Source organism: Salvelinus namaycush, chromosome 1 (genome assembly GCF_016432855.1).
Source record: "Salvelinus namaycush isolate Seneca chromosome 1, SaNama_1.0, whole genome shotgun sequence".
NCBI classification, from domain to species: domain Eukaryota; kingdom Metazoa; phylum Chordata; class Actinopteri; order Salmoniformes; family Salmonidae; genus Salvelinus; species Salvelinus namaycush.
The window spans coordinates 15,408,262-15,459,669 of record NC_052307.1 but is presented as its reverse complement, the minus strand read 5'-3'; the positions used below and the strand labels follow the sequence as shown (position 1 = coordinate 15,459,669).

The window sequence follows — 51,408 nt, the reverse complement described above, 5'->3', positions numbered from 1 at the left end:
GTGGGTGTGTCGAGGCTTGGCCCCTCACTGACCAATCAGAACGTGCTCCATGGCGAAATATGTGGTTGCTTCAGGTTGTGTATTTAAGGTCTTTTATGTATTGCCTTGGAATCAACTCCAATTCCAATGTTAATCCATTATAGTTTGTTAAATGGCTTACTGAAATTAAATAACAAAATGTAGACCTATCTTTGCTAAATATGTTAACATGAACCCATTTGCTGTACACATTGTTCTCAGTAATTGCATGGCTTCAATAGCATTCACACTGATATAGGGTCTAGGTCTACTGTAAATAACTTTATGGCTGAGCATGGACATGCCAAACATTGTCAATAAGCAATATTAAATTCATTATTGATGAGGCCTAGAAATTGCTGCACACTACAACGAAGCTATATTCAGGGGGTACCGGTACTGAGTCAATGTGTAGGGGTACAGGTTAGTCGAGGTAATTTGTACATGTAGGTAGGGGTAAAGTGACTATGCATAGACAAACAGCAAACAGCAGCAGTGTAAAAAAAAAAGGGGGGGGGGGTGTCAATGTAAATAGTCAGGGTGGACATTTGATTAATTGTTCAACAGTTTTAAGGCTTGGGGGTAGAAGCTGTTAAGGAGCCTTTTGGACCTAGACTTGGCACTCCGGTACTGCTTGCCGTGCGGTAGCAGAGAGAAGAGTCTGTGGCTTGGGTGATTGGAGTCTTTGACAATTTGTTTTGCTTTCCTGTGACACCGCCTAGTATATAGGTCCTGGATGGCAGGAAGCTTGGCCCCAGTGATGTACTGGGCGGTACGCACTACCCTCTGTAGCATCTTACAGTCGGATGCTGAGCAGATAGATAGTGTGGTCTACAGTTTATCATGAAGTACTCTACCTCAGGCGAGCAATACCTCGAGACTTCCTTAATATTAGACATCGAGCACCAGCTGTTATTGACAAATAGACACACCCCCCCACCCCTCATCTTACCAGACGTAGCTGTTCTGTCGATGCACAGAAAAAACAGCCAAATGTATATTATCCATGTCGTCTTTCAGCCACGACTCGTGAAACATAAGATATTACAGTTTTTAAATGTCCCGTTGGTAGGATAGTCTCGAACGGAGATCATCCAGTTTATTTTCCAGTGATTGCACATTGGTCATTATAACGGATTGTTGAGGCGGGTTACCCACTCGCCGACTAATTCTAACAAGGCACCCCGATCTCCGCCCCCTGTATTTCCATCTTTTCTTCATGCGAATGATGGGGATTTGGGCCGGGTCTCAGAGAAGCAGTATATCCTTTGCGTTGGACTCATTAAATAAAAAATCTTCGTCCAGTTCGAAGTGAGTAATTGCTCTTCTGATATCCAGAAGCTGTTTTCGGTCATAAGAGACGGTAACAGCAACATTATATACAAAATAAGTTACAAACAATGCAAAAAAACACACAAAATAGCACAGTTGGTCAGGTGCCCGTAAAACGGCAGCCATCCCCTCCGGCGCCATTTCAGATCAGTCAGTTACCAGGGTTGTATTCAATAGGGCACACCGTAGCAAAAGGTTTTGTAACAGAAAACTGGAAACAAGCATTTTTGGGGGGGGACAAATTCAGATACTCCCTGTTTCAGTATGTTTTCTTCCATTTGGTACCTAACAAACATGACCCACATGTCACTCATGGTGGGATGTTAACTGCTGGCGGTATTCAAATGCAGCATGGGCTGAATGGACAGGATGGGCATATTGCTAACTTTGAGACAATCTATCTTTGATGTGACAAGAAATTATGATCATGCATCTTTATTCCTCTATGATTTTATATACAGTAGCTGTAAAAACAACATAGAAACGACATTTCTTGACCACCCATGTACTGTAAATGTAAATGAGTTGCCAATCGCGTCAATCAGCTTTCCAGTCTTTACTAGTCTCCAGACAAAATTGTAGATATGGTGTGTTTTGCCTTTGTATAGGAAATCTCATTGATGACAAAAAATATAGTACTATTGTCAAGGTTTTTTCCTGTCTTAATATTTTTGTCAATAAATCTTTTTTGTAAATAACACAACTGACAGTTTCTATTTTCATTGGACATTTTCCGAAGCGAAATCATCATTTTTTTTCTTCTCTGAAACCCTCTCAATCGTATATATCTGTCCTGTTTATCGTTGCCCCAGCCATTGCTCATTGATTGAGTGCTGAGTGCTGAGATATGGAACCCCCATCAGTCCTAAACATCCTGTGGTGCCTCTTCCCTCTGGAATCGGATGCTAATGTGGCTCACAGGAATAGTATGAGCTTTTATTTAATGGTTTTTACGCACTGATTTGGGCCCAGACTACATTCTTCTCACCCATTTATCCTCTCAGTCTGATGGCTTTCAGGGCTATGATCTCCCTGGAGATGAGCTAATGATGAGTCCTGCAAGTCACGTCTCTCTGCCTGTCTGCCATTAGAACAAGATGCAGCTGCATTGTATCAAAACAAATCTAGCTATATTTCAAGCACATTTTAAATCACAACACACTTTACAGTAAAAAAAATTAAGCTATTTGATTTGGAATTTTAGGAACCCTGTAGGTATAACGAAAAACAATTTTTTAAAATTAAAATATTGAATTTTCCCTTAACTACTATAGCCCATAGAAACGCATTCAATAGCATATTCATAAATGGTAAAACAGACAGGTACAGTAAAAAAACAATACAAACTAACATATGGAATTGTTTTAAGATGGTCATACCATGGATCGTTTAGCTATTTGATTTAGCATTTTAGGACCCCTGTAGGTATGAAGAAATAAAATGTTTTGTACATTATTGGATTTGCTCTTTACTACTATAGCCCATAGAAACGCATTCAATAGCATATTCATAAATGGTAAAACAGACAGGTTTTGAAGTGTATCTCCTAGATAGAAAGCCAAGAAAATATTGTCTTTTTTCGGACATATATTTAACCCCTTTGGGGTGGGGGGGGGGGGCACAAAACTACTTCCATACTTTCATAAAAGTTTCTAAACCTGTACCAGTTGACCTTCAAACAGAAGAGTCCTGTGGCGCATTCGTTTGTAGCCCAAACGGTTCGGACGCTACAGACAAGTTGGCGGTACAGACCTCAGACATAGAGCAAAACGGAAAACACTATCGTGAGTCATCTTTCCATAGAGTGGTCATAGTTTGTTCGGTTGCTACAGAAGTTTTCTTGAGAATACCAATTTCCTTGATGTCTCGTGGTCTAACAAACACCGCTGTAGCTCAACCACCTTCCACCGCAGATATCTCTAATTTAAATTGACAGATGTTTATGGGGATTATTTTATGATGCTACAAGATTGATGCATAGGTGCGTCAATAGACTCTTAAACCAGGTGTACACTACACGATTTTGGCCGCAATTTAGCTGTCCCAGACAAGCTTTTGAGAGCAGCCAAAATCCCAATGTTGTTGCCTTCTCGGTGCGTACGGCCGTCACTGACGCTCGTTTAATTAGCTGGTCAGCTGGTCAGAGATGCAATCTGAGGGCTACTGATCTCGTCTTTGAGCAGTCCCAGACGTCCCGATATTTTCAAACATGTTTTATTTTATCGGAACAAAATCTGCAATGTTCTTGTAGTGTAAGATGTGCAATGACTAGTTTTGAGAACAATGATCACGTATAGCAAAGGAGAGCGCGCCAGAGAAGAAGCCAGTGAGATGAAATTGTTTCGCGTCATCCAGAATGTGTAGACTCTAGAGCAGGATCGGTGACTTCTACTATTATGTACCTGTACTTATCTTTAAAGTGGCAATATGTAACTTTTTGGGCGAACAGACCAAATTCACATAGAACAGATCTACCGCTTCTTAAACGTGTCTATGTGCGCTATTTCTATGCATACTATTACGTTTCGTTTTTGCGTCTTTGAGTTTTGGGTTTGTACATCAGTTTCAAACAGCAGAAATTACCATATTTTTGTTATATATTTTCACAGCGGTTTTCAATTCAATTTTATTCAATTCAATTCTAAATGTTAGCTAGACATTTCAACTCTGTATGGCAAGTGTGAATGTCTGACTGAAAACGTTTATGAGGCAGCTTTGCAGTGGCGTAAAGTACTTAAGTAAAAATACTTTTAAGTACTACTTAAGTAGTTTTGGGGGTATCTGTACACTACTATTTATATTTTTGACTACTTTTACTCCACTACATTCCTAAAGAAAATAATGTACTTTTTACTCCTTACATTTTCCCTGACAGCCAAAAGTACATTTTGAATGTACAGAGGCAGTAGGGATGACCAGGGATGTTCTCTTGATAAGTGCCCGAATTACACTTATCAAGAGAACATCCCTGGTCATCCCTACTGCCTCTGATCTGGCAGACTCACTAAACACAAATGCTTCATTTGTACTGCCTGAGTGTTCAACTGCGACCCTGGCTATCCGTAAATAAAAATAAATAACAAGAAAATCGCGTTGTTTGGTTTGCTAAATATAAGACATTTTAAATTATTTATACTTTTAATTTTTATACTTAAGTACATTTAAAACCAAATACTTTTAGACTTTTACTCAAGTAGTATTTTACTGGGTGACTTTTGCTTTATTAACTGGAGTCGTTTACTTTTACTCAAGTATGAATATTGGGTACTTTTTCCACCACTGCTGCTTTGAGCCACAGCTTGTTGTATCTATGTTAAATCTAATGGCATCATTGTTTTCGCAAGACAGCGTGGTATCGACAATCCTCACGACCAAGTGAAGAATATTGTAGTGTGTGACACCCTGTCTGTGACATTTCGTTTAGTGTGTGCACCACTTCATTGGCAAGACAAAAAAATGACAGAAAAAACCCTCGTTTAATGTGAGAGGCTCAGCCATGTTAGGATTTTGAAAGTCATGTAGTGTACAGTTGTGGCCAAAAGTTTTGAGAATGACACAAATATTAATTTCCACAAAGTTTGCTGCTTCAGTGTCTTTAGATATTTTTGTCAGATGTTACTATGGAATACTAAAGTATAATTACAAGCATTTCATAAGTGTCAAAGGCTTTTATTGGCAATTACATGAGGTTGATGCAAAGAGTCAATATTTGCAGTGTTGACCCTTCTTTTTCAAGACCTCTGCAATCCTCCCTGGCATGCTGTCAATTAACTTCTGGGCCACATCCTGACTGATGGCAGCCCATTCTTGCATAATCAATGCTTGGAGTTTGTCAGAATTTGTGGGTTTTTGTTTGTCCACCCGCCTCTTGAGGATTGACCACAAGTTCTCAATGGGATTAAGGTCTGGGGAGTTTCCTGGCCATGGACCCAAAATATCAATGTTTTGTTCTCCGAGCCACTTAGTTATCACTTTTGCCTTATGGCAAGGTGCTCCATCATGCGGGAAAAGGCATTGTTCGTCACCAAACTGTTCCTGGATGGTTGGGAGAAGTTGCTCTCGGAGGATGTGTTGGTACCATTCCTTATTCATGGCTGCGTTCTTAGGCAAAATTGTGAGTGAGCCCACTCCCTTGGCTGAGAAGCAACCCCACACATGAATGGTCTCAGGATTCTTTACTGTTGGCATGACACAGGACTGATGGTAGCGCTCACCTTGTCTTCTCCGGACAAGCTTTTTTCCAGATGTCCCAAACAATCGGAAAGGGGATTCATCAGAGAAAATGACTTTACCCCAGTCCTCAGCAGTCCAATCCCTGTACCTTTTGCAGAATATCAGTCTGTCCCTGATGTTTTTCCTGGAGAGAAGTGGCATCTTTGCTGCTCTTCTTGACACCAGGCCATCCTCCAAAAGTCTTCGCCTCACTGTGCGTGCAGATGCACTCACACCTGCTTGCTGCCATTCCTGATCAAGCTCTGTACTGGTGAGGCCCCGATCCCGCAGCTGAATCAAATTTAGGAGATGGTCCTGGCGCTTGCTGGACTTTCTTGGGCGCCCTGAAGCCTTCTTCACAACAATTGAACCGATCTCCTTGAAGTTCTTGATGATCCGATAAATGGTTGATTTAGGTGCAATCTTACTGGCAGCAATATCCTTGCCTGTGAAGCCCTTTTTGTGCAAAGCAAGGATGACGGCATGTGTTTCCTTGCAGGTAACCATGGTTGACAGAGGAAGAACAATGATTCCAAGCATCACCCTCCTTTTGAAGCTTACAGTCTGTTATTCAAACTCAATCAGCATGACAGAGTGATCTCCAGCCTTGTCCTCGTCAACACTCACACCTGTGTTAACGAGAGAATCACTGACATGATGTCAGTTGGTCCTTTTGTGGCAGGGCTGAAATGCAGTGGAAATGTTTTTTGGGGATTCAGTTCATTTGCATGGCAAAGAGGGACTTTGCAATTCATTGCAATTCATCTGATCACTCTTCATAACATTCTGGAGTATATGCAAATTCCCATCATACAAACTGAGGCAGCAGACTTTTCGAAAATGTATATTTGTGTCATTCTCAAAACATTTGGCCACGACTGTACACCTGGCTTTAAGGATGCATTTGAGTTTCTGTGGAATCAGAGCATACTGTAGAAAGCTATTAGAGCCTGCTGCTCCAAGCCCAGCATTTTATCATTACTATGCTGCTGATGTTGAGCATGAGTTTCCTGGAATTTAAATGACAGTTTAGTGCAGTGTTGCTTGGCTTTAAAATGTGTTGATTTAGTCTATCTGGAGTGATAATGATGAGGAAGAGTGCACATTCATCCCTAGCTCCCTTTGTTGTGGTCGTCTGTAAAAAACTAAAACAAAAAAAACAGCCACTGGTTATGGCATCTCCCAGTCTAGATCAAAGTGATCTTAACCCACCAACCTCCATCACGATAACCTCATTGTCCCAGAGAACTCACTTTGTGTACTAATGGGCATTTCTCTCTCAGACCAATAATCTGATTTCACATCTACGCTGGAGCTGAGTCTTACAATTAGATTGGTTGCATTGGGTTCCCTGACGACTGATAGCTTGTCTCAAATGATTGAGTGAAGTACTTTCTGTACAGAGCCCAATATACTTACCATATCCCTTTTTATGCTATGTTTTATTATGACATCATGTTACAGAGGGGAAAATGTATTGCAATTTTATCATGTCTTCCAAAATTAAATAAATATAGAACTCTGCATTAAAACAGCATTTATAGCATTGCCTAGGTTTTTCTTGTTACAGGCATGATATCTGACTTGGTCTGTTCATATCACTTAGTTCCAAAGTGTCATTGTGGCTGTCAACAGACAACAGTGGTCCATCTATTGCATAATACAAGAGGAGGCTGGTGGGAGGAACTATAGGAGGACATGCTAATTTTAATGGCTGGAATGGAATAAATGGAATGGTATCAAAAACATCAAACATATGGAAACCAACCCACTGAGCACACACTGGTTGAATCAACATTGTTTCAACGTCATTTCAAGGAAATTACGTTGAACCGACATTGAATTGACGTCTTTGCCCAGTGGGACATTTATGACTCCATTCCATTTATTCTATTCCAGCCATTACAATAAGCCTGTCCTTCCTTAGCTCCTCCCACCAGCCTCCTCTGAACAAGGCAGTCACTGATCCAGTAGACCTCAGAGATGAGTCCTTTTCGATATCGATGTTTCTATTATTCACTACGAGTCCAGATGGATTCACACTTCCCCACAATCTTGTTATAAAAACCATTTTGTGGGAAATGTCATCATTATTTGATTACTCTCTCTGAGAGTAGCTCTCCTCTTAGGCATCTCGCTCAGCATCAGTATTCTACATGAACATTGGAGGGATATAGTCCCAGAGACTGTTATCCCTGAACATAATATACTGAAATTGCCTACCATCATCTTTTTGATTCACCCATTGTTTGAAATGTGTGTTTTCAAACCAGAAAAATGATCTGCCAAAATATTTTTTCTTTATTTCTTCTAATCTGATCTATGTACAGTATATGATTGACTGGCAGAGATCACAAGTTTTATGTTGATGATGCTAGACATTTATTGTTGTGTTTGCATGTATAGCTTATACAGTTATTGACCTGGTTCAGGGTAGACAGGAAAAGAGGGTTCTTAGCATAATGCACTCCAACATGTTTATCTGATTGCGATAACTTATTTAGTTTATTTTTCATTGGTTGGATTAAATTCAGATCATTTGCAATTATTTGAGAGTCAGTTGGGGTCAGTACCATTTCAGTCCCTGTCAGTTGAGCTGGACATGGAATTTCTCCATTGGAGTCTAATTCAATTCCCTAATCAACAGGAATTTTCAAAAAAGATTTACACTAACCCATCATAGGAAATTGCTTTTAGTGAAAGAACTGGTGGCACTCTAACTAAGTAGGATGTTTTAGTGGTCTTAGCTGTCTTTCAGTTAAATCCCGCAGGGACAGAGGTTGACCCATCAAGGAGGTCTCTCTGATGACATCTGAGACTGCTTGGGGGGAATGGCCGTCTGTCTGTCTCATCCGTCTGATCAGCAGTCAGGTGTCTGAGGAAGAACATCATCCATGCATGTGGCCAAAGACTGATGTGGCCAGAGGGCACTGTGGGGGTGGGATGTCACAGGGCCACTCCCTCTGACAGGTCTGAGTGGGTGGAGCCATAGCTGATGATGGTGAATTCTGTGGGAAGTGTGAAGGTCTGGCTGGGTTTGGGAACTTTACTGTCCTGTAGAAATATACGGTCAGAAAAAAATGTTTTTGGAACCATGCTAACTCACAGATAGAGACTAAGACTGAAGTATTAAATTATATTAATACTTTTACACATTAAACTCCTATATTCTTTGGGAGTTACATTACCTAACTGGGTGTTTAATCAATGATTAGGGCTATGATATAGCAGAAAATGGTTAACAGAAGAAAGAAATATGATCATGAATATATGTGTGGAATCAAGTAGTTTTTTCTTACATCATCAAACTTTCTGCCACTGTAGATAGCGTTCTTGTCAATGAAAGTGAGCATGATCCAGTCACAGATAATGGAACACTGGAATGAATAAAAGTAACATGCCAATGAATGGATAGGAGTTGGTACAACCATTACTGGAAGCTGGTACAAACAGACATCAACTCATACCACAAGAGTGCTGAATCAAACTCACTATTCCAACTGATGTCATGGCTGTCACTGTGTTGATGATAGTTGGGATGATGCTGAATCGTCCAGCCTGGAGAGGAATTATTACGGAGTATGACTTTGACTAAGTCCATAACCATATGTCACTAACTAATTATTCTGATCAACTGGTTATTGATGAATTGAGTACTGATGAAGGCGGTTAAAGGAGGAAATTCTTACATGTCCATGAACTATTACATCAAGACGAATCCCAAAGGCCTTGATAAGTGTCCGGAACTCTTCTCCATCTTTGCTGTAATACTTGGCAAATCTAAACATAATTTTCTAGGTCAAACAACTGTAGAAAAAGGGGGAAAGAGTCCTCCATGCCTTACCAAGATACAGCAGAGATAGTGTAAAATGTTACAATAGGTCATGTCAATGAGATGGCAAGAGTAAATACATGGTCGTATTCACTAAGCACCAAACGGAGGAAAGCGGACTAAAACGATGAGGAACCACCTAAACTTGTCCAATAAGAAACACTTGTTTCCGGTTTCTGTTGCAAAACACTTGCTACATTGTGCACTATTGAATATGACCCAAGCATTCACAAGATGCTATGAAGAGGCTCACCTGAAGTTGTAACCAGAGCTGGGCAGGTTCTTCCGAAGGTCCAGGCGACGGAATGAGTATGTGGGTTTACACTCCGAGGGGTCCAGGTCAAGATCACACTTCCAGTTAATGAAGACTCCAATCACTCCCCCCTGACAGGATACAATCCCTGAGCTCTCTAACTAAACCATTGCAGCGCTCTATCCAGCTCATCTTCACATTCCTCACTATTGTTGATTGTCTCTTATTTTTTATTTCCATGATCTATTAATTACGTTATCAGTAATCACTGTCAGATTCAGAAATATTAGAAATACACATATTGTTTGAGACATTAGACCTAGATGGAAGATTGGGTCTTTGTGTGCCCTGTGAGCACTGAAATGTAAGGGTTCTCTATAGTTAATGTGATTGGTCAAATGGGATATACATTTTGACTGTATGTATGTATATTGCAGGTGTAAACGTACAGTCCTGCAGAGCTCGCTGAACTTCTCCCTGGCCTGTTCTGCGATGTAACCCAGCCGGAAGATGGGGCAGTAGGGGTGTTTCTCCTCATTGTAATGACACTTATTCAGATATTTCTGCCCATTTCGTTTGTTTGGTTTGATGTTTCCTCTGCCAAAGAGATAAGAGAAGATTGCTTGTAGAAACAGTTGAGACTGCATATTTGACGGGGATACGGTTTCCTATATCATACAGTTCTTTATATCACCTACGTATGGTTCCTTGTCAGTGTATTGACCTTGTATTGCAGCCTGACGTGCATGTGTGTGAGTGTGTGCATGGGTTTTGCATTCTGCGTGCGCATTCTGTGTGTTGTTGAGGTTGATGTGTGTGTGACTGTGTGTGCATGCGTGTGTGTGTTGTTGAGGTTCATACTATACCTCAACACTTTAAATTTTGGGAAATGGATGGCATTCTTGATGTAAACAGTGAAATTGATGGCCTCTGCTAATGCCGGCTCCCTGGAGGAGACAATAACAGTTTAGACCCTTGTGCCACAATTATTTTACAAGTGATTTATTCCAGACTAGGGAGACAGTAGTTCTGTGTTTGACTACCTCCTATTTAAAATGTCAAATTGATATGGACCCTTACCGTATTGCCGCATAGTCCTCAATAGGACACCAGGTCTGAATCTCACAGGTCTTGAAGGTCTGGTTATAGTAAGGAACACAGCGCCCAGTTCTTTGTCCTACAGGAAACACATCAGTCTAAATGCATTAGGACAAACCATCTACTGACTGACAGACAGACAGACAGACTCATAGAATGTCTGGCTTAGTGAGACTTTTCCCTTCATCCCCTCCTTTATAGTGCGTACCATTGCCATCAAAGTCCACTTTTCCTGAGATGCAGTCCGAGTCCTTTGAGCAGTTGGCATTGGGAACGGTAAAATGCTAAGAAAAAAATAAAACATAATAGTTTAGATGGCAGCATTAACTGGCTTTCCTTCTCTGTGGTGGTAGACTGGTAATGATACTGATAGATCTTTATCACATTATCTTACAGAGCTTTTCCAGGAGACAGTGCTAGTTGCAATATTAGAGTATGGAGCAAAGCACGCAACTCAACATAATTATGGAAAAACGACTGCAGTTTTTATTTAGCTCATATTGGTTTCAGGAGAACACATGAGTGTGGAGAATGGTTGTGACCTCTCACCTCAGCACACGTGCCTTGCCTCTGGTTGTGTGTGACCACTCGTCTCAGTATTGTGCTGATCACGTCACCGCCCTGCAGGTGTTATGCCACACAGAAGAATGTACAGTATATGTTGGTAATCACATAGGCTATATGTTAAAAACATACACTAACTAGCTACACATTGCATCTTCTATGGGAAGCACAGCCGCGAGCTGCCCAGTGACAGGAGCCTACCAGATGAGCTAAATAACTTCTATACTCACTTCGAGGCAAGCAACACTGAAGCATGCATGAGAGCATCAGCTGTTCTGGACGACTGTGTTATCACGCTCTCCGCAGCCGATGTAAGACCTTTAAACAGGTCAACATTCACAAGGCCGCAGGGCCAGACGGATTACCAGAACCTGTGCTCCAAGCACGTGCTGACCAACTGGCAAGTGTCTTTACTGCATTTTCAACCTGTCCCTGACCGAGTCTGTAATACCACCATGTTTCAAGCAGACCACCATAGTCCCTGTGCCCAAGAACACCAAGGTAACCTGCCTAAATGACTACCGACCCCGTAGCCCTCACGTCTGTAGCCATCAAGGGCTTCTAAAGGCTGGTCATTGCTCACATCAACACCATTATCCCAGAAACCCTAGACCCACTCCAATTTGCATACCGCCCCAACAGATCCACACATGATGCAATCTCTTGCAATCCACACTGCCCTTTCCCACCTGGACAAAAGGAACACCAACGTGAGAATACAATTCATCGACTACAGCTCAGCGTTCAACACCATAGTGCCCTCAAAGCTCATCACTAAGCTAAGGACCCTGGGACTAAACACCTCCCTCTGCAACTGGATCCTGGACTTCCTGACGGGCCGGCCCCAGGTGGTAAGGGTAGGCAACAACACATCTGCCACGCTGATCCTCAACACGGGAGCCACTCAGGGGTGCGTGCTCAGTCCCCTCCTGTACTCCCTGCTCACCCATGACTGCATGGCCAAGCACGACTCCAACATCACCATTAAGTTTTCCGATGACACAACAGTGATCACCTACAACGATGAGACCGCCCATAGGGAGGAGGTCAGAGACCTGGCAGTGTGGTGCCAGGATAACAACCTTTCCCTCAACGTGATCAAGACAAAGGAGCTGATTGTGGACTACAGGAAAAAGAGGACCGAGCAGTCCCCCATTCTCATCGACGGGGCTGTAGTGGAGCAGGTTGAGAGCTTCAAGTTCCTTGGTGTCCACATCACCAACAAACTATCATGTCCAAACACACCAAGACAGTCATGAAGAGGGCACGACAACGCCTTTTCCCCCTCAGGAGACTGAAAATATTTGGCATGGGTCCTCAGATCCTCAAAAAGTTCTACAGCTGCACCACCGAGAGCATCCTGACTGGTTTCATCACCGCCTGGTATGGTAACTGCTCGGCCTCAGAGGGTAGTGCGTACAGAGGGTAGTGCGTACGGCCCAGTACATCACTGAGGCCAAGCTTCCTGTCATCCAGGACCTCTATACCAGGCTGTGTCAGAGGAAGGCCCTAAAAAATGCCAAAGACTCCAGCCACCCTAGTCATAGACTGTTCTCTCTGCTACCGCATGGCAAGGTGTACCGGAGCGCCAAATCTAGGTCCAAAAGGCTTCTTAACAATTTCTACCCCCAAGCATTAAAACTCCCCAACAGCAAATGGCTACCTGGACTATTTGCTTTGTCCCCCCCCCCCCCCCCCCCACACACACACATTTTTACACTGCTGCTACTCTCTGTTTATAATCTATGCATAGTCACTTTACCTCTACCTACATGTACATATTACATAAATTACTTTGACTAACCTGTGCCCGCTACATTGACTCTGTACCGGTACCCCCTGTATATAGCCTCACTACTTATTTTCATGTTGCTCCTTAATTATTATTTTTTTTCTATTTTCTTCATTATTTTAATTTGATTTATCTATCCATTTTTTACTTCAGTTTATTTCATTAAATACTTTCTTAACACTTATATTTCTTAAAACTGCATTGTTGGTTAAGGGCTTGTAAGTAAGTATTTCACTGTAAGGTCTACTACACCTGTTGTATTCAATTTGCTTGGATTTGATTTGATATATTTGCCCCATAATCCTTGCTTTATGAACTCAGAGCCAAACTGCATGTTCAGGATTGACTGCAGACTGACTGATCTACAAATCACCTTGTATCCTAAATATCTACTATTATTTATAGATCAGTCAGGTTGCTCTGTGATCATGGGACTGAACGAAATTGATGTTCTCAAGTTGGCTCACCTCTGAGGGTCGGACATATTCCACCATGTCCAGAACGTGGTCCCCCTGCACTGCTGTGCCTTTCATCTTAGTGTAGACTGAGTTCTCTGGCCTCGTCTCACTGTCCTGATAGGCTTTCTGACTGATAAAGACATACCTGTAGTAGGGCGACATAACAGATGCAGATTAACTTCTGTTCTGAGGACAAATTCAATATCAATTCAGATCTCTTAGGGGTTATGATATATTGATTTTGAGAGATACTTAAATATGATCAACTTTATTTTAAATGTTTGAAAATCGAACACTGAAATATGATGTTTATCAGTACAGTAGACAGAGAGACATCTTCCTCTAAAGGACCATTAAAAAAACGAAATGTATGAAAATTGGCCTATTTGGATCACATTACACAATGACAGTGGTCAGTAATGGCCAATCAGAATACAGCAGTCCCGCTTGACGACAGCAACCTGTATGTGGTTACCATCAATGTATTTAATTGCGAGTGAAAGGCATTTCCTCACCACAAAGTGGCTACTCTCAGCAAATGACTAATTTCCCATCACAGTGGCTTGTATAGCTTTTGAAAGCAGTAATATGGGTACACTGACAGAACATTCCATCTGAGCTTACAAGCCAACCATTTTTGTTTTAAAGGTACCATTCTTTTCTTCCTATGATTTCCAATACCAGACTTAACGTTGCCTTGATTGGCAAAATATCTGCATTATTTAAGGCAGGTCACAGATAATGCAACAGAAATAATTAATCACAGAAAAAGTCAGGATAGTTACACACAAAGACAATACTAATTCAAATCACATACTTGTCTATCTATTTTTTAATGCATGCATAAACAGGAGGCAGGTACTTACCAGATGAAATAGGTGATCACAAAAAACTGAACCCCTCTATATATGACTCCAAGTTTTTTGTTTTTAACCACCATTACCTTGGGGGTCTCATAGTCCAAGAAACCAATAAAATAATCCTTTATAAACTCAAGCAGTCCCATTGTGATTTCTGAGTTTATCAGCTGTCTGTTCAGATGTGAGGTCCTGAGTGACTTGTTCTCGCAGATACTTCCAAGCTTGTGTCATGAGTCAGCCAGTCAGTCAGTCAGTCTCTCTCTCTCTCTCTCTCTCTCTCTCTGTATCTCTCTCTTTAACACCCATGCCTCATCCCCTGTTATGCTGTTCTCAAAAATGAATTGCATCGATAAATTCAACATAAAATGTGATTCACTAATTTGGTGGATTGTTCATGGTAAGGAGAAAATATAGTGTTTGTTTTCTTTATTCAGACCTACACAGAAAACACACATTTGATTTATGCTGGCAGCAGATAGGAAATATCTCTCAAATCAACAATTATCTCTCTCTGTCTGTCTGTCTGTCTCTCTCTCTCTCTGTCTGTGTGTCAAATCAAAATCAAATCCAAGTTTATTTGTTATATGCACATTTTTATTGCAGGTCTAAAATTCAATAGTGCATATAATAATGTACAATAGCAAAGCTAATCAATGAACAAAAATAAACACAAATAAAAAGAGCACATCAATCAGTAAAAAATACAAGGCAAATAAAATTGATACAAAAGAACACAATTTCCCTGCAAAACATTGCAAAACAATGTGGGTGTGCTTGAGTGCATCTGTGCGTGTGTGTTTGAAATAATTATTAATTAATCCTTCAGAAATTAAACTAGCTGCTCATTAATAGATATACGGTGTTTAAATATTGACTGGTTTACATTAAAAAAATATATATAATATTCAGGCCTAAAAATGACCGCTTGATGTGTCGGGGTCCTGGGAGCTCATTCCGCGTATGTCAGAAGATATACTTGTCACACAGCACGTGCAACAGCCACGGTGTTTTTTGTTGGCGCTTGTGTTTACATGATTGTCTACAGAAGTATACCTACAAATCTAAGTAATTTACAGAATAACACGAACAGATATTTTGTAAATGGGGGGTCTACAGAAAAAGAAGGTAAGGATGTCACTGTTAGATTAATTATCCAACCATTTGGTTAGCTACGTACTGAAGTTAGCAAGCTCGCTCAGGCTGTTTCTCTTGAGCATGGACTTATGAGTTTAGGCCGAAATGTTTTAGCTAGCTAGCTATTACTAGCTAGTCAACTATAACATATCGCAAGCTAGTGTGAGACACTTTTATGTAACGTTAGCTAGATAACCTATTGTATTTCAATATCCGTCTAGTCTTGGAATCTTGTGCGGTTGATGCGTGTTGTTTTAAACCCAGCCAGCTAGTTAACGTTAGCCTAGCTGTTACATATTCACCTGTCTAGTACATAAAAAAAGCAGTAAAGAGAGTACTAAATTGTTTTGCAGAACATTGTCAGCATCAAGCTTTTTACGCTTAAGTCTAGTTACACGTTTTCTAGTAATACGTTCCTCCAATACCTCACACATATGTCTGTCTGACTGTCTAAATGTTTTGTGAGTAACTGTAAACTTATGTGTCTTGTTTCAGTATGAGAGGGGCTCTGCCACCAACTATATCACAAGGAACAAAGCCCGCAAGAAGCTGCAGCTGAGCCTGGCAGATTTCAGGTACTAAGTACTACTGACCCACCACAACCTGGGTCGTATTTATTAGTTGGTTGTATTTATTAGTGTTGTTGTTGCCCCCTGTTTCGGTCCGTTTTCTTCCCTCTGGTGCCTATTGAATAAGGCCCTGTGTTCTGGCTGTGGATATAATAGCATGGTTGCCTCTGGTGTCAGTTTCTGCAATGCCAAATTCACAGTCTGCATCTTCATCCACTGTTCCACACAGACGCCTGTGCATTCTGAAGGGCATCTACCCTCATGAACCCAAGCACAAGAAGAAGGTGAACAAAGGTTCCACAGCTCCCCGCACATTCTATCTGCTTAAAGACATCCGGTTCCTCCTGCACGAGCCCATCGTTAGGAAATTTAGAGAGTACAAGGTAATGTTTTAGACTATTGTTTTGACTGAGATACAGATATTGTTACATTTTGTATTTTTTACTGTTCACATTTTTCAGTCAACCACGTGTTCCGTCTCTGGTAGGTGTTTGTGCGTAAACTGAGAAAGGCCTATGGAAAGGCAGAATGGACAGGGGTGGAGAGACTGCGAGATAACAAGCCTGGCTACAAACTGGACCACATCATCAAAGAGAGGTGAGGTCTCAATCCACTGCAGCGCCAACTGCAAACAACAGATGGCAGTATTGAGCATATAAATAAACTGTAGACAATAATAATCTAATAGGATCTCTGTGGTGTTGTGCCCTGTTTATGGTTCATGTCAGTATAACATTTGTAAAGGATGTCCTACATGTGTTTATATCTGAGCGTTGTGTTGGCTCTATTTGTGTGCCAGGTACCCCACATTCATCGATGCCCTCCGTGACATAGACGACGCCCTCTCCATGTGCTTCCTGTTCTCCACCTTTGCCCGCACTGGAAAGTGCCACGTCCAGACCATCATGCTATGCCGACGTCTCACGGTGGAGTGGATGAACTACCTAGTCACATCTCGCTCTCTCCGGAAGGTAGGAAGGACAAGAGTACAGATGTGTCCTCATTAACATAAAGAGTTGGTCCTCAATGAAAATCTCCATGTTGTGGATAGACAAAGTGCAGGCATGATTTATTAAGTAATGATACGGACTGTTACAGGTACAATAGCATCTGAAATTGAATTGTCATTTTAACTTTATATACACGTACAGTACCAGTCAAAAGTTTGGACACACCTACTCATTCCAGGGTTTTTATTGATTTTTACTATTTTCTACATTGTAAAATAATAGTGAAGACATCAAAACTATGAAATAACACATATGCTATCATGTATTAACCAAAACAGTATATTTCAGAATTTTCTATGTTGCCACCCTTTCCTTTGCTGACAGCTTTAACACTTTTTGGTGATTCCATGTGTTATTTCATAGTTTTGATGTCTTCACTATTATTTTACAATGTAGAAAATAGTAAACATACAAAAAAATCTTTCAATGAGTTGGTGTGTCTAAACTTTTGACTGGTACTATATACTTAGCAGCAGATTTGTTGTTGTAGTTACTAGTCTACATTGGATATGTATGAATGAGATGCATGCTATTTGGCAAGAGAATAACTGGTAGTCCGCAGCACCCTTGACCTTGTTTTGCTTTCCCTGGCAGGTTTTCATCTCCATCAAGGGGATTTACTATCAGGCAGAGGTTCTTGGACAGCTCATAACCTGGCTCGTGCCCTACCAGTTTGCCCATGATGTAAGTGCTGAGTGACATCACAGCAGCTCAAAGAGCCATTTCAAATGTATGCAGTCACTGTGTTAAAGGCCTCTTTTTATTTCACCATTATTTTATCAGGGAGTCATACTGAGACCAATGTGTCTTTCGTAGATGAGCCCTGAATTACAGAAAATACACACGTCAATTATAAATACAAAATGCAAGCAGAAACAACATGGTCCTACAACACACATTCATACGGCCCTCAATCAGCTTTCTGAATTGCCCTAGAGGCATCAGAACATCACATTTTGAAGATTGTTCCACAAATAGGATGCAAGAACTAAAAGCTGATTTACCAAACTCTGTGGAGACCAAAGGCATTTCCAGAGTTAACCATCCCTGAGCCCGGGTGTGTGAACTCATATGTCTAAAGTTTAGTCATGATGTTCGGTACAGTGGGATTTTTTTGTATAGGGGCTTTATAAATGAAAACATAGCAATGAATCAACCTGCATGACATCAGATGGCCAACCAACTTCTGGTAGAGAATGCAGTGATGAGTACTAAAATTGTCACCATAATTAAGCGCAGTGCGCTATGATAAACTGCATCTAACGGCTTTAATGAAGTGGCAGTTGCATTCATATAGATGTTGCCATAGTCTAGGACTGATAGGAATGTGACTGAATCTGTTTTCTACTGTTTAGTGAGAGGCAAGATCTATTTCTATAGAAGCCCATTTTTATTCTCCGCTTATCTAACTCATCAAATGCTTTTTGAAAGATAGCTTTTCATCTATCCAGGTGCCCAGATATTTGTATGCAGGGACACGATCAATATGTACACCACCCAAAGTGCATATTTTTTAAATCATCAGTTTATTTTTATGTGCTCTAGAGAACAACATGTACTTAGTTTTACTTGCATTCTGGTTTTCTGTAATACAATGAAGGCAGACGGCAATTCAGAGAGCCTGGTCAACTGTGGTGGCAATTGCATACACAAGTGTATCGTCGTCATACAAGTGCAGGTTTGTTTTTTACAGAAGTCGATATTGTTAAGGTAAAAACTACAGGATCCAGAATCGACCTAATGCAGCTGTTTTATTTCTGGGTAACAATTTAAGTACTTTACTGTTATAGATTTTCTTTTAATTGGGCAAAATATGTTTTTAGCAAAATACTATTTCACAAGCAAGAATTTTGCTAGAACTGAGTGAGGGCAAAACTAGCTGTTATTGGCAGAGGGGTTTAGAACGCTCTTTGTTATTGGTTTATTAACCAATTTACAGCATTGTGATGTCACCATGAAAGCCAAAACCGCAGATTGAGCCAGATGTTTCACTGGATGTATAAATCTGAAGCATCTGGTTAGCATTTCCACTCACTCACCATCGATGAAAAATTTGATTTCAATACAATTCTGTTCCAAAAACTAGAATATGTTACAGCGTGGACTTCGTTTTGTAGACTACCTTTTGCCAAAGTTTCAAGAAATGTTGTTTGAGTGCAAGGGCAAATTTTGTTATTGCACACGCGCCCTTCATAGAGTTGGCGTTCCCTAACATAAATATGCTAATACATGCTAGAACGGTGGTATCCGATTTTATGTACCATGGCATCATACTTTGATTCCAACGTCTCTTTCAAAAAGCTGGTGAAGAATGTAACTCATAACCAAATTCAACCTAGATAATTTCTGATCCATACGAAATAGTTTGACTACAAAGGTAGCAGAACTGTACAGCAATGCTATGATACTTTCTCTCTTAACATCCTGCTTGACTAGCAGGGCCCAAGCTTACTGTACAACATTAAAACCCATTCAGTGTGTGTGTACAATAGGCTCTCAAAGTGCTTGAAAGAATAGACATCACTGTTAAATCCTCAGAAAGCATGAGCTCCTGAGTTGGGGAAGTATTGTGCAATACACCGACGTTTGCAGATCAGCTGTACCGACTTCAGACGAGTCCCAAGTCGCTTCTGGGAGAACACCACAAAACGGAGAACACCATTGTGTTTGTGAGAGTCCTCTTCCATAGAGGAGTCAAAATAGTTTATAGGCCAAACCGTTTGGACGTTACATACAATTTTGTGATAAAAAATATTTCTAGCTTGAACTGAGATTTTTATGTTTTTATTTTATTTTAATGCTAGTTCTATTTCCACGGGGCGCAGACATCGACCTTGGGGGGTTAAATACTTTACGTTGATGCTGTTTATTGTGTTTAAATTAAAGTAGCTTGACATGTGGTTGATGGGTCCTCAACATTGACTCTACAATACAAGCTTTCAGACTAATAATCTGTCTGTCCTTTGTTCCCCAGCACCCAACAGATGTGGACTATAGAGTAATGGCTACCTTCACGGAGATGTACACCACCCTCTTTGGCTTCATCAACTTCCGCCTCTACCAGACACTTAACCTGGTCTACCCACCCAAGGTAACCCAGCACCTGGCCTAAACCTGGGTTGTGTTCATTAGGCACCAAGGGAAGAAAACAGACTGAAATAAGGAGTGGCTACCTTAACCTGTCCAAAGACAAATGCTTGTTTTTGTTATCCTGTTGCAAAACGTTTTGCTACAGTGTGCACTCATAAATACAATCCCGGAGAACCACTTCAGCCATCGCACATCATAAGCAGTGCTTTTTTTATCACCATGTTCCTTCTGTTGATGAACGTACAGTTGAAGTCGGAAGTTTACATGCACTTAGGTTGCGGTCATTAACTCGTTTTTCAACCACTCCACAAATTTCTTGTTAACAAACTATAGTTTTGGGAAGTCGGGTTAGGACATCTACTTTGCATGACAAGTCATTTTTCCAACAATTGTTTACAGATTATTTCACTTATAATTCACTATCACAGTTCCAGTGGGTCAGAAGTTTACATGCACTAAGTTGACTGTGCCTTTAAACAGCTTGGAAAATTCCAGAAAATTATGTCATTGCTTTTTAAGCTTATGATAGGCTAATTGACAACATTTGAGTCAATTGGAGGTGTACCTGTGGATGTATTTCAAGGCCTACCTTCAAACTCAGTGCCTCCTTTGCTTGACATCATGGGAAAATAAAAAGAAATCAGCCAAGACCTCAGGGGAAAAAATGTAGACCTCCATAAGTCTGGTTCATCCTTGGGAGCAATTTCCAAACGCCTGAATGTGCCACGTTCATCTGTACAAACAATAGTTACGCAAGTATAAACACCATGGGACCACACAGCCGTCATACCGCTAGAGATTAATGTACTTTGGTGCAAAAAGTGCAAATCAATCCCAGAGCAACAGCAAAGGACCTTGTGAAGATGCTGGAGGAAACGGGTACAAAAGTATCTGTCCACAGTAAAATGAGTCCTATATCGACATAACCTGAAAGGCTGCTCAGCAAGGAAGAAGCCACTGCTCCAAAACTGCCATGAAAAAGCCAGACTACGGTTTGCAACTGCACATGGGGACAAAGATCATACTTTTTGGAGAAATGTCCTCTGGTCTTCTGATGAAACAAAAATATAACTGTTTGGCAATAATGACTATTGTTATGTTTGGAGGAAAAGGGGGAGGCTTGCAAGCCAAAGAACACCATCCCAACCGTGAAGCACGGGGGTGGCAGCATCATGTTGTGGGGGTGCTTTGCTGCAGGAGGGACTGGTGCACTTCAGAAAATAGATGGCATCATGAGGAAGGAAAATTATGTTGATATATTGAAGCAACATCTCAAGACATCAGTCAGGAAGTTAACCTTTCTAGCGCAGGCATTCCGCTAGCGGAACCCCTCGACAACATTCCGCTGAAAAGGCAGCGTGGGAAATTCAAAAATATATTTTAGAAATATGTAGCTTTAACACATTAACAAGTCCAATACAGCAAATGAAAGATAAACATCTTGTTAATCTACCCACAACATATGATTATGTTAGTTCAGAGCCAAGTAAAAAAAAAAGAAAAAAAAGAAGCCATTTTCGGGCCAAAGATAGGAGTCACAAAAAGCAGAAATATAGGTAAAATTAATCACTAACCTTTGATCTTCATCAGATGACACTCATAGGACATGTTACACAATACATGTATGCTTTGTTTGAAAATGTGCATATTTATATCCAAAAATCTCAGTTTACATTGGCGCGTTGCATGCAGTAATGTTTTGATTCCAAAACATCCGATGATCTTGCAGATAGCCACAGAAATCCCAGAAATACTCATAATAAACATTGATAAAAGATACAAGTGTTATTCACAGAATTAAAGAGAGACTTCTCCTTAATGCAACCGCTGTGTCAGATTTGAAAAAGACTTTACGGAAAAAGCATAATCTGAGTACGGCACTCAGAGCCCAATCCAGCCAAAGAAATTTCCGCCATGTTGGAGTCAACAGATGTTAGAAATAACATGATAAATATTCACTTACCTTTGATCTTCATCAGAATGCACTCCCAGGAATCCCAGTTCGACAATAAATGACTGATTTGTTCCATAATGTCTGTAATTTATGTCCAAATAGCCACTAGTTGTTCAGCCCAGTCATCCATCTTCTAGGTCCAGACAAAAACTTAAAGTTCCGTTACAGGTCGTAGAAACATATCAAACAATGTATGGAATCAATCTTTAGGATGTTTTTAACATAAATCATCAATGTTCCAACCGGAGAATTCCATCGTGTGTAGCAAAGCATTGGAACAAGAGCCAACTCTGTCGGGAGCGCACGTCACAAGCCTGAGACACTCTGCCAGACCACTGACTCATTCAGCTCCCATTCCCCCCTCCTTTATAGCAGAAGCCTGAAACAAGTTTCTAAAGACGGTTGACATCTAGTGGAAGCCTTAGGAAGTGCAACTTAACCCCATAGACACTGTGTATTCGGTAGGTCAAGCTTTGAAAAACTACAAACCTCAGTTTTCCCACTTCCTGGTTGGATTTTCCTCAGGTTTTCGCCTGCCACATGAGTTCTGTTATACTCACAGACATCATTCAAACAGTTTTAGAAACTTCAGTGTTTTTTTTTATCCAATACTACTAATAATATGCATATATTAGCATCTGGGACAGAGTAGCAGGCAATTTACTCTGGGCACGCATTTCATGCAAAAGTGAAAATGCTGCCCCCTATCCCAAACAGGTTGAAGCTTGGTCGCAAATGGGTCTTCCAAATGGACAATGACCCAAAGGATACTTCCAAGGTTGTGGCAAAATGGCTTAAGGACAACAAAGTCAAGGTATTGGAGTGGCCATCACAAAGCCCTGACCTCATCCTATAGAATATTTGTGGGCTGAACTGAAAAAGCGTGTGCGAGCAAGGAGGCCTACTAACCTGACTCAGTTATACCAGCTCTGTCAGGAGGAATGGGCCAAAATTCACCCAACTTATTATGGGAAGCTTGTGGATGGCTACCCAAAACGTTTGACCCAAGTTAAACAATTTAAAAGGCAATGCTACCAAATACTAATTGAGTGTATGTAAACTTCTGACCCACAGGGAATGTGATGAAAGAAATAAACGCTGTAATCACTCTACTATTATTCTGAAATTTCACATTCTTAAAATAAAGTGGTGATCCTAACTGACCTAAGACAGGCATTTTTACTAGGATTAAATGTCAGGAATTTTGACAAACTGAGTTTAAATGTATGTAATCTTCCGACTTCAACTGTATATAGTCTAGTAATATACAGAGATCATTGGCCTGCTAATTGTTGTGTGTCTGAGCTGTTGCTAACTTCAACCCTCCCTCCAGCTGGACAGCAAATCTGAGTCAGAGCTGAAGGCAGAACATGAGGAGGACTACGCCATGGACTCTGAGAGCTACTTGGAGGTGGGCCTTTCATCACTTATGTATTGATAAAAATAAATGGATAGAAGTTATATTTGCTTGATGAGGGACAGCCAGCCCTCTCTTCATTGTTCTGGGCTACCTGCCCTACCTTGATGGTACTCTGTCAGTAGAGATGTGTCGTTTTGAAGCGGTGTGTGTGGAAAACTGAACCAGTGGGTTTCATGCTCTCTACAGAAACTGTCTGCCCTGAGTGCCAGCCTGGCGCGGGTGGTTGCCACCGCGGAGGAGGAGGAGAACCAGCTTGACCAGTTCCCTGCTGAGGGGGTAAGGTGACACACTGAATAAACTGGCTACCAGGTGGTCAGGGGTGTGTTAGAACCAATGCCTCCCACGGTCACATTTCATTGTTTCCATTTAGAAATCACTTTCTTTCCCAAATCTTCAGGATGTAGGTGGAGGAACTATTTGTAGCCTCCACTCATCTTAAATGGATAGTTATGATACAAAAGTCATCCTCTATTTGATGTTGTTGTCCTTATAAATCAATGTTCGGTCTACAGAGAAGGGCTCATTCCTGCCAATGTATTGTATACTAGGCATTTAAATGATTGCTGAAGAGCTAAATGAAAAGGAATGGAAAAGCTCCACCAAGGATTCACCTTTATTATGGTGCATTTTCTTTGAAGATTTAGCATGGTGTTTTTCTGTTTCCATCTACGCGGACTCTCACAAGTGTCTCTCTGGGCCATGGCTCCTGCGGACCTGCTCTAACCTGGAGCCAAGACAAGACCCTGGGTACTTTTCAGTTTCATTTACATAACAATGGCTACCTGTGAACCAGGGTTTCCGTTCGAAATGTGTCGCCGGACATTTGACCTGCAAAATTTTTAGTTTCCCGGACATTTGAGAAGTCTGCCGGACCCATATGCATTGGGTGAGTGACCTGATTAGGGCGTCCACCCACGGTGCTCAGAATGACAATCTCATTTAGATTATGGTAATTCATATTAACAGAACATGCAAGTTGAGAATGTAACGATGTGTGGTCCTTCTTACCAACTTCTGTTGTGCACTTTGAAAACGTTAAAATAACTGTCCACATTTAATTTTCCTTAGCCAACAAGATGAGTAATGAACAGCAAAATCAATAGCCTATGTCAATCAACTATCCCCCATTGTTGAAAAGTTGACCTATTATGTTGGTCAGCTTCTCGAGAAAGAAATAGCCTATTCCAAACCGACTCTGGGACAGTTGTGGGAAGATCGAGTTGTGGACTCGAGTCACATGACTTGGACTCAAGTATGACTTGAGTCACAACTTTGACTTGAGACTCGACTTGATATGTCTGATGACTTGAAATGATCTGGCCAGGGTTTGTAATCTTTTGTCACTCGTTTTGTGGGACTTCATGGATTACGCTACACTCAGCAAGAGAGTAGCTGCAGCATCGCCTTTGCAAAAAAAAACAACAAAAAAAACAGCTACAACAGATTGGCTAGTGAAACACACACTTGGCACTCTGGACCAGCAAACTTGTCAATCAACACAGGTCGGGTGTGCTAGAGAACAGATTGATTTGCTGTACATCTATAGGATTGGGTGCAGCGCAAATGTCAAATTGTAGGGAGAGAGGCTTACCATGATGTGTGTGGCTCCAAAAAATGTTGATCACCAACCTTAACTGTTAACTATTACTTTGCTAGCTCACAAGCAATGGGGCAACAATTACTAGCATAGGCCTACTGGTCTTTTGGTATGTAGCAATTGCTTGACATTGATAACTTACTAATGAAGCTTGCATTTGGAATTTGTTGTTAAAATGAATTATTACTGTGGCGAAGACCCACCATAAGCGCTGCTCTTCACCTATGCTCTCCAATGTGGAAATTGCGTTGTCGAACCAGTTTTGTAATTGCCAATTGGATAATTGTACGGTCCTGGGGGCCAAGTGCTTATATTATGTAGGTCTACCTGTTTGAGCTCCTGTTAGACAGATTTGATTTGGTTTCTCAAGATGAGGGTGTACAGTAGGGCTGGGCGATAAATCAATATCAATAATTATCGAGGTAATTACTTCCCTCAATAACGATATAAAACATATTTAGATACATTTTTCGATAATGTCAATTTTACCTCTGCCGCAGCAGGAACATGCGGAGAAGTGACAATATGCACGTGGAGAGGTATACGCCCACTAAAAAACACTTATTGGCTACTCTCACTCGAGGTGCTATTAACCACAAAATGATTGATGTAGGTGAAAACAGTGGCAGTGATAGCCATGGAAAAGGAGAAGCTTCCAATGAAGAAATGATTCATAAAAAGGGTTCAATTATTTAAATTTATTTGGTAGTGGTTTGGCTTTTTGAAGTCGGACAAAGAGCAGAGCAATGTTCGGTGCAAATTGTGCCATAAACAGGTGGCTATCAAATCTGGTAATACGACAACTTTTTCACCATCTGAAGCAAAATCACTCTTTGGAACATGCAGGAAGTTTGAGTTTGCGCCACGGTATTGCTAAACGCCAATCTAGGCATGTTCGCCCGAAGCAGTCAACACTGACTGCGTTTATTCCCTACGAGCAAACATCGAAAATACACAAAGATAATCACAAATGCTATTATGCATTGCTAAGGACATGCTACCCATTAGTACAGTCGAAAAGGAAGGTTTCAAGAGCCATGCTCCACCACCACAGGTCTTAATGAAATTAAGCTGGTAGAAAAGGAACTCAGTTGCTACCTTCAGTCTCCTGATGCCGACAGTGAAACCAATCCACTGGACTGGCGGAAGATCCAACCCCAAAAAACTTTCCCAAAGTCAGCCACCTGGCAAAGCACTACCTGTGCATTCCTGCGACCAGCTCCCCCCCAGAGTGTGTTTTTAGCACAGGTGGCAACATAGTGACCTGCCATAGGGCAGCTTTAAAGCCAGAGACCGTAGACTTGTCTTTCTTGCTTTCTTGCTTTTCTTACTACTACCCCAACATAAACTGTGATGTGCCATTAGGCTCAACTACCCCAACATAAACTGTGATGTGCCATTAGCCTAACAGTTCTAATGCATATTGACTATTTATTTTTATTGCTTGTTCATGACTTGTAAGGGTTTACAGCTTTAAAAAAATAAGTGGAGTTAATATTATTTGAGTTCTACTTCTGACAATAAATAAGAAACATTAAAGCCTTTGGCTTGTTCAGGCATTCTTGAGTGTAAAGCAGATATGCACCTTTTAAACATAATTATCACGATTTTAATCAAATAATCATTATCAAATGAAAAAATATAAATTATCACACTATATTTGCCTTTTCGCCGAGCCCTGGTGTACAGCCTTGCCTGCTACCGGTGTCTGTTCAGATAGGACAGGTTAAACCTGATAGAGGCTATTTATTTTGAGCTATTGTCCGTGTATATTTTGTATGATATGGTGCGTGCACCATTTGGATCATCACCCTGCTTTGCCTTTAGCTGATTTCAAATCAAAATCTAATTTTATTTGTCACATGTGCCAAATACAACAGGTGTAGACCTTACAGTGAACTGCTTACTTACGAGCCCCTAACCAACAACGCAGTTTAAAAAATGCGGATAAGAAATAAAAGTAACAAGTAATTAAAGAGCAGCAGTAAAATAACAATAGCGAGACGATATACAGAGGGGTACCGGCACAATGTGCGGGGGCACCAGTTGAGGTAATATGTACATGAAGGTATACTTATTAAAGTGACTGCATAGATGATGATAAGAGTAGCAGTGGCATAAAAGGGGGTGGCAATGCAAATAGTCTGGGTTGCCATTTGATTAGGTGTTCAGGAGTCTTATGGCTTGAGGGTAGAAGCTGTTTAGAAGTCTCTTGGACCTAGACTTGGTGCTCGTGGTACTGCTTGCCGTGCTGTAGCAGAGAGAACAGTCTATGACTAGGGTGGCTGGAGTCTGACAATTTTTTGGGCCTTCTGACATCGCCTGGTATAGAGGTCCTGGATGACAGGAAGCTTGGCCCCAGTGATGTACTGAGCCGTTCGCACTACCCTCTGTAGCGCCATGCAGTCGGAGGCCGAGCAGTTGTCATACCAGGCAGTGATGCAACCAGTCAGGATGCTCTCGATGGTGCAGCTGTAAAACCTTTTGAAGATCTGAGGACCCATGCCAAATCTTTTCAGTCTCCTGAGGGGGAATAGATTTTGTTGTGCCCTCTTCACGACTGTCTTGGTGTGCTTGGACCATGTTAGTTTGTTGATGTGGATACCAAGGAACTTGAAGCTCTCAACCTGTTCCATTGCAGCCCCATCGATGAGTGGGGGTGTGCTCGGTCCTCTTTTTCCTGTAATCCACAATCATCTCATTTCATGCCCTTACGACAGCTACAAGGTCCATATTTTACAATTACATAGGCTAATTACATAGGCTAATAAAGATATGTTGTAGACAAAACAATGAAAAGAGCTGTCTGGGCCTCCTGAGTTGCGCAGCGGTCTAAGGCACTGCATCGCAGTGCTTGAGGTGTCACTACAGCCCCAGGTTCGATCCCAGGCTGTGTTACAGCGAGCCGTGACCGGGAGACCCATGAGGCGACGCACAATTGGCCAAGTGTCGTCCAGGTTAGGGGAGGGTTTGGCCAGCTGAGATTTTCTTGTCCCATTTAAGCTCTAGCGACTCCTTGTGGCGGGCCGGGTGCCTGCAAACTGATTTCGGTCACCATCCAAAACAGTTCGGAACAGTTTGTGCATATATTCTCCGGCAAGGGTTTTTTCGGGTGTTCGTGCACAAATTTTTCCTCGAGGCAAGCCGAAGTTCAGAAGCCGAAATCTACATCCCTTTATCTGTGATTGGCAAACAGTAGGGATTCTGTGTTTGTGTTTGTCATTCAACGAGAGACGAATCCTTTTCATGCACAATTTTTTACTTGAGAAATCACCAAACGTCTTAGATGTAAAATTGCGCGACTAACATTTAATTACTGATTTCTTGACTATTTTAACGTCTCAAGATGAACAAATGGTACTATTGCTGCTTATTTTCTAATTTTTCAAGCAAAGGTATTAAGGGAGTATGCAAGCACACTCGTTCAGTTCACCTAGCTGAGTTCGGCTCGGCGCAATATGAAGCACGCGGACGGCTTAAGACTGGGGAGCACACCTATGTTTTCAAGGGATGAGGTTTGTAAACATGAAGAAACCAATCCCATCCCACCAACTTCCTGTGTGCCTGATATGGAATTTTGAAATCAATGTTCATAAATTTCAATTATCCTTATAGGTCTGCAAACCAGAGTGTGTAAAGTTCTGGTTTAAATGAAGCAGACAGAATTCCCAGCTCACAATTAGTCAAATCCAATTTTATTCGCGAGAGCTCTCCCGTGCATATTCAAAGATGTTCCTTTTATAACATTCTCTTACCCTACGCACATGCATACACACTAACATTAGGAGAGCTATCCTATCTACTTCTCTACAATTCTCACCACAGTTGATCACTACCCAACTGACAGTTCCATTCCCCCCAAGATAAGGGAAACCTGGAGGGGTACTCCCTGTCCTATCTTATCTCCCCAGAGTTATAGCCGGGTCGGTTCAAACATAGGTTAAGGATTCTCTTTGTTTTCTTTCTGCACACACGTACATTCCTCTCTTCCCCAGTCCTATTTGGACTTATGTTTATCAGCTTTAATTACTCCTTGTCTATGCTACATAACCTCTAATCCCTAATGGTTAAGTTTCCGGGTAGAATTATTTAATAATTTATCTTCACCCTTTATAAATTATTTTAACAGTGCCCTTCTAAAAGCTTTCCCCATCTCCTTTCACCCCCCCCCCCCCCCTTGTCTCTTCAGGAGGACCTAGAGAACATGGAGGCCAGAGAGAAGGAGCAAAAAGAGCAGGAGGCCCAGAATAGGCTTTTCGAGGGGCTCAAGTTCTTCCTGAACAGGGAAGTTCCCAGAGAGTCACTGGCTTTTATCCTGAGGTGAGAACCAGCCCACCACCACACACACCCAATGATGTCTATAAACCCTGGATTGGTGATGCTATGTATTGGCCATTGAGAGGCTTTGAAGCCACCGGTAGGCCATATTGGCACTCCCCAGTAGGAGCAGTCCTCCAGAGGAATGAGTGGAATTCTACAGTACTTCAATTATTAATTTTTTGTTGTTGTAGTGGGACAGTAACATTGTTATTCTCAAAAAAGTATACTTTAAGGAAAATGTTATATATTTTTATGTTTAGCTCACATACTATAATGTAAAAGTATGCATTAAGATGTCTAATAGAATAAATGTTGCAAAAACTAATGTAGACATTAATAAATGCATTTCTATAGCTTAAAATAAATAGTTTACAATGATGGGGGGGTGCCAAGATGAACGCACAGTGGCTTCAACACAGTGTCCCCTATCAGTCATCTAGAGTGTATCTATAAATCATTGCACACACCCCAGCCAGTCTGGGCTGCTCAATAATGTTATGGCACCTTGTGAAGTAAAAGCAGGCCAAACGCAGGCTGAAGGTTTTAGGGGCTGGTTCCGTGCTACACTGCACCTCAAAGAGCTTTGATGCAGAGTGAAGTGATCCATCGTTTAATTTTTATTGATCTCTATCTCTCTCTGACAGGTGTTTTGGTGCCGAGGTGTCATGGGACAAGTCCCTCTGCATCGGTGGTACCTACGACGTGACTGATGAGACCATTACCCATCAGATTGTGGACAGGCCCGACATAGACAAGCAGTACATCAACAGGTGAACAGGCCCGATGGATCTACCACTATTTGTAGTCGTTACAGCTGTTGCAAATGTCTTGCAATTCATAAAAAATCTTGGAATGATCTTTTGGATACAACCCAGATCCAGCGCCAGAACTAATCAGTTGGATGGGCATTTTGTTTTGGGGGCGTGCTTTTTCAAGGAACATCCTACGTGTGCACACGCTTGTGCATTTTACATTTTTATTATTTTTATGAATGTAATAGTGAAGACCATAGGCAGCTTGTGAGTTTCAAGTTTGGGGGAGTTTACAATTTATCCTACCATTTCTACCGATATGCGTGCCAGTTATGATACATTTTTTATGCGTATTTCGTGGAACAGTTTCATTTCAATAATAACGTTTTAATTTCTCTAAATAAATAATCTACCACGTGGTTAATCATAAAAATCTGAAGTAAAATGATAAACATCTAAAAGTTCAAATTCAACTATGGCGAGAGCACAAACCTCTGCCATATGGACATTGATACACTGTGATCCAGAAATGAGAGTGTAGAACTCAGATGCAGCAGTAGGCCTGTCTTCCATTGTCAACTAGGTAAAATACATGGGCCTAAAGCCGACAAATTCAAACGGTAGAAAATATCTTGATTTCGCTCGCTCGGATGCTTTAACTGAGATTGATTTGTCTTAGTCGGCACGTGTCTCGGCCAATATTTCATTTGGACGGGCAAGGAGGTACGGTAGGACGGGCCCCCTAAGGCTTGCCCTGATACAACCCAACCCCTCTCTATTTCAAATCACCAAATGTATTTTCAGCCAAGCTACTTTCCAAGGCTACTTACAGACCCAACGGACCAGAGGCTTTCTGTTTGCCTACTCATTCAGCCCCCCCCCCCCACAGAGATGGGTTCAGCTCATCCCCACAATGCCCCCTTTGAGAGGGCTCTTCCTGCTCTGGTCACTCAAAGACCCCTGTTATCAAGGGAGTGGGCGGGGGGGGGGGGGGGGGGGGGGGGGGGGGGGATCAGAGTCACGCGTGTCAGACCATGTCCTCTTCCTTTATGTCGCTTCATAGAGCTTAGCTGTACACAGGGTACATAATGCCTCTATTATGGGCCTGCTAACTCCTGCCCACATTCATTCATTTGGCTGTTGTGATGTACATACAACACATCCACAACTTGCTAATGTGTCAAAGGTGAGTTGACTCGACTGACTGGGCATAAATATCCCAATGGATCCAACTCGGTATAGTCCCAAAGGTGCAAACCCCACCCATCTGGTACTCCAGGAAAGTATCTGAAAGAAGACAACTATTATTTGAACCAAGTTTGATATATGTCTGTGTAGAAACCTTGTCCGTAAAGGAGACCGGCTGGTGGGTAACTAACGGTGTGTCTGGTGGTCGTGTTCTGTTCCAGGTACTACATCCAGCCCCAGTGGGTGTTTGACTCGGTCAACGCCAAGATGTGCCTGCCCGTGGAGGACTACTTCCTGGGGGTGACGCTGCCGCCCCACTTGTCACCCTTTGTGGAGGAGAAGGACGGTGACTATGTGCCCCCGGAGAAGCTGAAGCTCATAGCCCTGCAGCGTGGCGAGAAGCACGGTAAGAGCTGAGCCTCTCCATGGCTTCACATGTTTCTGTTGGGCCTGCATGATGAATGTTCACATGTTTCTGTTGGGCCTGCATGATGAATGTTCACATGTTTCTGTTGGGCCTGCATGGTGAATGTTCACATGTTTCTGTTGCACATGTTTCTGTTGGGCCTGCATGATGAATGTTCACATGTTTCTGTTGGGCCTGCATGATGAATGTTCACATGTTTCTGTTGGGCCTGCATGATGAATGTTCACATGTTTCTGTTGGGCCTGCATGATGAATGTTCACATGTTTCTGTTGGGCCTGCATGATGAATGTTGTGTATATATATTTTTTGGTTACACTCAGTACAAGATGATGAGGAAGAAGATGATGATGATGATGAAGAGGACAACGATGAGGTGGACGATGAAGATTTGACTGAGGAGAAGAATCTGAAAAAGATGGAGGATCAGCGATCCCAGGGCAAGGTGAGAGAATCCTAGCAGTATCTACACGATTGACCATCTGAATGGCCTGTTTCATCCAACATAAAAGAACAGCGTTATCATTGGGCATAGTGCGCTATAGGGAATAGGGTGCCATTTTGGGGACACTCTAAGATATATCTCTCCTGTCCTGTCCCAGCAGACTCTGGCGGTGAAGGTGACCCCCGGCAAAGTGAAACCCTGGGAAACTGGTTCCATGGGGAACAAGGTTCGACTGGAGCAGGAGGAGAAGGCAGAGGAGAAGCGTCTGGCAATCATGATGATGAAGAAAAAGGAGAAGTACCTGTACGACAAGATCATGTTTGGCAAGAAGAGGACGACCCGAGAGGTGAGTCCCCTCCACTCCACACCTGCCTAACTGACATTGCAACTCACAAGCCTCCCTCGCTGCGTTCCATCTCCAGTCTGTATGTGGGTGTAGATGAATAGATAGACACGACATGTAACTGTGTCGGACCCATCAGTACTGTCGCCTTGGGAAAAGCCAGTCTCACAGCCATATTAATATACATGGAGGTAGCAGTGGAGGCTGCTGAGGGGAGGACGGCTCATAATAATAGCTGGAATGGAGTCGATGGAATGGTATCAAACACATCAAACGTGGTTTCCATGTGGTTGATGCCATTTCATTGACTACATTCCAACCATTATGAGCCAGCCTCAACTGGGAGGTAGAGAAAGAGACCCCATTGGGCATTTTGGGAAAACTGGCAGTGTACTTTCCAGCAGGCTGCTCTCTGTGCCTAGTACCTACTAGAGGTCGACCGATTAATCGGCATGGCCAATTAATTAGGGACGATTTCAAGTTTTCATAACAATCGGTGCTTGGCATTTTTGGACACTGATTACATTGCATTCCACGAGGAAACTGCGTGGCAGGCTGACCACCTGTTACGTGAGTGCAGCAAGGAGCCAAGGTAAGTTGCTAGCTATCATTAAACTTCTCTTATAAAAAACAATCAGTCTTCACATAATCACTTAACTACACATGGTGGATGATATTACTAGGTTAACTAGCTTGTCCTGCGTTGCATATAATCAATGCGGTGCCTATTTATCATCGAATCACAGCCTACTTCGCCAAACGGGATGATTTAACAAAAGCGCATTTGAGAAAAAAGCACAAACGTTGCACGAATGTACCTAACCATAAACATCAATGCCTTTCTTAAAATCAATACACAGAAGTATATATTTTTTTAAACATGCATATTTAGTTAATATTGCCTGCTAACATTAATTTATTTTAACTAGGGAAATTGTGTCACTACTCTTGCGTTCATTGCACGCAGAGTCAGGGTATATGCAACAGTTTGGGCTGCCTGGCTCGTTGCGAACTAAATTGCCAGAATTGTACATAATTATGACATAACATTGTAGGTTGTGCAATGTAACAGCAATATTTAGACTTAGGGTTGCCGCCCGTTCGATAAAATACTTAACGGTTCCGCATTTCACTGAAAGAATAAACATTTTGTTTTCGAAATGATAGTTTCCGGATTTGACCATATTAATTACCAACGGCTCGTATTTCTGTGTTTATTATAATTAAGTCTATGATTTGATAGAGCAGTCTAACTGAGCGGTGGTAGGCAGCAGCAGGCTCGTAAGCATTCATTCAAACTTTACTGCGTTTGCCAGCAGCTCTTAGCAATGCTTGCTTCACAGCGCTGTTTATGACTTCAAGCCTATCAACTCCTGAGATTAGGCTGGCAATACTAAAGTGCCTATTAGAACATCCAATAGTCAAAGGTATATGAAATACAAATGGTATAGAGAAATAGTCGATGCGTCATAATTCCTATAAGAAGTTTTAGGTTGTAGTTATTTACTGGGAATGTTGAAGAACTAGGAATATTGAACCACCAGCTTTCATATGTTCTGAGCAAGGAACTTAAATGTTAGCTTTTTTTACATGGCACATATTGCGCTTTTACTTTCTTTTCCAACACTGTTTTTGCATTATTTAAAACAAATTGAGCATGTTTCATTATTTATGAGACTAAATAGATTTTATTTATGTTGTAATTGTCATTATTTTATATATATATATATATATATATATAATAAATAAATCATCTGATTTAATCGGTATCTGCTTTTTTTGGTCCACCAATCGGCATTGAAAAAGCATAATCGGTCGACCTCTAGTACCTACCTATTGAGCTGTAGGAATGTTTAACAGGGTTTGAATAGCCGTGCCCTGGAAAGCTTGCGCACTAAAACGATAGCCCCTTCTAATAGAATTGGTCCATTTTTTAAAATATTTTTTTAACCAAATCCCTCTTTCTTTTATGTAGAGTACCAGTCAAAAGTTTGGACACCTACTCATTCAAGGATTGTTCTTTATTTGGACTATTTCCTACATTGTAGAATAATAGTGAAGACATCAAAACTATGAAATAACACTTGGAATCATGTAGTAGACAGTGTTAAACAAATCAAAATATATTTTATTTGAGATTCTTCAAAGTGGCTACCCTTTGCCTTGACAGCTTTGCACACTCTTGGCATTCTTTCAACCAGCTTCACCTGGAATGCTTTTCCAACGGTCTTGAAGGAGTTCCCACATATGCTGAGTACTTGTTGGCTGCTTTTCCTACACTCTGCAGTCCAACTCATCCCAAATCATCTCAATTTGGTTGAGGTCGGGTAATTGTGGAGGCCAGGTCATCTGATCCAGCACGCCATCACTCTCCATCTTGGTCAAATTTCCCTTACACAGCCTGGAGGTGTGTTGGGTCATTATCCTTTTGAAAAACAAATGATAGTCCCACTAAGTGCAAACCAGATGGGATGGCGTTTCGCTGCAGAATGCTGTGGTAGCCATGCTGGTTTACCGATTTCACCTTGTTTTGAGAAACTTACCCCACACACACACAATAGACTTCCTAATTGCTTGTTCTGCAGTTTGGGGGCTATGGAAAAACATGAATAAAGGCTCCAAAAAAAATCTGTCATTTTAGAAACGGCTTCACTCTCAGTACAGTGATGCAGGTCTTTTGATATTGGACACATGAAATTGTGTAATTACAAACTTTATCCGCAACATATTCCATTTGTGCAACTCGTGGTTTCTCCTACCAGCTGTGCTGCTTTTGTGTAGCCTGCACAGCTAACCGATCGAGTTGCATATTTATCAAGCAAAAGAGCCCAAACTCCAAGTGACGATTCAAATGTTTACTCAACGAAGAAGTAACAGCTGAATACACACATTCAATACAGTGCAGTGTCCACTTATACCCTTAGCTCTCACCCCTTCCACAAAGATGTACTTTTCCATCACCCAGGATTTCTCTGTGCTGCTCTGTTCATATCACAGGCCTGGTCAGTAAGGAAGAGGCCTTGTGTTATTGGGAGTACACATTCCTGCAGTCCATAAGTCTTCTCATACACAGAGTTTGAACCTCTCAGACGGTCGTGCAGAAGAAATATCAGCCCGTGCAGAGAAGCACAAGATTGAACTTCACTCAATTTTCTAGAATTTTCTAGAAAGGATAGCTAACACTATCAACGTTTCGCTCTACTGTGGGAATTGTGCTAGAATCAATGCAATATTATCCAGTTTCAATGTAACCTACCGAGAGAAAAAAAATTAACTATGCAAGACTTAGTATGCAAAACTAACTGCAGGAGATTTTCTTGTAGGCAGAGCGCATTGGAGTAGGATACTATTGCGTTGACAGGCATGACTCTGGCCCGTACTCTACACAAACCGGTGCCATAACCAGTCAGAGCTGCAGTAGGGCCATATGCAAATAGCCATTGCCATATATGGATGTGTGCCATTTATTTTGAACTGGACTGTGTGTAGAGCATGAGCAGTCGTGAGTAGATGCGTTTGTTTTGAGAACAAAGCGAGAGCTACATGTAGCCACGTGTGCACCATTGTTCATATGTTTTGCTAGTTAGTGAGTTATTAGCCCACTTATAGATAATTTGTAGTCAACAATGGGGGAGTGGTTGCTTCCTACAAGAGCACAAAATGTGTGCATTTCTAGCCGTCTTTGAAAGGTAAGTCAAATTAATAGCTTTTCTTTCCTCAAAGGGGCGGTGTTGTATTTTGAGACCAGCTTGAAGACTCTAAGTAGGCAGAGATTAGCTTACTTTGTCTGATTCTCAGTAATAATGGTATGGGAATAATTACGCTTTTTTTTTTTGTAAAGTTGTTTGTTGCATCAAACACAACAGCATTTTCAGTTACCTTGTCTGAAGAACAACTGGATTAACAGGTTAATGTCAAGCCCTGCATTTTTTATTTTTTTTAAGTCTCATGGACTGTAGGCCTACATGGAACACCACACATTGGCTGCTACTGTAGGCTGCATGATAGAACAGTTATTTTCTCCATTGTTTCAACATTATGATCAAATAGCCACAGTAGCCTACTTGATCACTTGACTGTAACTTAAAGCGGGCACTGCCTCTGTTCAGAGTAAACGTGCGCCAGAAGTTTTCACAATGTTCAAGTTTGCGCTCAGCAGACCTGAAATTTGCTCTGTGCCCCCCCAAAAATTGAGGGAACATTTCCCAACAGTACTTTTAATCTCTTAGGATATAATAACAATATATTCATACTAAAAATATATAATGCTATAAAACTCTAAAAGTAATATAAAACAGTAATTTACAATCTATCAAATCCCTTAAAGAGCATGTGACCTTGGTTCCACACCCATGAATTCTTCAGTCACTTCACTGTTCATTAACTCAATCTGATTTCCCTTCGCAGGCAAACAAACTGGCTGCTAAGAGAAAGGCTCACGAAGATACCAGCAAGGCAGAGAAGAAGCAGAAAAAGGCCAAGAAACAGTAGCCACCTAACAGTGGATATTCATCAAGGACTGGTTTTGATTTGTATGGTTGTCAATCATACAAGGTTGAAGACTCATGAAACTGATGGGTTTATTATGAGAAAAAAGTTGGTCCCGTGGTGATTGAGATCAATGTTAGTATCATTTGTCAAGCATGTTGGCAGGCAGAAATACTGGAGGAGTCACATTGTTGCAAAATATTATCCACCCTGCCTCGTCAACCGTTGAGGTGAATGTCTGCTTTGTTCTTATTTGTGTGAACTCTGATATTCTGGTCAGTACTCTGTAAAAGAAAGATTTTACCACTGATTCACCCTATTTTAATCTATTAAATGGGGTTCTGTGTAATCCATTTACTGTTATTAATGACTCTAATAACATAAACAACAAGCCCTGCTGTCATCAGAGAAATTAACTTTGTATGAAACCTCCCCTAACAAAACAAACAACACTTTTGTATACTTTTTTTTAAAAGTAGGACACTTTTTTTGGCTTGATGTGTAATTACAATAAATAGTTTTTGTTTAAAGTGGCCCACTTCTTTGAACTTGGGAGCGGGGAGCGATGCATAGGGTAACGCTAAGTTACAGTTGAAGTTGGAAGTTTACATACACCTTATCCAAACACATTTAAACTCAGTTTTTCACAATTCCTGACATTTAATCCAAGTAAAAATGACCTGTTTTAGGTCAGTTAGGATCACCACTTTATTTTAAGAATGTAAAATGTCAGAATAATAGAGTGATTTCAGCTTTTATTTCTTTCATCACATTCCCAGTGGGTCAGAAGTTTACAATACTCAATTAGTATTTGGTAGCATTGCCTTTAAATTGTTTAACTTGGGTCAAACGTTTCGGGTAGCCTTCCACAATCATTTTCCTCTCATGATGCCATCTATTTTGTGAAGTGCACCAGTCTCCTGCAGCAAAGTACCCCCACAAAACGATGCTGCCACCCCTGTACTTCATTGTTGGGATGGTGTTCTTTGGCTTGCAAGCCTCCCCCTTTTTCCTCCAAACATAACAATGGTCATTATGGCCAAAAGGTTCTGTTTTTGTTTCATCCGACCAGAGGACATTTCTCCAAAAAGTATGGTCTTTGTCCCCATGTGCAGTTCCAAACCGTAGTCTGGCTTTTTCATGGCGGTTTTGGAGCAGTGGCTTCTTTCTTGCCGAGCGGCCTTTCAGGTTATGTCGATATAGGACTTGTTTTACTGTGGGTATAGATACCTTTGTACATGTTTCCTCCAGTATCTTCACAAGGTCCTTTGCTGTTGTTCTGGGATTGATATGCACTTTTCGCACCAAAGTACGTTCATCTCTAGGAGACAGAACGCATCTCCTTCCTGAGCGGTATGACGGCTGTGTGGTCCCATGGTGTTTATACTTGTGTACTATTGTTTGTACAAATGAACGTGATACCTTCAGGCGTTTGGAAATTGCTCCCAAGGATAAACCAGACTTGTGGAGGTCTACATTTTCTTTTCCTGAGGTCTTGGCTGATTTCTTTTGATTTTCCCATGCTGTCAAGCAAAGAGGCACTGAGTTTGAAGGTAGGCCTTGAAATACATCCACAGGTACACCTCCAATTGACGCAAATTATGTCAATTAGCCTATCAGAAGCTTCTAAAGCCATGACATAATTTTCTGAAATTTTCCAAGCTGTTTAAAGGCACAGTCAAGTTAGTGTATGTAAACTTCTGGCCCACTGGAATTGTGATACAGTGAATGGTAAGTGAAATAATCTGTAAACAATTGTTAAATCACTTGTCATGCACGAAGTAGATGTCCTAACCGACTTGCCAAAACTATAGTTTGTTAACAAGACATTTGTCAAGTGGTTGAAAAACGAGTTTTAATGACTCCAACCTAAGTGTATGTAAACCTTCGACTTCCTGTACCCATGTCAACTTAATGTCTTTTCCTCTTTTTTGTCACAACCTTTTCTCAAGACTTTCCATTATGAAGGTTTAAGTTGTGCTGATCCTTTGGATTAAGATACCTGTGTCAGTGTCCTATTGTAATGCATTACTGACTATTCCTTCTAATCACTACCACTCACTGGGAGCCAAATCATTTATTGGTGTCGGTCTGTGCATGACAGATTGCAGCCTTCTGGGTTCCATATATGCTGGTGGTGGCACCGTCAGACCAACTCTGATACCAAAGAGGTGGAATCTGATGCCACATCATGAGGACTGGTGGGGACAGAGGCTGAGGATGCCATGTTATCAAAGTAGCCTGTTCCACAGTGCTGAGCTGGCCTGATTTATGCATCCCCTTCATTGCTGTAGGCCACTGTCCATAGGGCGGCGCACAATTGGCCCAGTGTCGTCTGGGTTTGGCCGTGGTAGGCCATCATTGTAAAAAATTATTTGTTCTTAACTTAAATTAAGGTTACATTTAAAAAAATCCTGAAACCATGATGTGAAAGCACAGTACATTTGGGTTGGCCTGCTTTGGGTAAATCAGGCATATGGTGGGGGCTGAGTGGGGTCCACTATCCTGGCCTGTGGGTGGTTTTGACAAGGGACTGCCCTCTGATGATGCTGTGATCTCAGTGGGCTAGGGGCCAGTCCCTCCTTCTATTCAATCTCCTTATTCACTGACTGACCTTCCCACTCACCAGCATGCCTCAACTACATTCCACACATGCCAGTCCGAGTCTCAGCCTGGCACTTGGAGTGCTCAACAAAAGGTTGAGTGTTCAGACTGGGGGGGGGGGGGGGGCAAAGGCAGAGTGGGCCTATCGGTATGGTCCCTCTGGTTTGAAGGGCTACAGTGTGCAGAAAGGGTAGGACAGTGCCCACCTCCCTTACTGTAATGGTCAGTGCAGTATTACCACATATTGTCACATCCCGTCTCCCAGAGCCAAATGGACTCCTCAATCCCTGGCTCGTATGGTCGTTCTCTATTGACATCTTACTACTGTTGAATGGACGGTAGTGGTACAAAATACAGTGTTCCATATTCTCACGAGTCCAAAGGACTAGCTAGGCAAATTTCCATTGAAAGTGTTTTTTAGTCCAGGAGTAGGTTGAGTCAGGTAATCGGGCCTCAATTTGAAACAAAATGCAGAATGAATAAAAAAAGCTTTTAAAAGCATAATCAATGTATAGCTTCAAAATAAAAATAAGCTGTTGGTCCTTTAATTTGAGAACGGTAACAGTTCTCCAGCACATCCCTCCGAGTGAATTTAATTTAGGATTGTGGCTAGAATGTATTCTGTACTGTAACTGGGTTCGCCACAAAACAAAGACTACATGAAAAGCAATACCCATTTCTTTTCAGTTTATTTGGACAATAATCTATTGTCTGTCATTCCTAATAACAGCTCTTAGTTGTGTGTTATTTACAATAATCCATGTGTTCGCATGCCTTATAACTTAATATTTGTATATTCTATTCATCCAAATTTTTGTTAAAAGTATCTACAGTATATGCAAAGCTTGCTAAAACAACTTTTGAGCAATACTCTAGTGAGACAGCAAGCTTGGAGAAGATGGCACAATTGAGCTCTTTGTGCCTTGGCTCTCTGCAATTGTTCTTTTTATACTATTTGCTACCCCTCCTATCAGCTTTCAGCTCAGACTAGTGTCTGCTCTCAATAGCCTTCTGTATGCAGCCAGAGAATAGAGCCCATGCCCTCGCCCCCTCTTTTGCTTTATCTCTTTCTCCATCTCTTCCTCTCCATCTCTCGTTCCCTCTTTCCTTTTCCCTTTGTGTCTCTCCCTCCCCTCGCTCATTCTCTTTTAAACACAAACAAGTGCAAGTCCTAGCAGGGAGCCTGATGTCACAGTTGGCTGTATTCAGCTGGATCTCGTTCAGAGTCGAAAGTGGAGCAGAAGAATCAGGTGTGCATAATTTACAGAGAGAGAGCACCTGCCAGATGAATTGGCTTTGGAGCGTTGGGCATAACATATGTAATGAAAAGGAAAGCACTTGACCATGTGGTGGGGTTGTGACACCGTGTGTGACCCGACAAGAGCAGGCACAAGCCACCACTGGACCGGACAGCTCCTCTGAGACGCACTGCTATGCACTCTGAGGAGAAACAACTGTCTTAGGTTTTAACTTCAATTGCATTTTTCATCTAACTGCAGTTGTGGGATTTATGCACAACAGGGTGGGTAAGTGTTATGTTTTACAAAGAGAATGATATGAGGATAATTTGAAATTTAAATGTATATTGTTTTTTGGTCTTATTCTTTGACAAACGGTTTAATAGAATGATCAGACTGTGCAACTACAATATATTTTTATCTCAAGTTTATGATCTTTGAAATGTGAGCTGAAGAAAATAATGTTTCTGCCATGCGATCGAGCAGCCAATTTAGTTTCATTCAAACGAGTTCTTTGGGCATTGCCAATGTGATGGAGTGCATAGTAACTTTGCCGTCATATTGAATGCGTTCCTGAATGTCTCTTTTTGGGGTTCATTGTCCCGTATGTTGTCATGCATCGTATGTCATTATGTGCTTATGTGACTGAAGGTTATGACATCATTAGATAATGGATACATTGCTGCTTATGCAATTTGTGGAGAGCGTGACTTTTTCCTTTGACCTTCACCTTACGATTCGATTTGAATGGTATTGTATGCATAACGTCTTAGCACCTACTTATATCAGACCATACTCAGACAGTAGATGCAATAAAACGGGACACATTAACAGAAACCTGCCCAACAAACAATACAATGCCATTACAGTATAAAGTGGGGTCTGATATTATTGAGAGCCTTCATAATGAGCAAAAATGACTATAAATGTAACAATTCAAATACTGGGCTACAGGTAACTTCCAAAATAATGGAAACGCTTGAGTAAAGGAGGGATACACCTGTCAGGTGGGTGGATTATCTTGGCAATGGAGAAATGCTCGCTAAAAGGGATGTAAACAAATTTGTGCACAACATTTGAAATAATATTTTTGTGCTTTTGGGAAATTCCTGGGATATTTTATTTCAGCTCATGAAACATGGGACCAACACTTTACATGTTGCGTTTATATTTATGTTCAGTATAGTATAATATAATTTTGAGCATACAAAATAGCTCAGTATTTGAATTATTTATTTTACACAATTTTTGCTCATCTTTATCAAGGTTGTCAATAATTTCAGACTGGACTCTATATTTCTATATCACAGGCATCATTATCTGAAGTGATGACACCACTCGGGTTCAGAAATTGCCAGCAGGTGTTAAACGCAGGCCCCTGGTGGCCCCTCAGGTTTAATTCCAGGTGCATCCCTCCCAGAGGCAGAGGAAGCGCTAAGCCTAACGAAGCACACATCTATCTATACCAAGGTCCATTTTCAGGTTAAACAGCTCCATGCAAAGTCCCCTGTTCAGGAGGACTAGTGCTCAAATGTCTCCCATATATCCCAATGCCTGGGCTGGCTTTGAGGGCAGGGTGAATTCCCCCTCATGTGCCTCCATAATGGCCCCTTCATGAAGCTCCCTGACAAAGGCGCAAAAGACACTTTCTACTTCATCACAGCTATTATCAGTAACGAAACATTTTCTTTTTCCATCAGACAAAATATTTATCACACAAATGTCTGCAAAATTGGAACAGTGATTTTAGCTGATGTTAGACCCAAATGTTTACAAGAGATTTCAAAATTGTGGAAACTTGTTTTTCATCTTTTCAAGGAGCTGTTTTGAGGAGAAACCTCAAACTTAAACAAAGATTTGGGAGCTTTCTGTGAAGTCAAGAGTTTTTTGATAGAGCTTTCTTGATTTGGTTTGTCTTTAGTATAGTTTCTCCACACTGCTACAGGTGGAAACCGGGTGACCCATGTTACCTACTGAATGCTGACTTAGCCTCTGGGTCACTGTGGCTGCGTTTACACAGGTAGCCCAATTTATTTATTTTTTTCACTAATTTGTCTTTTGACCAATAAGATCTGAAAAATATCTGATGTGAAAAGATCTGTTGTGATTGCTCAAAAGACCAATTAGTGGGGGGAAAAATATCAGAATTGGGCTGCCTGTGTGCAGCCCGATCGGATTACAGGCTACAGGGTGAATAGCTGCAGACTCAGACTGGATCACTTTCCAGCCCAATGCATTATTAATCTAAAGGATAGATGACACAGAAACACAGGGTATATCCGGCCTTGCTGTAGTGTAGCTTCACTGTGCACTGGTCCGATTATAGGCACAGTGGTAACACTTTACTTAAAGCATGCAGGTGTAATGCTTATAACTTGTTATAAGTATGTTTAAGCCTTTATATTGTCTTACAATTAAGTCTCTATGTATAACATTTTAACTTAAATTATCATAAACTCTTGAGTATATAACTTTCATGATTAGGTGCTGGGACATACACCTTCTTTGGACAATTTGCCATTGGGCAGTTTTCTAGGAATTGTATAAAGATGCAGTATCAATCAATCAATCAAATATATTTATAAAGCCCTTTTTACATCAGCCGATGTCACAAAGTGCTGTATAGAAACCCAGCCTAAAACCCCAAACAGCAAGCAATGCAGATGTAGAAGCACGGTGGCTAGGAAAAACTCCCTAGAAAGGCCAGAACCTAGAGAGGAACCAGGCTCTGAGGGGTGGCCAGTCATCTTCTGGCTGTGCCGGGTGGAGATTATAACAGAATATAGCCAAGATATTGAAACGTTCATAGATGACCAGCAGGGTCAGATAATAATAATCACAGTAGTTGTAGAGGGTGCAACAGCACCTCAGGAGTAAATGCCAGTTGGCTTTTCATAGCCGATCATTCAGAGTTAGAGACAGCAGGTGCGGTAAAGAGAGAGTCCAAAACAGCAGGTCCGGGACAAGGTGGCACGTCCAGTGAACAGTATGTGGGTTGAAACGATCAAGGAATGCACTTTTTCTTTTCTTTTTTACATTAACCTAGTAGTTGATGTGAAGTTATGCTTTAAAACTTATTTTGGCTGCAATCCCGTTAACGGGATCGATATGACAACAGCCAGTGAAAGTGCAGGGCGCCAAATTCAAACAAAGAAATCTCATAAATAAATTCCTCAAACATACATGTATCTTATACCATTTTAAAGGTAATCTTGTTGTAAATCCCACCAAAGTGTCCGATTTCAAATAGGCTTTACAGCGAAAGCACCACAAATGATTATGTTAGGTCACCACCAAGTCACAGAAAAATTCTGCCATTTTTCCCGCCAAAGAGAGCAGTCACAAAAAGCATAAATAGAGATAAAATTAATCACTAACCTTTGATGATCTTCATCAGATGACACTCATAGGACTTCATGTTACACAATACATGTATGTTTTGTTTGATAAAGTTCATATTTATATAAAAAAATCTGAGTTTACATTGACGCGTTACGTTCACTAGTTCCAAAAACATCCAGTGATTTTGCATAGCCACATCAATTTTACAGAAATACTCATCATAAATGTTGATAAATACAATTGTTACACATGGAATTATAGATATACCTCTCCTTAATGCAACCACTGTGTCAGATTTAAAAAAAACTTTACGGAAAAAGCAAACCATGCAATAATCTGAGAACGGCGCTCAGAAAAAATAAAATAATTATCCGCCATGTTGGAGTCAACAGAAATCAGAAATAACATTAGAAATATTCCCTTACCTTTGATGATCTTCATCAGAATGCACTCCCAGGAATCCTAGTTCCACAATAAATGTTTGATTTGTTCGATAATGTCCATTATTTATGTCCAAGTAGCTACTTTTGTTAGGGCGTTTAGTACACGTATCCAAACGCTCGTGCAGGTCCAGCCGAACGTCGGACGAAAAGTTAAAAAAGTTATATTACAGGTCGTAGAAACATTTCAAACTAAGTATAGAATCAATCTTTAGGATGTTTTTATCATAAATCTTCAATAACGTTCCAACCGGAGAATTCCATTGTCTGTAGAAAAGCCATGGAACGCAGGTTGCTATCATGTGAAATGTGCGTGACCAGGACCTGGCTCTCTGCCAGACCACTGACTCAAAGAGCTCTCCTCCGGCCCCACATCACAGTAAAAGCCTCATTCAAGTTTCTAAAGACAGTTGACATCTAGTGGAAGCCTTAGGAAGTGCAACATAACCAATATCCCACTGTGTATTCAATAGGGGCTGGGTTGAAAATTGACCAACCTCAGATTTCCCACTTCCTGTTTGGATTTCTTCTCAGGTTTTTGCCTGCCATATGAGTTATGTTATACTCACAGACATCATTCAAACAGTTTTAGAAACTTCAGAGTGTTTTCTATCCAATACTAATAATATGCATATATTAGCAACTGGGACTGAGGAGCAGGCCGTTTACTCTGGGCACCTTTCATCCAAGCTACTCAATACTGCTCCTGCAGCCATAAGAAGTTAAGTGAATGCTTTGGAAAAACAACAATATTGCGTAAAAAATGTATATGTCATTGAAAAATAGTGATCTAACAATAGCACATAACATGAGACATTTCTGTAACATTTGTCATAACCTGCCATAATATGGTCATAACACTGTCATTACACATATATTTAGACCTGTTGTGACATATGTAGCATTATTTTATGGCCGGTAATGACCCCTACATAAGAGTGTCAAAACCCACGAAACCTACCACACAAGGCAAAACATTGCATTACACCATAGCCTACTTGTCAACAGTATGTTTGTTATACATTTTCCATAATTTATCATATTAAATTATCATTGTAATTACGCGCACATTGACGTCATACATGCACCTAGCACATACCCCAGCTCTGTTGCTGATGACTGGGATGAACACAGGAGCAGATTTCAGGAGCAGGACTAGACACCCTCTTTTTGACTGATGACTGACATAAGGGCATGTACGTGATAGGCCTATCTTGCTTATATGATTATGGTGGTCATAATGCTTCTTGACAGAGTCATAAAGTGTTTTTTCTTAGTCCAAGTAAAGTGACACAGGATGGTCCTAATTCTTGACAGTGTCTTAAAGTGTATTTTCTACATGTTTTTTAATGAAAGAAACATGACTGTGAAGAATTCATTACAACAACAACAAAGGAATTAAGAAACAAACTTTCAGACGAAAGGAAACTTATTTGCAGGGAAAAAACACATTTGAATAAATGTGGGGTTGACACTCTTATCTAGGTGTCATAACCAGCCATAAAAAAGCACAATATATCTCACAACAGGTGTAAATATATGGGTCATGACAGTGTTATGACCATATTATGACAGATTATGACAAGTTATGTCAACTGTTGTGACATTATGACATGGTTATGACCGTGTCATAATGTGTTAGGACGCTGGGTGTCAAGTAAAGAGTTATCAAAATTTCAATTATGCCTAGAGATAACCTCAACAGATTGAACAGAGTGGATTTCTAAGAGTTGTTCCATTACCAGAGGCACACAATGTCCTAATTGGAAACAGCCATCTGACTGAGCTGCTGTGTGTGTTCCCAAATAATTGGCCACAGGAGACAGTGGATCCAAGGGACTTGCAGAATCCATGTCAATGAAAAAGTTGAGGTCATCGATGAACCATAACCTTAGACTTCAGGACTGCTAGTCGATTGTTTTGGTACACTGGATAACTTATACTTAACTTACATTTTTGCTTCAGATAACTTATATTTGGGACCATGGTTGGCAAGCAGGGGAGGCAATGGAGGTCGATGTGCAAAGGCCTTGTCCTGGGTACCCTACTCACTAGCTGTATGATCCTGCTCTACTGCCTTTCTGCTCCACAGGCCCACTTCAACCTGCCTGAGTAAGCCTCATCCATACTCTTCTTACTGGGGGGGATGTTGGTGCAATGGTTGGGCATCCTTTGAAGTCTATATTGCATCAACAACATCCAGTAGCAATATACATGTACAGTGGGGAGAACAAGTATTTGATACACTGCTGATTTTGTAGGTTTTCCTACTTACAAAGCATGTAGAGGTCTGTAATTTTTATCATAGGTACACATCAACTGTGAGAGACGGAATCTAAAACAAAATTCCAGAAAATCACATTGTATGAAGTAATTAATTTGCATTTTATTGCATGACATAAGTATTTGATTACCTAGCAACCAGTAAGAATTCCGGCTCTCACAGACCTGTTAGTTTTTCTTTAAGAAGCCCTCCTGTTCTCCACAATGACCTGAAGAGAGCTGGGACCACAGTCTCAAAGAAAACCATTAGTAACACACTACGCCGTCATGGATTAAAATCCTGCAGCACACGCAAGGTCCCCCTGCTCAAGCCAGTGCATGTCCAGGCCCGTCTGAAGTTTGCCAATGACCATCTGGATGATCCAGAGGAGGAATGGGAGAAGGTCATGTGGTCTGATGAGACAAAAATAGAGCTTTTTGGTCTAAACTCCACTCGCCGTGTTTGGAGGAAGAAGAAGGATGAGTACAACCCCAAGAACACCATCCCAACCGTGAAGCATGGAGGTGGAAACATCATTCTTTGGGGATGCTTTTCTGCAAAGGGGACAGGACGACTGCACCGTATTGAGAGGAGGATGGATGGGGCCATGTATCGCGAGATCTTGGCCAACAACCTCCTTCCCTCAGTAAGAGCATTGAAGATGGGTCGTGGCTGGGTCTTCCAACATGACAACGACCCGAAACACACAGCCAGGGCAACTAAGGAGTGGCTCCATAAGAAGCATCTCAAGTCCTGGAGTGGCCTAGCCAGTCTCCAGACCTGAACCCAATAGATAATCTTTGGAGGGAGCTGAAAGTCCGTATTGCCCAGCGACAGCCCCGAAACCTGAAGGATCTGGAGAAGGTCTGTATGGAGGAGTGGGCCAAAATCCCTGCTGCAGTGTGTGCAAACCTGGTCAAGAACTACAGGAAACGTATGATCTCTGTAATTGCAAACAAAGGTTTCTGTACCAAATATTAAGTTCTGCTTTTCTGATGTATCAAATACTTATGTCATGCAATAAAATGCAAATTAATTACTTAAAAATCATACAATGTGATTTTCTGGATTTTTGTTTTAGATTCCGTCTCTCACAGTTGAAGTGTACCTATGATAAAAATTACAGACCTCTACATGCTTTGTTAGTAGGAAAACCTGCAAAATCGGCCGTGTATCAAATACTTGTTCTCCCCACTGTATATGATATAGCCCACAGATGATACAGATACTTTTATTTGCCATATGAATGATGGTAGTACGCTACTGTACTATGAGAGGAAAAATTTGTTTTTCAGTCTTCTATAACATTGCATGATGGTAAATCAGTCTATAACATTGGTAATTTGATAATGTGTTGTATTTGTACGCGTGCTCTCCATAGGGGTCCAGTGCCTTACTCCTGTTCCCATCGACCTGCTCAAGCCCACGCCAGACTTATCAAAAACAGCTCCCACCATGCACCGGGGCAGACAGGCATCTGCACTCCCAAAGTGGACATCATGTTCATGAAAACCCACAAGACAGCCAGCAGCACACTCCTCAACATCCTCTTCCGATTTGGAGAGAAGCACCGGCTCAAGTTTGCCTTCCCAAACAGCCGTAACGACTTCTTCTACCCCTACCCATTCCAGCGCTCCCAGGTCAAGGACTACAGGCCTGGCATGTGCTTCAATATCATCTGCAACCACATGCGCTTCAACGCACCTGAGGTGGCCAAGGTGCTCCCTACAGACACCTCCTACATCACCATCCTCAGAGACCCGGCTGAGCTCTTTGAATCCTCCTTCCACTACTTTGGCCGCCTGGTGCCCATGACCTGGAAAATACCAGGCGAGGACAAGGTGGGGGAGTTCCTGCGCGACCCCCGCCACTACTTTGACCCCAATGGCTTCAACTCCTTCTACCTCAAGAATCTGCTGTTCTTCGACTTTGGGCAGGACAACACTCTGGAGCTGGGCGACCCGCGGGTAGAGGAAGGCATCCGGGCCATCGCAGGCCACTTCCAGCTGGTCATGCTGGTGGAGCACTTTGACGAGTCCCTCATGCTGCTCAAGGACGCCCTCTGCTGGGAGATGGAAGACCTGCTCTTCTTCAAGCTCAACGCCCGGAAGGGCTCCACCGTGTCTAAACTGACCCCGGAGCTGAGGGCCAAGGCCCTGGAGTGGAACGCCGTGGACTGGAGGCTTTACCAACACTTTAACGTCACCTTCTGGAGGAAGGTGGAGGCATACGGACGCCAGCGAATGGCCGACGATGTGGCGGAGCTCCAGAGGAGGAACGCAGTGATGGCGGCAGTCTGTATCGAGGGAGGCCATGCTGTGGATGCAGGGAGCATCCAGGAGACAGCCATGCAGCCCTGGCAGCCCATCGGGGAGAAGTCAATCATGGGCTACAACCTGAAAAATAATGTGGACAAGGCCCACCGCAAGCTGTGCCTTAAGATGCTCACCCCAGAGCTGCAGTACCTGACAGAGCTGGGGGTCAACCTTTGGATCACTAAACTGTGGGGTCATGTGAGAGACGTGATCAACTGGTGACTAGAGGGTGATTAGAGAGACACGAGCGAGAGGGGCCAAGAGAGCGCAGCTGTGGGTGTGTGCCTGCTTGTGTGAGAGCCCCTATTGGATTGCATAGCCTCCCAGGCCTGAATGCCTGCAGAAGATCATAAGGGGTTTGGTTTTGCATAGCCTCCTCAATCATGGCATGATGAACTCTTCCTCTGTGTCAGCAGTATTGACTTGTTTGCCTTAAATACAGTACATGTTTGCAGTATGTAATGTACCTGATAGGTGCTTGAGAACCGCAACGTTTGCGTTAGAATCTGAAGATAAGCATAAGCATCCCTCTTTAAAATGTATGTGTTTATAGGTATAGTATACTGAATACCCTTTATACCCTCAGCCCTGCCAATCTTAGAGTATTTTTGAAATAAAGACTAAATTAAAAAGATGTCTGTTGATTTGATTTATCAAGGTTGTTCGCAAAGTTAATAGTTAAAAAATGATGTCTTGATGTGCATTTTGCTTTACTTTTCAAGACGTATATCTAGAAATCACATCATCTCAATTTTACACCCACTTTAGAAGTCATGTTTGTAACAACATAATTGTAATAACACCAGGTCATGTAATAACTTTTAATATTGTACTACTTTACACCCACTTTAGAAGTCATGCTTGTAACAACAGATAATTGTAATAACACCATGTCATGTAATAACTTTTAATAATGTACTACTTTTTCTGGATTATGTTATAAATCGCCAGATAACGTAATTGTTGAACAGATAACATAATACCTTTTTCTTGATAACATAATAATATTACATTTTTCTGTGATTATTCTGTGAATAAAAAAGTAGTAGACCAATTCGTAGAACATTTGTAGAAAAAAGATCAGAAATAGGCTGCCTGTGTTAACGCAGTCCATGTGATTCAGTTAAACCGGCAGCATGCCGACCTTACCCTGTCTCTGTCTCCCAAACAGGAGTATGTAGCTTGGTCTTGGTGGGATAGCTCAGCGCATCGGCTCTTTTCTATCCATTGCTTCTGTCTTTGATTGGTCGGCTTCGGGGAGGAGGAGGAGCGTGGTTGGCAAGGGAAATAGGTGTGGGCAATAAGTAACTAAAAGACATAGAAGAGTATAGAATAACATGAAAGGTAGAAATATAAGATGTTTTTTCCTTGTTCTTTATTTTCTTCATTTATTTAAAGGTTTCGGGCTACTACCCCGTTGGGTGTGATTTGTCTTGCTTCTTGTTTTGTTTCTTTTCTTCTTGATGGGTATCATTTGGCTTTACATGTGTTGAGTTTAAGGCTAAGTGTTTAGATCTGAGCCTGGGTCCAGGAAGGGGTCAGGTGGGGGCTTGGATAGGAACCTTGTTTTGGGTACGGGGGTTTGGGTATGGACTCGATTTAGGGTAACTAAGGGGTATAGTTGTGTAGTTTTCTTTTAGGACAGGTGTCCAGTAGGGTGGAGAGAGGAGTGTCCTTGTAATGAATGCTTCTTCAACTGTTTTCGTTAGTGATAGGTTATATTTTGCCTTCGAAATGTATTGTTTTCCTAACAGGTCCAGGCATTCAGTGATGGTTTTCATGCCAGAGATATCATGGAGGTAGGTAACAGTTAAGTTGCTTGGGAGGTGGTAGACTGTTCTGCATGACTTGTAGTTTGTTTGTTTTTGAGTTTGGCTGATGACATTACCCAGGCTGGGGTGGAGTACTCGAAAACAGGCCTGATGTAGCTCCAGTACACTTTCAGTAATGTAGTTGGAGCTGCTCCGGTACTCCTCCCACACAGGGTTTTTAGATGTTTTATTCTTATTTTTCTTTCTGTTTCGAGGTTTTGAATGTGTATTATCCATTTCA

At 41.5% G+C, this 51,408-nt stretch overlaps 3 protein-coding genes across 4 annotated transcripts; 2 read left to right on the top strand and 1 right to left on the bottom strand.

Annotated features, from left to right (window-relative positions):
• Positions 1–8,508: 8,508 nt before the first annotated feature.
• LOC120054008 (P2X purinoceptor 2-like) lies at positions 8,509–14,565 on the bottom strand. Its single transcript, XM_039001365.1, has 12 exons — positions 14,426–14,565; positions 13,569–13,704; positions 11,295–11,366; positions 10,954–11,029; positions 10,728–10,824; positions 10,514–10,594; positions 10,097–10,244; positions 9,648–9,778; positions 9,252–9,342; positions 9,055–9,120; positions 8,862–8,939; positions 8,509–8,616 (listed from the first exon to the last, which is right to left on the bottom strand). The coding sequence occupies exons 1-12, from the start codon at positions 14,563–14,565 to the stop codon at positions 8,509–8,511; spliced, it is 1,224 nt and encodes a 407-aa protein (XP_038857293.1).
• Positions 14,566–15,390: 825 nt separating this feature from the next.
• Positions 15,391–37,684, top strand: LOC120049493 (pescadillo homolog). 2 transcript variants are annotated; one of them, XM_038995858.1, is made up of 15 exons: positions 15,391–15,544; positions 16,049–16,128; positions 16,352–16,505; positions 16,610–16,719; positions 16,922–17,093; positions 17,727–17,816; positions 20,107–20,223; positions 23,510–23,587; positions 23,783–23,872; positions 29,383–29,513; positions 30,158–30,283; positions 31,675–31,859; positions 32,202–32,323; positions 32,484–32,669; positions 37,074–37,684. In XM_038995858.1, the coding sequence occupies exons 1-15, from the start codon at positions 15,521–15,523 to the stop codon at positions 37,155–37,157; spliced, it is 1,749 nt and encodes a 582-aa protein (XP_038851786.1). In that variant the 5' UTR covers positions 15,391–15,520; the 3' UTR covers positions 37,158–37,684. The 2 variants fall into 2 exon arrangements, with proteins under 2 accessions (XP_038851786.1, XP_038851706.1); XM_038995778.1 differs by having other exon boundaries at positions 32,481–32,669.
• Positions 37,685–46,762: 9,078 nt separating this feature from the next.
• On the top strand, positions 46,763–49,578 carry LOC120053998 (galactosylceramide sulfotransferase-like). The gene is made up of 2 exons (XM_039001354.1): positions 46,763–46,890; positions 48,423–49,578. The coding sequence occupies exons 1-2, from the start codon at positions 46,763–46,765 to the stop codon at positions 49,576–49,578; spliced, it is 1,284 nt and encodes a 427-aa protein (XP_038857282.1).
• Positions 49,579–51,408: the final 1,830 nt, after the last annotated feature.

Coding starts and splice junctions, on each gene's coding strand:
- LOC120053998 (XM_039001354.1), top strand. CDS start 46,763: ATGGTTGGCAAGCAGGGGAGGCAATGGAGGTCGATGTGCAAAGGCCTT. Junction 46,891..48,422: donor GCCCACTTCAACCTGCCTGA/GTAAGCCTCATC, acceptor TGCTCTCCATAG/GGGTCCAGTGCCTTACTCCT.
- LOC120049493 (XM_038995778.1), top strand. CDS start 15,521: ATGGGGGGTCTACAGAAAAAGAAG. Junction 23,588..23,782: donor ACTCTGAGAGCTACTTGGAG/GTGGGCCTTTCA, acceptor TGCTCTCTACAG/AAACTGTCTGCCCTGAGTGC. Junction 32,670..37,073: donor AGAAGAGGACGACCCGAGAG/GTGAGTCCCCTC, acceptor TTCCCTTCGCAG/GCAAACAAACTGGCTGCTAA.
- LOC120054008 (XM_039001365.1), bottom strand. CDS start 14,565: ATGGGACTGCTTGAGTTTATAAAGGATTATTTTATTGGTTTCTTGGAC. Junction 10,595..10,727: donor GAGGACTATGCGGCAATACG/GTAAGGGTCCAT, acceptor TGTCTCCTCCAG/GGAGCCGGCATTAGCAGAGG. Junction 8,617..8,861: donor GTGGCAGAAAGTTTGATGAT/GTAAGAAAAAAC, acceptor ATATTTCTACAG/GACAGTAAAGTTCCCAAACC.